Source organism: Lactuca saligna, chromosome 6 (genome assembly GCF_052625555.1).
Source record: "Lactuca saligna cultivar CGN05327 chromosome 6, ASM5262555v1, whole genome shotgun sequence".
Lineage (NCBI taxonomy): Eukaryota > Viridiplantae > Streptophyta > Magnoliopsida > Asterales > Asteraceae > Lactuca > Lactuca saligna.
Window position 1 is genome coordinate 88,684,478 of NC_136422.1, and position 72,089 is coordinate 88,756,566.

General features: G+C 41.3%; 1 protein-coding gene across 1 annotated transcript; it reads left to right on the forward strand.

The window, feature by feature from the left end:
• Positions 1-12,958: 12,958 nt before the first annotated feature.
• On the forward strand, positions 12,959-21,685 carry LOC145003460 (plasma membrane ATPase 1-like). Its single transcript, XM_078962591.1, has 22 exons — positions 12,959-13,429; positions 13,948-14,053; positions 15,060-15,179; positions 15,294-15,392; positions 15,481-15,618; positions 15,881-16,015; positions 16,090-16,269; positions 16,587-16,793; positions 16,947-17,066; positions 17,263-17,382; positions 18,094-18,216; positions 18,480-18,584; positions 18,672-18,816; positions 18,929-19,093; positions 19,169-19,407; positions 19,561-19,593; positions 19,688-19,769; positions 19,854-20,014; positions 20,118-20,318; positions 20,661-20,843; positions 20,975-21,153; positions 21,391-21,685. The coding sequence occupies exons 2-22, from the start codon at positions 13,955-13,957 to the stop codon at positions 21,482-21,484; spliced, it is 2,928 nt and encodes a 975-aa protein (XP_078818717.1). The 5' UTR covers positions 12,959-13,429; positions 13,948-13,954; the 3' UTR covers positions 21,485-21,685.
• Positions 21,686-72,089: the final 50,404 nt, after the last annotated feature.

The following is a 72,089-nucleotide window of genomic DNA, read 5'->3' on the forward strand; positions in this document are numbered from 1 at the left end:
ATCCTTTCAACCGGCAGTTCGAGGTGAGTTATCCTGACTATATCGACAGTGCTTACGGCACCAAGGCTGACCCTTTTACTGGATGGAAATCCGGGTAGTTGTTTGTTATGTTATTGCTTGATATGGGCCGGAAGGCATTATGATATGGGCCGGAAGGCATTCTACGTTATGTGGACCGGAAGGTCATGGCCTGGAAAGGCGTATGTGTGTAAGTAGTATTTGGACTGAGACATAGGGTGATATATGCTCGTGATCGGCTAGGTCGGTATCCTGGTTAGGGTAATGATATGTTATGTGACCTGCTTGATCGATTTGTTGACTGCGAACTGTTATATGATTGAATGTTATGTGCACAGGGTTGTTTAGACTGGAGTTTGACCCGATATGCATGACTGTTCTATGTTCTGTTATGTTATGTATGCTTTTTATGTTATGGGCCGGAAAGCAATATGTTATGGGCCGGAAGGCAATATGTTATGGGCCGGAAGGCAATATGTTTTGTACCGGAAGGTCGTGGCCTGGAAGGGCGTATATGTGGTTGGTATTTTTGGGGCTATCTCACTAAGCTTTCGGGCTTACAGTTGTGGTTTAATGTTTTTCAGGTTCTTCAGGAGGCTGTGGCAAGGCAAAGGCATGATCGTACCGTTCCTCGCGTTTATGTTTTATGAAATGGACCTGGGAATATTGTGATAAATAATGTATTGAAAACCTTTTTGTAATAATGTTATTAAAATGAATTGTTCTTAAAGTTTAAATTATGTTGTAATTTTTTGTCGTTACACAACTGAAGATGAGAAAATTCAGTTATTCGTGGAGGGACTACGACACGAAATCCATGATTTCGTTGTCAACCGGGATGTTCTATCATTCGGTAAAGATGTTGATTATGCTCGAAGGCGTGAGCATGACTTAGAAATACGTGGTGCCACTCTTACTGTTCCAAAGCATCCATGTACTGAAAGAACTACTCCTGCTTCCACTATTCCACCAGCTCAATCTATTCAAACTGATCCTAGCAAGCAAGCACAATCTTAGATTGCTTTTCGTGGCCGCGGTAGGTCACAATCTTTTTCTATTCAATCGCCTTCATGTCGCGTTTGTGGAAGGAATCATCTGGGTCAATGCAAAATAGACAAGGAATCCATTGTCTATTATGGGTGTGGAGAAACAGGTCATATAAAGCCAACTTGCCCAAGGAAGGATGTGACTTGTTATGCATGTGGTATTACTGGCCACAAGAAGTGTTTTTCCCTACTCTTACCAGCCAAGTGACAGGAAGTCAAGCTTCTATTCAACAACCGGCGAGAAGTCAAGTCCCTGTCCAACAACCGAAGAGTACTCCAGCTAAAAAGGAGGAGGTGCCAAAAGCTAAGGGTTGTGCATTCCAGATTACCGCAGAGGAAGCTCGTGAGGATGCGAATGTCGTGACGGGTACATTTCTTGTCAACTCTAGACCTGCTCACATCTTATTTGATTTTGGTGCCTCGGATTCTTTCGTATCTTATGAATTTGCGCATTCTTTTCAAACTGTTTGCTATGCACTCGCGCAACTATTTCACGTAGATACTACAGGAAGTATATCATTACTTGCTGATAAAATCTATAGGGATTGTGTCATAGAAATTGAAGGCTATAATTTTCTTGCTAACCTAATCCCTATCTCCTTGCCCAATTTCGATATTATTCTCGGCATGGATTGGTTTTCAAAGAACCATGCAGAACTCTTGTGTTACGAAAAGATGGTACGCATTCCTATTGAAGGGGAAGATGCTATTCATTTCTATGGTGAACAAAGGATCTTAAAAATAATCTCATTCCTCAAAGATCGTAAATTCATATCGAAAGGTTGTCCTATCTATCTGGCCTATACAGTTAACATCTCAAGAAAGGAGAATAAAACTGTAAATGATATTCCCATTGTTAACGAATATCCTGATGTTTTCCCCGATGATCTGTCTGGACTTCCTCTGGACAGACAAGTAGAATTCCGAATTGACCTTGTGCCCGGTGCTACTCCGATTGCAAAGACTCCTTATCGTCTTGCGCCAGCCGAGATGAAAGAAATGATGATCCAACTGCAGGAATTACTTGAAAAAGGCTTTATTTGACCAAGTACCTCTCCCTGGGGTGCTCCAGTATTGTTTGTCAAGAAGAAGGACGGATCGATGCAAATGTGCATTGATTATCGTGAGCTGAATAAGGTGACTATCAAGAACGAGTACCCGCTACCTCGCATCGATGATTTGTTCGATCAACTTCAGGGTGTTAGCTATTTCTCAAAGATTGATTTGAGATCTGGCTATCATCAGTTGAAAGTACAAGAGCAAGATGTACCGAAGACTGCTTTCCGTACTCGTTATGGGCATTTCGAATTCCTTGCCATGTCATTCGGTTTGACAAATGCTCCTGCCGTATTCATGGATATGATGAATCGAGTATGCCGCCTAATGCTCGATAAGTTTGTCATCATAGTCATTGACGATATTCTAATCTATTCCAAGTCTGAAGCCGATCATGCCATTCACATTCGTGAAATCCTAGAACTTCTTCAAAAGGAGAAACTTTATGCTAAATTCTCGAAATGTGAATTTTGGCTTCGTCAAGTTCAATTTCTCTGCCATATTATTTCTAGTGATGGTGTATCCGTAGATCCTATCAAAATCAAAGCCATTCAAAATTGGGAAGTGCCCCGTAATGCTTCCGAAATTTGAAGTTTCATAGGTCTCACAGGATATTACCGGAGATTCATTAAAGACTTTTCTCGTATAGCTGTACCTCTCATCAGTCTTACACGGAAGGAAGTGAAGTTCGAATGGGGTGAAGCTCAAGAAAAAGTTTTCTCAACTCTAAAAGATCTTTTGACTCATGCTCCCATCTTATCACTCCCAGAAGGTGATGATGATTTCTCCGTGTATAGCGATGCTTCAAGATTGGGACTCGGTTGTGTGTTGATGCAGCGTGGTAAAGTGATAGCCTACGCCTCAAGACAACTGAAAGATTATGAAAAGAATTATCCCACCCATGATCTTGAACTCGCTGCAGTAGTATTTTCCCTAAAACTTTGGAGACATTACCTTTTTGGTACGAAATGCCAATTATTTACTAACCACAAGAATCTCAAGTATATATTCAGTCAGCAAACTCTAAATATGAGACAACAACGAGCCATGGAGCTGATCAAGGACTATGATTGCGAAATCCTGTACCATCCTGGAAAGGCTAATGTGGTTGCAGATGCACTTAGCAGGAAAGTTTATCGTAATAGTATGTGTTATACTATTACTCACACCACGGTGAATTTCACTATTCTTGATTAACTAGAGAAGTGGCAAGTTGAGGCCTTAAAGCTAGAAAATGTGAAGAAGGAAGGAATGGTACATTATGCTGATGTTTTACTTGGTGATCCATGAGGATTAAAAGTATTTAAGAATCGGCTATGGATTCCAAAGATTGGTGGATTAAGACAAAGATTTTAGATGAAACTCATAAGTCTAAGCTGTCAATACATCCTGGTACAAGTAAAATGTACTATGATGTAAAACTGGATTATTGGTGGCCTGGATTAAAGAGAGACATTGGAAGATATGTACAGAAATGCTTAGTATTCTTACAAGTCAAAACTAAGCACCAAAAGCCTTATGGAACCCCAGAAAGTCTTAGTGTTCCTGTATGGAAGTGGGAAGAGCTGTCCATGGATTTTATTACCAAATTGCCAAAGACTGCTAGACAGCATGATGGCATTTAGGTAATCGTCGACCGCCTGACTAAGAGTGCACATTTTCTCGCCATGCGCGAAACGGCTCCAATGGAGAAACAATGGAGAAATATGCACAAGTATACTTGGATGAAATTGTTGCAAGACATGGTGTGCCACTAAAGATCATTTCCGATCGTGATACTCGCTTCACTTCTCACTTTTGGGCGAGTATGCAATGCAAATTGGGATCTCGAGTTGCTCTCAGCACCGCTTATCATCCCCAGACAGATAGTCAGACGGAGAGAACAATCAAAACAGTAGAAGATATGCTTCGTGCATGTGTCTTGGAGTTCGGTGGTAACTGGGATAAATACTTACCGCTTGTCGAATTTTCGTATAATAACAGTTACCACACTTCAATCAAAATGCCACCAATTTAAGCATTATATGGTCGCAAATGTCGTACGTCATTATGTTGGCGTAATGTAGGACAGAAGATCCTTGGAGGCCCTGAAATGATTCAAGACACCACCGACAAGATTCAAATCGTACGACAAAGAATGAAATTGGCCCAGGATCGACAGAAGTCCTATACAGAAAAGAGAAGACGACCTATAGAATTCCAAGTGGGTGATTTCTTGATGCTAAAGGTATCCCCATGGAAAGGCCTTATGTGATTTGGGAAGAAAGGAAAGTTGAGTCCTAGATTTGTTGGTCCTTTCAAAATCATCCAGAGAATTGGAAAGCAAGCATATCACTTAGAATTGCCTGAAGATTTGGCAGGTATTCATGATGTGTTTCATCTAAGTTATATGCGCAAATGCTTGAGCATCTACGATGAGACAGTTCCATTATCCGAGGTAAAATTGGATAATAAGTTAAGATATGTTGAAGAGCCTGAAGAAATCATGAATGAAAGAACAACTAAGCAACGCAATAAAGAAGTAGAATTGGTTCTTGTCAAGTGGAAACATCAGCGAGACCCAAACTACACTTGGGAGAATAAGAATGAGATAAAAGCAAAATCTCCCCATTTATTTTAATCGATGTAATTTCGGGGACGAAATCCTCAAAAGGATGAGGTATTTGTAACATACACGTTTTGAAATCGTGTTTTGTAATGAATAAAATTGTGAAATACCATGTGAAATTGAGTCTTGAGTTCTAACATATGGTTTTTACTAGAAATGAAGTAAAACTATGTTTAGAATCACTCAGAAAATATTGGAAGTCTTATGAGATTCCAATTAAAATCCAAATAGTGAAATTTAGTGAAAATATAAAATTTTAAATAAGTAAAATTTTATTATTTGATGTTGTAGAGAATCTCGTTACAAACTTGTAGGCTAAAACCTCGTCGAAATCTGAGTTATAACGAAGAAGTTATGACCAATCGAAGATCCGCGACAAAACCGGCACGGCATCGAATGATATAAAAAGTGAGTTTTTTATAAACTACTTTTTAGCCTTAGTAATCTAAATGAAAGTCGTAGTATTCGTTAAACCGATAAATTCGATAAAAAGAACGCAAAAATCTGACTTCGTATGAGGAAGTTATGATTATTCGAAGTTTCAACTTAGCAGTAGACAGCTAAAAACTCGAATTTTAGATCAAGCAATATTTGACCGATACATCCTAAATGAGAATCAAAGGTCTCATCATTTGTAGTACAACGGTAAAATGTCTGACAAAAACGGATGTCGGATGAAGAAGTTATGAATTTTTAACGGATTTTAAATAAAGTCAAAATTAGCCGATGAAGTCTAAACGAAAGTTGTAGAGCGTAATTTTAGCTACGCATGCATAAAAAGAACGTAAAAAACGGAGCTCGTATGCGAAAGTTATGGATTTTAGAAGTTCGGGGCTCGAAAACCGAGAAATCTCGCATGAATAGTACCGGCCACGTCACCTCGCACGAAGGAGGTGCGTCACCGGAGATGTGGCCCAGCCTAAGAAGCGACGCATGTCCCAATCTGAAGCAGCCACGAGCCCCTGACGCGCCCTTCACATCGCTTCCACGTCCGAGCCTCGCAGCAGGCCTCGTGGCCTTCGCTTCTCGCGCCACCTGCCCTTCGCTGCTGATGCCACCGAGCAACTTCATCACCCTCCTATGGACCGAGTCTCGGAGGTGCGACGTGGACACCTTCCAGCCACTAATTCCGAACCCTCTCACCCTATATAAAGGCAGGATGCGAGCCTATCCCGGTCTGTTAAAAATAATAATATTAAAAATAAAGTCAAAATTAGCCGATGAAGTCTAAACGAAAGTTGTAGAGCGTAATTTTAGCTACGCATGCATAAAAAGAACGTAAAAAACAGAGCTCGTATGCGAAAGTTATGGATTTTAGAAGTTCGGGGCTCGAAAACCGAGAAATCTCGCATGAATAGTACCGGCCACGTCACCTCGCACGAAGGAGGTGCGTCACCGGAGATGTGGCCCAGCCTAAGAAGCGACGCATGTCCCAATCCGAAGTAGCCACGAGCCCCTGACGCGCCCTTCACACCGCTTCCACGTCCGAGCCTCGCAGCAGGCCTCGTGGCCTTCGCTTCTCGCGCCACCTGCCCTTCGCTGCTGATGCCACCGAGCAACTTCGTCACCCTCCTCTGGACCGAGCCTCGGAGGCGCGACGTGGACACCTTCCAGCCACTAATTCCGAACCCTCTCACCCTATATAAAGGCAGGATGCGAGCCTTCCCGGGTAACTTTGAAAATTTGACACTTCTTCACCCTAATTTCAAATATTCACGATTTTGACTTTCCCCGAAGCCCCGGTATCAATTTTAGCACCTGAAGCACGTCCCAAGACCCCCGAGAAGCCCAAAAATTTTATCTTTTCGGTTTTGAAGCCCTACCTTCGCAGAGCCCGGTTTTCAATTAAGCTCTCGGTTTTCAACATAGAAAGTCATATTTAAAGCTGTCCAAATTACTATTTTAACCCCCGGTTAACTTAAGGTGAGTTAAATATATAGGAACAATTGTATGTTATGTGTTATATGTGCTATGTGCTTTTCAGTGTTATTATTCTGAGTTATTTTCCCATGTTATTTTATTTGCTATGTTTATAGCAATTGTAATACCTTTGACCATGTGATCAGTGAAAGGACTTAGATTCACATTAGTACTGGTACGTAGCCTCTGGCCATGTAGAGCATGTCTCCGTAAGAGAATGACTTATGTTCTATGGCATTGGCAAATGGTTAGACAGGACTATAAGCCTGAAATCTAACAAGATGTTAATCAGAAATTGCATGTCTTCTATGTCATTTAGGCCAAAGCTTTATTGATGTATATCAAGAATTAAAAAGTCTATCTTTGAATAAAGTCTTTGATTGATATGAACGCTTGTCACATGATTTACACATACATCTTGTTATTCCACTTTGCTTTTGCCACATTGAAGTATATATATGGCATAACGTTATATTGTATCTATTATTGAACTCACTAAGCGTCACCGCTTACCCTATCAATGTTTAACAATTGCAGGTGATAAGTAACTAGTATGTTCACATACTGTTGAAAGATATAGAATAGTTTGTAATATTACTTTTGTACATCAGTTTATGTTTGTATAAATTACAATATCCTAGGTAGTTATGTAAATATATAACACTTTGTAATAGACGGTTTGTATCCAATAGTTTGTAATTCCTTTTATCAATGTAAAATATTGCTTTTATGAATATGCAAATACCATGTTTTGGAGTAATGATATTATGAAGTATGAAAGTTTGGGTCTTTCAAAAATACGAAAGTTGCGGTCTTTTAGATAGCTCGAGAGCCATTAGAGATTCCTTATCGTGAGATTCTTCATTCTGCTTTTCGAGGTGAGTTTCTTCCTGTTTGAATGGGGAAGGCACCAATATTGGCCCATATTTATGTTTTGTGTTTCCCGATTACGATCCGATGCCTGGCAGTGCCCGAGGAATGTCGGTTTGCTTGATGTCTTCATGATTCTTGCATGTGTCTGTATTGTATGTTTCTGGATTATAGTCCAATGTCAGACGGGGTTCAAGGAATGTTTGTATGTATGATTCCAAACTACAGTCCGATGTCGGGTGGTACCCGATGACTATGTGCATGTTAGTTATACTTGTTGTCTTTGTGATACTTGTAAATGCCTGGTAGGGAGGTGAGTGTGGGAGGGGTCCCATATCTCATCACTGGCTGAGTATGGACAGGGTTTCATATCTCATCATTAGTAGAGTAGGGGCGAGGCCCATGATAGGTGAAACCTTAGGAATGAAACATATAGTACTGTGTATGATTCTTTATGTGCTAGCATGATTATATGATATTGTTTGTATGCGAATAGTGGGCGGTAGGGGTGTCGATCGGGTAATTTTTTCGGGTTTTAGGGAATTTGGGTCGGGTAATTCGGGTTTTTCATGTTAGAAAAAATACTCGTTATCCTACGCAAACTAAATTCGGGTAATTCGGGTATCGAGTCCGATTTGGGTAATTCGGGTATTACCCGAAGTATATTCTTTTTTTTTTAATTTCACCTGAAAATAAATTTAATGAAATAAATACGCCGTGCTTTATTAGTCTTGTTTATATAAACAAACGATACATAAACGAAGTAACTCAAGCTTTTAACATCGAGATTTTTTAGTCAATAATACATGAGAAATCAAGTAATTTTTTAACAACTTAATCTAATCTAATAGGATGTTAAAAAAAATACTTAAATATCTTAATTTAAAAGTTTAAAATGTTAAAGATAATTGTAGCCATAAGTTTTGTCATGTTACATGGTTCAGAGAACCAAGTTTGATGTAGCATCTGACTTAAGCCGGAAGATTGAAATAAAAGATAATCAAAGCGATCGGTAGAGGTATTGCAATAGTTGCTTGTAGCTAGAAATGCTACCTTTAAGATGAGATTAGAACATGAAAGAAAGTATAGTCTATTCTGGAAGACTCTAAGAGACCTGAGTCTAAGCATTGCAACATGCGATGATAGGTCAATATAATATGACACATCGTTCCATTGTAGTAATAAAAGAACTTATCTTAAGTTTGTATCCAGTGAGGATTGAGAATGTGACTTGACAGTCATAATTTGGATTCTAACGTGAGATAGGGAGCAAGTGCAAGATCGAAGGATTCAAAGAGTTAGATACTCATTCGAAGAAACAAGGAAGTTATGATTATCACCTTGGATGAAGAGATAACATATGGAATCATTATACTACCGTGTTTCGTTGATGATTCCGGGACGTAATCATCCTAAGGGGGAGATAATTGTAACGCTCGCAGATCCGGGCTAGTCAATTTAGAGATAATAAGGGTCGAAAATGACTTTTTGACAAAAGATTATTTAGAATAAATAATCTTAACTAATTTATAGAATACATCTCAAGGGTTCCGTACATATAAAGAACGTTGAAAGCCGAGTTATAACGAAGAAGTTATGGTCCGTTGAAGTTTTTCGGCAAAACCAACATGACACCGGGAGATGTAAATAGCAAATTGATGATAGATGACTTTTTAGCCTTAGTAATCTAAACAAAAGTCATAGAATATGTTAAACTGAGAGCATCCATAAAAAGAACGCCCAAATCTGACTTCGTATGAGGAAGTTATGAATTTTATAACATTTGGCATAGTAGTGCACACCCCGAAACTCGAATTTTAGTTTGAGTAGTTTTTGGCCTACGCGACCTAAATGAAAGTTGAATATCACATTAATAGGAACTCAACGATAAAAAGAAAGATGAAAACGGAGTCCGTATGTAGAAGTTATGAATTTTACACGGACATTTAACAGTATAATCTCCTCGTACCATTAAATTTAAGATCGGTCGAGAATTAGCTGACGAAGTCAAAATGAAAGTTGTAGATCTTATTTTTACCTATGCGTGGATATAAAGAACACCAAAAACAGAGGTCGTATGTGAAAGTTACGGATTTTAGAAGTCAGATGTGTGTTGTGCGAAAATGGGTGATGTCACACAATCTTGGCCATTGCTTTCTCCCCAAGTCTTGCCGCTAGATGGTGACATGTGACACCAAGTTCACCCATTTTTCACCCTATAAATAGAACCTCTCCTACCCTCATTTTCTTCACACCTTTACCATTCTTTTTTCTCTTTACTCTTTCTCTATAACCTCTCTCTAGCCCCTAAACCCCCGAAAAGCCTAGGGAACCTCCCTAGCACGAGGCGGAAGCCCCGGAGTGCTCAACGGATCCGAGAAAAAGAACTTTTTGACTTGGGAACGCTGCTCCAAGCAAAGCCCTGTTTTCTATAAAACCCGCTGTAAGTGAGCTACGCCTAAACTATTTTTAATATAACTTTTATTTAATTATAGTAACGTTATTAGGAACTCATAATAAGTACTTTGGCTATTATTATGGGTTATATAAGTATTGTTTAATGCTTATATAATAGTAATAATAGCTAGACTATTAATTAGTCTCGGCGAATAATATACTAAACTCTAGTGGTAATAATACTAGGTTTCATCGAAGGAAATTATTTTAAAGTAAACGAAGCGTTGTCCCAGTACCGAGTCACCACCTTATCAGGTGAGTGCATGGTCCCTTTCATCTTACACATAGATATGAAGTATTTAATATAAATTACGTGCTATGTGTGCATATTGTCTGAATACTTGTTGTCTATGCTGGGTGAAATATTTTTATACACGTTTTAAATGATTTAAACTGTATATGTATTTTATATCTACAAAATGTGTTGTGTAAAACATGGGTAGATGTAATAGTTGTTGTGTGACCAAATAAAATAATGAGAGGCCTCGATATAGATGTTATTTATGATCCAGTCATCTAGCGGAGTATAGATGACGACCACGGACTATTCTAGATAGTCCAGTGAAACGCTAGCAGGCTCACAACCTGTAGGTGTTTATTTGAACTGTGTGCTCACCACTAGTACTCCATTCCCCACATGGTTGCCTTATTTGACATGAATTGATGAGGAACCCCCGAAGCATGTGTTGTCACCCCGATGAAAGTCCTTAGATTAGGTCCCTTGTGTTAGATGTTTTAGGGACGTAAAGTGAGGATAACGAGAACGGGAATCGGGTTTGTTTGGTTTGATAAAGTTAATAAACTTATTTATTGTCGGTTGAAAACCCTATGTACTCACCAAGTTTCCCAACCTGACCCACTCAGTTTATTTATATCACATGTATTGATATGAAGTCACATTACACTGAGAGATTAAGGAGATATAAATCACAAGTGATAATGAATGTAAGAACTGTTTATGCTTATGTTTATGTATTGACGATGACATCCCAAATTTTTTAAAATTAATAAAAAAACTTTTCTTCGGAAATGCCTTGATAACGTATTTATCATGTTTTACTGGGAACAAATTTCGCAACATTTTTATTAAAAGAGGTACGCTGATTTTTATAAAGCACAAACAAAATCGGTATTTTCTGGCCGTGAAAATTGGGATGTCACGCGCAGCACGACCATTAAGAGACAATATAGTCATGGACCCAACTCAAACCTCATGTTATGGGCCTTCCTTAGTCGGATCGTGCTTTTCAGGCATAATTCCATTTCTTTTTAAGTGCATAACTTCTTAAGACCAAAGCTCAAACTTTCCAGAACCCATCTAAATATGTTTGTAATGGATAAAGTTTCTAATTTTTATGCAAATCCATGGTTCAAACATGATCAGCTTTAACCTTAGGTCCAAAATGAGCCCAAAATTCTAACAACTAAATGTGAGGATCAAATGGGGAGATAACACATGCACTCAACACATCAAAGACACAAGTAAGAAGGAAATGGGGGTTAGGGTTCCACTCTAGGGTTTTTCTTCGGAGGATGAGGCTGGAGAAATAACCTACTCTAGAAGTTAGAGCTATTAAATATGTCTCAAACCCAAGATTAGGATTTGGGCATTTTGCGGCCACACATATCAACCATCACTTTGCCGCATCGTGACTTATGACGTGGCAATCACAGTGTCCCACGATCACCCGTATTGTAAACTAGGGTTTTTCCCCAAAACCCATTAATTTATTTTCCTTCAGATCCCTTAGTTAAACACATACAAAAAAAACGTTACAAGTAAATATAGTAATAGGTTGTTTGTAAAAAAGGGTATTAAATACAAAATAAAATGATATAAGTAGTGGGTATTGTTAGCAACGTTGTTAATATAAATATCTATCCTAGACTTGTTTTACGTTTTTGCAAGATTGCGATCGTTAGATCAGATATGTATTTGAAGATCCTACAAATCAAAGAATAAGAGAATGATGGTTTAATAAACTTTAACTTCTTAAGCATAACCATAATTTTTGTTGTTGCAAACCGGGAAAATGAAATAGAAAATATTTTCAACGGAAAAAGAAACACGAGCATCTTAACTATGTGAGTGAAGACATAAGATCACAATTAAAGTGTTAAAATGCTCTATTTAATTTGAGATAAACTAATGATGCTCTTAGAAATGTATTTGCAAGTTAGGATGCTCGATTTCCGATTTCAAGATGAGTGGAATAATTTTAGAAGCTCAACTATTTAATAAAAACTAAGAAGGTGGGATGAGTTTAAAATCTAAAGATTCTCGTATAATACATATAGTTTTTCTTTATATCATCCTTTTAGGCTATATTTGGAGCGTGATAGGTAAGTTGATACGCTAGCTTATTAAGTGTTTTTAAATTGTTATGTTCGACAAACCAATAAGTAGCTTATAAGTTAACTTTTTAGAAAGCTACTTCAAATATTTTTTAATGCATTTTTTAAAAATTTTCAAATAACTCTTAATAAATTATGAAAAAATGTCTTTTATATATTTTAGCTAGTTTATTAGTTAGGTTTTTACCGAACATAATTTTTTATGTGTTAATTTATAGATTAACAGTTAGTATGTGTTAATTTATAGTTTTTTAGGTTAGAAGATGTCTGAAAATGTTAGAAGATTTTGGTTCACATCTACACTAAGAAGAGGATGCGCAGATATTTTTAGGTCTGCAGTTTAAAAAAAAAACAAATAGTTTGCGAAGACTAATGTCTGCGCGCGATCTAGAGATAAAAAAACAAACACTACAAAGCCCACACACATCTGCAGTAAAAAAAAAAAACAAACACTGCCTTAGGTTAGTATTGGCCACACACATCTTCAGTAAAAAAAACAAACTACCTTAGGTTAGTATTTTCAACTAACCGTTAATTTCTTCGGCTATCATTTACATAACATTAGAATCTTAATATCTTAAAATCCTGGTACTATTTGTTTTCCTTGTAGGATCTTTAAGATCCTGTATGTAAACGTTTGCTATAGGTACAAATAATTTATCCGATTGAAAGCAATGCTGTTGAATTTAAAAAGCTGTTCAGTAATAGCGCCAGAAATGAATGTCCGACACTCAGTTGGAGAAGCGAGGAAAAGCATGCGTGCTTGGTGGCGGATCCTCCAAAATCCCATTTTTATCTTCTTCCCCAATACCAACATAATTAAAAAAAACTACCAATTTCCTCAATTTCTCCTCTTCGGATTCCCATTCCTTACCTCTCTCTTCTGTTTCATTGTGTTCTCCAATTGTTGTAATCGATGTCTCTATCTGTCTTCTCTCCACATCTATATATCGTTCTAAACTTTCAGCTTCTCAGCGCTACTTTCAGTTCCTCGTTTAGCTGCAATTGTGTTCCATTCCTCCTTGTCAGGATCATCGACGTCGGATAGTGGTGCCCTCCAGTTTTGATGTTGTAACTTGTTCTCAAACCGAGACAACAGGTGCACACTAGCTGTTTGATATTTTGTCTGAGTGAAATTTTATTCACATTTGTTGGAGGCTGCAGCGTTCATTATTGTGTTTCCTATATTTGATATATTTGTATAGATGCTAACTGTTTTCTGCCTTTGCATACATGTTGGATGCAATTATTTATGGTTTCCTGCTTAATCCACTATTATTTTCAAATAAGAACACCAACATAGTTTCGTTTTGTCATTTTTTCCTTGATTCTGGTAAGATGATAGATTAGCACAGTTGGTTCCGGGATGATATTTTTACTGAAACACAAGCAGCCACTATATGTGGATTGTGGTCACTGACCTAGCAACAGCTATGTACTCAATTGATTTACATCTCTCATATGATGATCTTGAGGCAGGGCAGTGTAGCCCAACTAAAGGTTTACCGGGACGAATAGCTCTTTTGTAGAAACAAGGAATGAAATAGCTATTAAATGCATAAGGATTTGGTGAATGGCATAATAAAGTGATTTCATATCCAATTTCTGATATTTCAGACTTTTTATGCATAAGAGGATCCCGCTTGAAGCAGAAAAAAAGGCATTCATGGATCAGGACAAGACAAGTGCTCTCGAGGCAATCAACAAAGAAGCTGTTGATTTGGTACAGTTTCTTCTTCATATTCAATCCTTACAGTTACAGTTAACAAGGCGGTTCGCTTTTTTCGTTTTTTTGTATGCTTAATTAACAATTCCAGAAGATGCCCTGTGCTATTATATTATGTACATATCGATGCTAAACTATTTGATTTGGGGAAAGACATTTCACTTTTCAAAGGATTAATCAATCAAACTTATATATATATGCACACACACACATGCTGTTTTCGGTTTTTGATCCAATTTCTTTTTCGATCTTATAACAAAAACACGAAACACCCTAAAAAAACAAAAACCAAATCGCCTATTTTGAAAATGGCTCAGTTTTTAATTATATTTTTTGGTTTTTAACAAACCCCTAGTAGCAGCTGATAAGTTATAATGCTCATTATTATATCATATAACTGGATTGCAGGTAACATTTATGTGTAAACTAAGGCAGAAATCAACAGAAATACACCTATAGAAACTGTATAAGTATGTAGTGAAAATTTTAACTGTCACTGTATGCATAAAAAGAGCATGTCAAGATATGCAGTTTTAGCTGTTACTACATCTGTTAATATATTTTGCTTACATGGGTGTGGGGGTTCATGTTTTATAAATTCAAAAGTTTCTTAAAATATCTTCCTTCATTGGAAATTTGTAACGGGTCAGCAACAAAACAACTACTACTACGCATTCACAAACTAGGTAGAAAATATGTTAGCATTGTACTTTCAATTCTTTTTTGACAATATGCTGACCCAATTTTTAGTAGTGAATTACTTTGCATTTGGATGTCATTGCTGTAAGTGGGAAACTTTTTCAAAGTACAATGCTGTTTGTTATAAGAAGAAATGAAAGTATTAAACAAATCACTGAAAGTATGTTGCCATTTCTTGCATTTAACCATTTTCTGGTTATAGAAAATACATAGTTAACAGACTAAAATGCCAATATTTGGCATTGATTGGGTGATGATGTGATTATATCCTAGTTTGCTTGACAAATAAGTTGGTTTTTGGCAGGAAAATATACCAGTGGAAGAAGTTTTCGAGAAGTTAAAATGCACAAAAGAAGGACTTAGTTCTGAGGAGGTTGAAAAACGTTTAAATATGTTTGGTTACAATAAACTGGAAGAAAAAAAGGTTTGGTTTATCATCATCATCATCATCATCATCATCATGATGATGTTCTGATATGTTTTCAGTTTATTCTTTTTTCAACAAATTATATGTAGTTTCTCTCCATGCAATTGACAGGAAAACAAAATCCTCAAGTTTTTGGGGTTTATGTGGAACCCTTTATCGTGGGTGATGGAAGCAGCAGCAATCATGGCTATTGCCATGGCACGAGGAGGGGTTAGGGGCATATCAACCTGTCTTGTGTGAAATAGTAGTAGTATTATAAAAATAATATTAATTTATTTTTAATTTTTTAAACTTGCAGGGGGAGCCGGCAGACTACCATGATTTTGGTGGGATATTGGTACTTCTGCTTATTAATTCAACCATCAGTTTTGTGGAGGAGAATAACGCTGGGAATGCAGCTGCAGCCCTCATGGCTCGCTTGGCTCCAAGAGCTAAGGTACACTCACTGTACACCTACCTAACCTAATAAGTAATAAGTTAATAACTCAACACAATATGAAGAAAAAACTATCCAAATGCATACATGCCCCGAAAAAACTATATACATATATATATATATATATATATATATATATATATATATATATATATATATATATATATATATATATATATATATATATATATCAGATCTTCCCATAAACAAACAATATTCTTCTTGAGTTGTCAGATATTATTTTGATGAGATGAGATGTTAGGTTTTGCGCGATGGAAAATGGAATGAAGAGGATGCAGCTGTGCTGGTACCTGGAGATATCATCAGCATTAAGCTAGGAGACATTATTCCTGCTGATGCTCGTTTGCTTCAAGGAGATCCTTTAAAGATCGATCAAGTAACAAACAATGCCTTTTTTTTTTTTTTGAAGTTATTATTATGAAAAATAATCTTACTTGTCCACTTTTTCAGTCGGCTCTTACAGGGGAATCTCTCCCAGTATCCAAGAATCCAGGTGATGGGGTATACTCGGGCTCAACATGCAAGCAAGGTGAAATTGAGGCTGTTGTCATTGCTACGGGAGTGCATACCTTTTTCGGGAAGGCAGCTCATCTTGTCGACAATACTACACATGTCGGCCACTTTCAGCAGGTTTCTTTATATACAATTTCTAAATGATTATTGGGAAATGGAATGTAAGGCCAATTTCGTTAAGCTTTGGACTTAGTGTGTCCCATTTAATTCCCTAACTTTCTCTAGTAAGTCGTTGTTTTTTTGCTTTTGCTGCACTAAGTAAAAAAAGAAACATCTGTATGTAGGTTATCAGGCTGTCCCATTAAGTAAAAAAGAAAAATAATATTTGTAAATGAAATGAAATGAAAAAAAAAAAAGAAAAATTTGTGAAAGGGTTTAGGAGTTAATGCATTTCTGTGAGTTCCTAATGTTAATGTTTGGATAATAATGGACAGGTTTTGACGGCAATTGGGAACTTCTGTATTTGCTCAATTGCCATCGGCATGTTTATTGAATTGATCGTAATATATGCTTATCAAAAGAGGGACTACCGCGAAGGCATTGATAACCTTCTTGTGATACTCATTGGTGGTATCCCAATTGCAATGCCAACTGTTCTATCTGTCACAATGGCCATTGGTTCCCATCGCTTATCTCAACAGGTTCTTTCTCTTTCATTCTCCATACCTATACCAACACAATTAATTTTACATTTTTCCTCTTTTCATCAACCATCAATCACAAATACGAGACACACAAACAAACAGGCTGTATACTCTATACATACTTTTATTTAAATATCTCATCTCATGCAGGGTGCCATAACCAAGAGAATGACTGCCATTGAAGAAATGGCGGGAATGGATGTCTTGTGTAGTGATAAAACTGGCACCCTAACTCTCAACAAACTTACAGTGGACAAAAATTTGATCGAGGTAATTCATACTTGACCTTGCTTTTTTTTTTTTCCTATAAATTTACATATTTTCAGAAACATGTGAGGGTTTGAGTCTCTCTCGGTGTGGAGTTTTAGTTGCAATGTGTGCAAGCCACCTGATTTGCATCTCACGGGTTTTGCTGGAATAGTAATAGTAACAGTAACACTAACAGTAATAGTAATTCATGATGCAGGTTTTTGCCACTGGTGTTGACAAAGATACGGTTGTGTTGATGGCTGCTAGAGCCTCAAGGTTGGAAAACCAGGATGCCATTGATACTGCTATAGTGTCGATGCTGGCTGATCCTAAGGAGGTATAATCTCTCTCTCTCTCATTATTCAATTACATCAAATACCAATTCAACTCATAACCTTCTTACAGCTCTCATCCAAAATTTGAACAATAACAATCAATCCACTTTTTATTTTTATTTTTATTTTTTTATTTTTTATATGTAAACAAGACAATAAATTAGCAAGAAGTAGCATTATACATTCACTGAATTGTTTATAACATCCTACTTATCATTTCTTCCTATTTCAACATTTTACTCAAAGTACAATGTCCTAATACAGACAAAGTTTGGAAGTATAATCGGGTAGATTTTTCAAAATACAATGTGTTAATAAGAAAATGTTGCTGTAATAGAAAGAAATGGTAGTATGAAATTGAATAACAAACAAATCAATGCAACTAGATTTGCATTTTGTGCATTTAGCCCTTTTACTATATTAAATCACTTAATCAAAAACTTATGTATAGGGAACGTCCCACACAGAAAGAATGAAAAGTAGACTAATATATATTATATAGTGATGTTTGTACCAACTAAAAAAACGAGCCTCGAAAATGAATTTTTTTTTTTTTTTAAATTTTCGGAATGGTGGATATATATATATATATATATATATATATATATATATATATATATATATATATATATTAGAAAAGCCTACCATGGTGCTAGGCAAATAGGAGAATTACTCTGAGCTGAACAATACATTATTACACTGGGTTTTGCAAGGCACGATATGGGATAACAGAAGTCCACTTCCTTCCATTTAATCCAACTGATAAGCGGACAGCTTTGACGTACATCGATGGTGCCGGAAAGATGCATAGAGTCAGCAAAGGTGCACCAGAACAGGTAAACACTTCCCATTCGCTGCTAGCCATGTCTGATGGAAGGAATTCAATCCGATCATTCCTTTTTTTTTTTAATAAAAGACCAAAGTACCCCCTTTATATACACACACAATGAAATAAATAACAGAAAAAACCAACATTTATTTAAAAATAATATAAGTTTTGTTATTAAATCGAATATATATATATATATATATATATATATACATATATATATATACATATACATATATATATTAAAACTCGTGTGTGAACTGTTGTTAGATATTGAATCTGGCGAAGAACAGATCTGAGATAGAAAATAGGGTACACTCAGTTATTGATAAGTTTGCTGAACGTGGGCTTCGATCTCTTGGAGTAGCTCGGCAGGTAACAAACAAATAACCACTTTAAATTAGAATCATAAAATTTTTTATTTTATTAGAAAGAATCAGTTTATTAAATATGTGCATACAGGAAGTACCTGCAAATAGCAAAGAGAGTCCTGGTGGTCCGTGGGAGTTTGTAGGGCTTCTTCCGCTGTTTGATCCACCTCGTCATGACAGTGCTGAGACAATTAGAAGAGCGTTAGATCTTGGAGTCAGTGTTAAGATGATCACAGGTAAGCTGCTTGCTGATTCGTTTTCCTCATAAATCATAATACATGGATGGATGAGTTTTTAAACATCATTTTTTCCAAGTGTGTGAATAGAATGTAATTTAAAAAACTTCAGGTGACCAACTGGCAATTGCAAAGGAGACGGGTAGACGGCTGGGAATGGGTGTTAATATGTACCCATCATCATCATTGCTCGGGGATCACAAAGACCACCTAGTTGCAGCTCTACCCATTGATGAACTGATTGAGAAAGCGGACGGTTTTGCCGGTGTTTTTCCAGGTACGTAGGTTTAGAGAGATTATTGAAAATAAATTAATAATTGAAATTAATTGTATGTATGGATTTAAATAATAGAGCACAAGTATGAGATAGTGAAAATACTGCAAAGCAAAAAGCACATTTGTGGGATGACGGGTGATGGCGTGAACGATGCACCAGCACTAAAAATAGCAGACATCGGAATTGCGGTGGACGACGCCACAGATGCAGCCCGAAGTGCTTCTGATATCGTACTCACCGAACCCGGCCTCAGTGTCATCATTAGCGCCGTCTTAACAAGCCGTGCCATCTTTCAAAGAATGAAAAACTACACCGTAATTAACTTCTTCTATCTGCTTTATATATATATATATATATATATATATATATATATATATATATATATATATATATATATATATATATTCTTTTCTTCATGGTCCCTTCCATCCAGACTCAAAACTTTCCCTTTGCTTCTCTACATGCAGATATATGCTGTATCAATCACTATACGTATCGTTGTAAGTACCATGCAATTGCTCATATATATTGTACATAGTCACCACTCGGCTTTTTAATCTAACTCAACAAGCATATATGTTTTTTTTGTTACAGTTGGGATTTATGTTGCTGACTGCTTTTTACAAATTCAATTTCCCTCCTCTTCTTGTTCTTGTCATCGCTATTCTGAATGATGGTATGATTGATTTGTTAAAGTAAATGCAAGCGATAAAAATATGCAGTTGATAATTTTAACCACAAGATGCGATTTGATCTCCAGGTACTATAATGACTATCTCTAAAGATAGAGTGAAGCCATCTCCAAGCCCGGATAGCTGGAAGCTGAGTGAAATTTTTGCAACCGGAGTCGTGATAGGCACGTACCTCGCTCTAATGACCGTCATATTCTTCCATTTGGCTAGCCGTACCAGCTTTTTTGCGGTAAAACTTTTCTTTTGAAAACTAAAACCTAGCGTGCACCAGTAACACAAGCCCATTTGCTTGAAACATTATATTTTTAATGTTTGTTAATTCTGTTTTACAGAATACTTTTGGTGTGGTTGATTTCAATAAGCATGAAACACATTTTGGGGAAGATGTTTTGAATGCAAAACTAGCAACGGCTGTATATCTTCAAGTCAGTACAATCAGCCAAGCATTAATATTTGTGACACGCTCTAGGGGTTGGTCTTTCATGGAAAGACCAGGTCTTCTACTCGTTGCAGCCTTCATTCTAGCTCAACTGGTAACCACCCCATGCATCTCTATCCCTATCCTATATGGAATGAAAGAAAGAAACCTTTTTTATTCTTTCCATGGAAAGAAAAATTGCAATACAAGCCATTAATTATTATTTACTACACAAATTAAAGGTGTTACAAACTAATTAGTTTTATTATAATTAAATAACCTATATATATAGTTAGAAAAATTATACATTGTGTTTACATATAATACAAAAAAATATGATATTAAAATTCATTTCAACCAAACATGATTATGATTATAATAACTCATTCCGTTGTGCTTCCTATCTTGGTTCCAATGCATACTTCTAAACATTTGAATGGTATTAATATGTTTCCAGTTTGCCACGATAATGTCAGCAATGTTGACATGGAGGTTTGCCAAGATTGGGGAGATTGGTTGGGGTTGGACGGGTGTTATATGGTTGTTTAACATCTTGAGCTACTTGTTGCTTGATCCTATAAAATTCGCTGTGAGATATGCACTTAGCGGGAGAGCATGGGGCCATGTTATCAACCGTAAGGTGAGAAAATGAAAAGAAAAAAATAAATAAATAAATAAATAAATAAATAAATATATATATATATATATATATATATATATATATATACACATGGGTTTCTGAATATATTAATGATGGATGTACAATGTCAGACGGCCTTCACCACACAGAAGGACTTTGGTAGGGAAGCCCGTGCGGCTGCCTGGGCAACCGAACAACGCACACTTCATGGCCTTGACACATCTGAAGCAAAGATTTTCGCTGAAAACTACACTTTTAGAGACATAAACATGATGGCAGAAGAAGCAAAACGTCGGGCAGAGATAGCAAGGTTCAATCAAAATTTTCAGTTTCATTAATATTCAATACCAAACTCTACTTGACCATCCCACTTTCAGCTTTTACTATTACTATTACATTACAACATTTCATTTTTAATAATTACCCAATATATTTGCTGTGTCGTAAAACAAAATATATAAATAAACATATAAATGAAAGCAGGCTGCTCTTTGTTGCATTACCCGTGTCAAATAAACATCTCTAACTTTCGCCACTCTTGCTACAGGTTAAGGGAAATTCATACTCTAAAGGGGAAAGTAGAGTCTTTTGCAAAGCTAAGAGGATTAGATATCGATGTCAACCCACATTACACCGTCTGATCTTGCCATTTCTGTAATTTTTTAGGTCGGGTTTGATTGTGCAAAGCTCATTCAAATGCACAAGCTTACTAATAATACCACCTTTTTTCCCATCTATCCAAATTACTTGTACTATTGTTTTCCTGCTAAACAATCTCTTTTCATCTAAGACTTGTGTATCATTTACAAATACAAGTGAAGATATTTTCTTAATTACATATATGTTGGTTGTTAATTTTGGCAATTCATGTTGATGCATGTAAATCACATAATTTGTGATATGTGGAATCATCCATTTTCTTTATAAAAGGGCTCTTAGTAGGTAGGGAGGGGCTTGATAATCAATTAATCTGTATACATAGCATGAGTTTCCTTGATACAAAATCATATATTACTAAGATAAACTAAAAATTAGGCTATAAATTTCGTTTATATGGTATTAAGTATGAGATCCGTGTAGTAGTAGACATGTTGATTAAAAAAAGTTCAAAATATCAAGATATAAGCATTAAACATTTTTTAAAGTAAAATTTCAAAATAAATACAAAGGAAAATGATAAATAAGTACGTAATTGAATCTATACTAATAAAAAAAACTATTATCATATATTATGTAATTGTATCGAATCATAAATTTTCAAAGACTACATTGAATACAACATTAGATGTTTTATTGTTAAGTTTACCGTCATTGTCTAAAAATAATATTTTAATCAATATTTGTTTTTAACTCTGGACAATGGAACATATAACTGACCATAAGTGAACAATGGTTGTCTTAAAAACAATCCCACCTTTGATGGTGATTGTCATTGACTTTTGTTTATTCTCATCGAAAAACATACAACCAGTGAAAATTGTTTTCATTGAAATGTGAGATGAATCATTTTATCTGAATATGTTAAAGGCATTTTGGAATAAACGTATAGTTTCCTATATTACTTATGAATATTATCATTGTTTCTATAACACGGTCACCCAATGTTATAACCTGTAATCTCGTTCCATTACACAAACCACATTTTTTATCAATATTTTTTAGTAACATAATTGAAACACGCACTTTAATACCGACTTATGAATTGTCAAACCTGACGGTTTAAGACAATTTAGAACATTCGGTGGGTATAAACTTTCATCAAAGTCATTTTGAACATAATCTAAATGAAAAAGACTATCTAAATGTGATAACCGAGAGGTTTCCGTCACTAATCACCATTACGAAAGAGTAGGAAAATAAATATAATACCTTAGTATTGTAATATTTGATTTTGAGATAATAAAAACCAAATGTTCTGTTACATTTATCGGTTAAACGTTCATTAGGCTAAAAAATTAGCATCCAAAAAGTGGGATGGTTTCCTAATGTAACAGCTGGTCGAGGTATGAATCATCTTTTGTGTATTTTTTTTAAAGGAGTGGCCACTACCTGGTGGAGCATCACTACGTCGTGGCGTATCAGTTTGGATCGCGGATTCTAATGACATGTTTGTTCCAGAAAAATCCGATATTTTCCTTAAAATGTGTAATGTAGTCTTATATCCAAAGAACGAAATGTATAAGTAACCTTTATTACTTATAGAAAATAATGTAAGTTTAAATCGACATAAACGCGTTTGAATTCAATGAAATTACGGTAAATTCTTATGTTTGTTAATACTTTCTATGAGTTATTATAACCGTGCTATGACCTTGTTGGCCTGAAACGACATTCTTCAGGCGTCGAAAATGTTATGACATTTGTCACCCCAGACCTGCCGGTCTAACTGTTGCATGCAGTTAAGGTGTGGGTTTGTCAATCCCAATATAGATCTTGATGAGTTTAAAACAAACTTAAAGATCGATTAGATCTATGAAACAGGTAGATAAATGACTAGATAAACAATTAAGAACAAGCTAATGAATCAAAAGGTGTCGAATGATTCAATAAACAATCCTCAGAAGAGATCGATAAAGAACATCAACTGTAGAGGATTTTAGGGTTTACAATATTCAATGAGAGTGACGACTGTTACCATACGCATACATGCATGCATATATTTATAATGAAACCCTAACCGTTTTTCTAAGAAAAAGAAGGCTAATCTAGTTAAACACGGATTGACAAGCCCAATTCGGTTGTAAAAAAAAAGGGCCCAAGACGCAACACAATTATCTTCAATAATCTCCCCCTTTGCGTCTTTGGCACAGAATCTTCATTCCCTTTTAACAACAGAAGGCTTCTTCACCGTCTCAAAAATCCTCGGTATAATAGCCAGAATGTGATGCCTGAAGGTGATATACCAACGAAGCATATCAGTGAAGTTCTTCTTGTATGCTGTGGAGTTCTGCTTGCATCGGTGAATGATATTTATAATATGCTCCAGACAATCTGTTGAAAACAGATGCTTGTCTACCAAAGCAAACAGAAACTTATGCTTGTCGCCTCTTGTGAACATGACCGTCAGATTTAAAGAGTCAATTTGCCCTAACTTCATTTTATGAACGTCTCCTGTCTTGGAAGTAGGCTTGATGGTTGATTTCTTGTTCATTATCTTTGCTATTTCCTGATCCATAGTGGTGAGCTCATGGATGTAGGAAGCCAACATTCTTTTGAGATGTTTCAGAATCGGTTCATACTCTCTATGATTGGAGAGAAGAATGTTGTATATCAGAATCCAATCATGCGGATTCAGACTGGGAAGATCTGCCAGAGAAATGAGATGTTCTGTGTTGGCCGTTCCTCTGTTGATTTTGAAGTTAACGTTCACAAATTTCCCAGCCTGTGTTGGTTTCAGTACCTTGACTTTAATTATCTTCTGTGCACTCCATGTCAAGTACTGCGATTGACCATACTTCAAATAGAAATCTATTAATTCTCTGTCAACCTTCAAGTTTGGATGAGGGACATCGGCAGTGACATCAAAGCAATGAAATGTAAAAGCTTTTCGCGTGATTGGCATGTCAAACTGCGAGTCTTTGGTATTTTCACACTCGAAAGATGCAATCGGTTCCAACCAATATATGGAGGGAAACTCAATCGCTTGATTGATGAGTGTGTCTCTGTCCCATTCTGGGAAAAGAGTCTTCTTGGCTTGTAGAGCATCCTCATCCTCCTTGATTTTTCTTTCTCTGGCCTCGGCCTCTCGAGCTATTTTAAGAGTTTCATCCAGCTCTTTGTCCCTTTTCTTTCGTTGAAGAGCTTCAGCGATAGTTTCATCTGTATCCGACTCGCTCTCAACAAGGAACTGTTTTCCAGAACCCGAAGCTACATTAACCTTCGGTTCTGTCTTTGATAAACCTTCCTCTCTCCCTTGTCGCGGAAGAACAAGCTTCTCCGAGACACCCTTCATTTCGCTCAAGATGTTAATCGCAGGAAGGAGTTTAGCCTGGAGATGCTGTCTGATAGTAAGGGTAAGGAAGGGATCATGAGTGTCAAGAACATTTGTCAACATATTCTTGACATCACCAGCGCAACCTTGAAGAACTGCCTGCTGAGTTTTCAACAAAGAGATTTCTTGTTGTGCCTGGGCCAGTTGTATCTTCTGAAGGTCGATAGTTTCCTGATGCTTGACAAGATCTTCCTTTAAGGTGCTCTCTGCTGCTAGAGAAGCAAAACGTGAATCCAAAGATTGGAGAAAAGAGGTGGATTCAGTTTTGAGGTCAGCACGCAGAGCCTCAAACTTGGAGGTTTCACCCTGAAGGGTAGCCGAAAAGGAGTCGACTGACGTCTGAAACTTGGCCGCACTGGAATCAGCATGTGCTTTGAGAGAATCAAGAAAGATCTGAGTTGTGTGAACAACCTCAGAAACTTCCTTTGTGACTTTGGAGCATGAAGCAGCTGAGTTGTCGATGGCATCAGTGGAACGATCCAGAGCGTCAGTATACGTCTTGATCGCAGACTCGATGAAGGCTTTCAGCATGACACCCCCGTAGGCTTTATTATCAGCCAACAGACTATCAAGTTTGTCGTGAATTTCTTGAAGCTGCTGACTGGTAACAGGGGTATCGGCATCAGTGTCTGTGGGAATCCGATATGGGCTATAATAAAGAGAATCGTAATCTTCATCATCACCGCCCAAGGTAGCACCGAAGTTGGAGGATGGAGAAGGAGATGGTGGGATGTTGATGACGGGGGTTTCAACCACAGTAGTAGCCCCTGTATCAGATACATTGACTGTTACTGGTGGTTGGGAAGAGGTAATAGGAACTGATTCGGTGATAATTGGTGTGGGGATAGAAGATGTAGGTTGAGTAACAGAGAAGGGAATGGTTGGTTCTGTTGTAGTGGTAGGGATGGTTATAGGAACAGAAAGTGGGACCTTCTGTGTTGGTGATTGGGGTGGGGTAGGAATTTTAGGAGAAGTTGGAGGAGTGGGTGATTTGGTAATTTTGGGAGATGCTGGTGGAGAGGGTGATTTGGTAATTTTAGGAGATGCTGGTGGAGAGGGAAGATGAGTGCCTGCAGGAGAAGATGGTTGTTGAGGAGACTGAGCAATTGTTGTCTCTGTTGGAGGAGCAGCAGCCTCTATGTCGGATGGGTCATTAGGAGCAGAGCCAGGAGAAGGAGATCCTTTGGCTCTTTTAGCCATCTTCTTGACCTTCTTTGATTTGGACTGAGAATGTTCCTCGGCATCGGATTTTCGTTTAGAGGATCTTCGCTTTCTCTCCTTTTTCGGTTCAGTTTCTTTCTTCTCTGGTTTCTCCTTTTTGCCGGCCCTCTTGCCACGGTTGGCAGGTTGATCAAGGGCTTCTAGTGCAGCTTTCTGTTCTTCGGATAGAACCCTTGGAGGCAAGGGTGTTCTGGTGCTATAGTCAGCCATGATTTTGCTGTGAGGCGTGACACACCTGTACATGGATTCAGGGATTAATCCATAATGGAGAAACTTACTTGGATCAGAAACGATGATCTTCTTAGTGTGGTAAGAGGCAATTGAAGCCATAAGAGCATCCTTCATCATAGGGATTTCAAGGGAATCCATGGCCTTCTTTGTGATAAGCGTCCAGAAACGGCCGCAAGAGATCTCAGAGTACCGTGTAGAGGTGTTTAGACTCTGAACGACTTGAGACCAGATTATGGAGCCATAATCGAGGTTGATGCCATTGTAAAGACCATAAAGTATGGTGAGAAATCCTTTACTCGTGGTATCAGAACCACCACACCGCTCCGCTAAACCCTTGATCAAAAGGGTAAGCAATCCATTCCACTGAGAAGGAAGACAAGATTTCTTGACCTTTGCGATTGTTGTAAGAACATCCGTATAACCCATCTCGTACATCATCGAGAAAAGTTGAGTAGTGATGATAAAATCCGGTGAGATGACGGAAGAATCAACTGCAAGCCCTAGAAGAGAGCAAAACCTGGTTTTGGACACAGAGGTTTTGTTGTCATGGATGGTGAAGTAGATGCGATCTTTGTGTTTGTCATAGTTTGCTGTTGTGTAGAATTGAGAAAGCAGGGACATTGGAACGGCTTCCACCTGCGTGAGTGCGAACAGCAATGGGGAATATTTTAGGCATTCCACCACATGGAGCATGTACGCATCATATAAGAACGGGGTCATCTCTATAATCATATTTTGATTAGGCTTGATGGAGAGCAAAGATGAAGATGCAGTTTGATCTTGTGCAGAAGAAGCAGTCGCCATTGTTGAATTGAAGAAGAAGATGAACAGTGGAAACTTTTCAGAGAGAGAGATTACGTGGGAGGTAAATGCCAAAGAACACGATCACCCCTTATTTATACCGTGCACTGGAGAGAGAAAATCGTGATGATGAGGAAACCAAAATGTCTCCTGAAAAAGTGCGATTGGAAGTTATGGTGTATCCCAGGAATACGTCAGCACACGTGGGTGTGAAACGAATCAATTGCACGCGCCCAAATCATATTTTTGTACCGTTTGAAATTCCTTGTGCCCTTGTTTGGTTACAACTGAAACTTAAAACCATATACCAAACAGCAATCAGAATGTTGGAAAAAATTAATTTTCGTGCATAAGAGTGTGAAAGATAAAGAAATAAATCAAAGGTGTTTGAGAGGTGAGTGTTGTCTATTAAGAAGACAGAAATCGGAAGATTCCGGGCAAGAATCACTTCCTTCAAAGCCAAGAGAGACTTAAAGTGCTTGTGTGGTTTCCTTGGAAATACGATCAGTTGTCTATTAATAAACAATGAAAGGCATCTTTTGATCATGGGCTGAGGGGTAGCTGACCTCTAACCGAACATCAAGTCTTAACATAAAACTGAGTGTTGGCAGAGATGCCTGTGAGACCGATGTGATCTGTTGAACAGGTAGGTGGGAATTATCGTGTGACAAGCATGGGATAAACAGAAATCTCAAAGAAAAATAAACTGGACCTCTTTGGGAAGAAATGTCTTAATTGGAGATGATTTCATAAAAGATCACACAAAAAGAAAATGAGATTTCCAAGTAATATCTTGAGTATATCACTCACCGGCAATTCATTTCAGGTATTGGATTTTGGGTTTCACTTAGAACGTGGTAATCGAATCCAAGATCATAAACACAGAGGTTGTGTAACCATAAGCTTCAGTGGTAAAGACCGAAAGCATCAAGGGTTACTTTAGGGAATCGAAGGTAAATGTAGAATTTGAGGAGGTGGTTAAGAGACCGAACGTACCTTCTGCTACAAAAGTGGGACAAAGCAGAGCAACTCATGTATCAAATGAGTAGAGTAAGGTAGCTCTAGACCGAGTGTGAGAGAATAGCCTGATTGGGAAGAAACGATAGGTATTGATCGAATCATTAAGGCGTACTCAAGGTCATAGAGGCTTGCAACAACATACAACAGCATGCTTCTAGGGACGTCTAACTAGTCTAAGAGAAAGATAAAACATACCTGGGTAAACACTACAGAAGGTGATACTTGTATTTACCTGTGCAAAGCGTACACCGACCAGGACTAGCGAGTAGTGGAAATAAGTAAGAAAACGGAATAAAACAGAAGGATAAAATGTTTTTGTGATTTTGAAATTTTTCTGAAAAATAAATAAAAAACAGAAAGATAAAATGTTTTTGTGATTTTGAAATTTTTCTGAAAAATAAATAAAAAAACAGAAAGATAAAATGTTTTTGTGATTTTGAAATTTTTCTGAAAAATAAATAAAAACAGAAAGATAAAACTGTACAAAATAAAAAAAATGATGAAGCAGAGATAGACCGAGTGATCTATGTATTTCGGTGACAATTTCAAAACAGAGATGAACCGAGCGATCTGTCTAGTTCGGTTCCAGTAAATCACCAGAGCAGAGAGAGACCGAGTGGTCTGTTTGCTTCGGTTCCTTTAAATCTCCAGAGTAGAGAGAGACCGAGTGGTCTGTTTGCTTCGGTTCCTTTAAATCTCCAGAGCAGAGAGAGACCGAGCCGTCTGTTTGCTTCGGTTCCTTTAAATCTCATGAGCAGAGAGCGACCGAGCGGTCTGTCTACTTCGGTTCCATGAAATCTGCAGAGCAGAGAGCGACCGAGCGTTCTGTCTACTTCGGTTCCATGAAATCTCTAGAGCAGAGAGCAACCGAGCGGTCTGTCTATTTTGGTTCTTGATTCTTAGTTGGAGATTTGAGGATTTGGGACCGACTCTCCTACCATCATACCCAAGCCTTGTAGAATTTTGTTGAAAGTCGTTTCAGGAAGAGCTTTGGTAAAGACATCGGCCAATTGATCAGTGGTTCGAACAAAGTGTACTTCAACGTTTCCGTCTTCCACGTGATCTTTGATGAAGTGATACCTCAGTGCGATGTGTTTGGTATTGGAATGTTGCACTGGGTTATGACAGATCCTAATTGCACTTTCAGAGTCACAATATAGTGGGATCTTTTTCATATTGAGTCCATAGTCTTGGAGTTGACTCTGGATCCAAATCACTTGAGAGGTACAGGAAGCAGCGGCAATGTATTCTGCTTCAGCAGTAGACAGAGACACGCATGTTTGTTTCTTTGACTGCCAGCTAACCAACTTCCCATCGAGGAATTGGCAACCGCCAGTGGTGCTTTTCCTGTCGAGACCACAACCACCAAGGTCTGCATCTGAGTAGGCTTGAACGAAGAAGCCTGAGTTAGAAGGGTACCACAGACCTAAAGAGCTAGTTCTCTTGAGATAACGGAATATGTTTTTCACTGCAATCATATGAGGTTCCCGTGGATTTGCCTGAAACCGAGCACAGTAACAAATAGAAAACATTATGTCAGGTCTGTTAGCAGTAAGATACATTAGAGAGCCTATCATTTGACGATAAAGTGTAAGATCAACAGCCAGTTTATCCAGGGATGGAGTGAGCTTAGTGCCGAATGCCATTGGGACTTTGACCTTTGAATCTCCCATCATGCCAAATTTTGCTAAGAGATTCTTTGTGTAAGCTTCCTGGTTGATAAAGATGCCTTCAGGTCCCTGTCTGATATTTAAACCAAAAAAAAAGTTAATGGGACCCATCGAGCTCATTTCAAATTTAGTCTCCATCAGCTTTCTGAATTCAGCTGTTAGGCTTGGATTCGTGGAGCCAAAGATGATATCATCGACGTAAATTTGAACGATCATAAGGTGGTTACCTTCCTTTTTGCGAAAGAAGGTTGGGTCAACCGAACCTTGTTTGAATTTGGACATCTTTAAAAATTTAGTCAGCGTTTCATACCAGGCCCTCGGTGCTTGTTTCAGACCATACACGGCTTTATCCAAAATGTAACAGTGATCGGGATACTTTTTATTCACGAATCCAGGAGGTTGCTCCACATACACAGTCTCTTCGAGATCTCCATTGAGAAATGCACACTTGACGTCCATTTGAAAGACCTCAAAGTTTTTGTGAGTAGCATAAGCAAGAAATATTCTCACTGATTCCAGCCTAGCTACCGGAGCGAAAGTCTCTTCATAGTCAATGCCTTCCTCCTGACAGTATCCTTTGACGACCAGACGTGCTTTGTTTCTGATAACGTTACCTTCCTTGTCAAGTTTGTTCCTAAAGACCCATTTGAGACCAACAATCGAGGCATGTGGAGGAGTTGGAATAAGACGCCAGACCTTGTTCCTTTCAAATTCATTCAGTTCGTCTTGCATTGCTTGAACCCAATTGGAGTGATCAAGAGCAGTTTTAACTGTCTTTGGTTCAATTTTTGATACGAATGAGTTAAACATGCAGAATTCGACTTTTGAGTACAAGGATGCTTGTTTTGCCTTGAGTTGTGATCGAGTCAGAACTGTTTCTGAGATATTACCGACAACTTGAGAGATAGGATGATTTCTGGTCCATTTGGTGAGAGGAGGGAAGTTTGGATCAAAAGATGGATCTAATTCAGCATTTATCATTTCTTCTGGTTCGGACAGACTGTCGAAGTCGTATGACATATCAGCATGCTCCCCCTCGACATATGATCTTGCAGGAATGTCTTGTGAATCTTGAGCTATAGTGGTTTCTTGAGGTGATGATCTTTCGGGTGTTGATGCACCTACGGTTGGTGGGGCGTTTTCGGTTGGTGAGGCACTCTCGGTTGGTGAGACACTCTCGGTTGGTGGAGCACTCTCGGTTGGTGAGACACTCTCGGTTGGTGAGACACTCTCGGTTGAAGGTTGAGACCTTAGCTCCCCCTCAACTTGTGAACTTGGCTGGGATGAAGGTGGATCCTCCCCCTCTACTGATGCATTGTGTTGGGGAGGGTCTTGTGAACTCGATTCTTCTTCATTCATTCTTCTTGCAGCATCGTCAATAAGTTGCTTCAAGTGATCTACCCTGTTGTCTGCTGCACTGGTTTCAGAAAGAGTGGCCTTCTCTGGTTCATCAAAAAGCTCCGTGAATTTCTCGAATAGATTAGCGATCGAGGCTGTGACTTGGCCAGTTTGAGGAAAGATTTCTCCAACTGTGTCTTCGTTGGCCTTTAGCTTTTTAACATAGCTATCATCAAAAGTCACGTAGTAAGTTTCTTCGATCTTCCTTGAACGCTTGTTTAACACTCTGTATGCTTTGGAAGTAAGAGAATAACCCAGAAATATCCCTTCGTTAGCTTTGACATCAAACTTGTTGCGGTGTTCTTTGGAATTGAAAATGAAGCATCTGGAACCGAACACATGGAAAAACTTCACATTTGGCTTCCTGTTGTTGATGATCTCATAAGGAGTGAGAGTGAAGCGTTTGTTAAGATACGACCTGTTCTGTGTAAAACAAGCAGCAGAAATAGCATCAACCCAAAAATATAAAGGTAAGGAAGCAAAACTTAGCATTGTTCGGGCAGCTTCACATAAGGATCGGTTTCGTCTTTCGACAATTCCGTTCTGTTGAGGTGTGTAGGGAGCTGAGAAGTTGTGATTGATCCCCTTTTCTTCCAGGAATTCTTCAAATTCTTTATTTTTGAACTCCAACCCATTGTCGCTTCTGATGTTGCGAACGACCTTCTTCAGCTGTACTTCAATCTGCTTGATGAACACTTTTAGCTTGTGAGTCGCTTCAGATTTAAGCTTCAGAAAGAACACCCATGTAAAACGTGAAAAGTCATTAACAATAACAAGAATATACTGGCTACCACCGATGCTTTCTATAGAAGATGGACCACATAAATCAATATGAAGTAATTCCAGTGGTTCAACGACTTTAGTGTCTATTATGGATGGATGACTTTGACGACTCTACTTCCCCATTTCACATGTAGCACACAGATGATCTCTGTCATACTTGAGCAATGGGAGACCGCTCACATGACCTCCAGTGACAAGTTTGTTGATATTTTTGAAGTTGAGATGAGAGAGTCTTCTGTGCCACAGCCAGCTTTCGTCAGATGGTGCTTTGGATAACAGACAGATGGATGGGTTTCCTTTGATTGGTTTGAGATTTAGGGGAAACATTTCACCTTTGCACTCTGATTGGAGAATAACTTTGTTCGTCTTCTTCTCAATAATTTCCGAACCTTCATCGTCGAATGAGACTTTGAGACCAGTACCTCCAACAAGGTGAGATACACTGATGAGATTGTGTTGTAGTCCCTCTACATATGCAACTTTCCTGATTGAAAAATCACCGTTTGTAATCATCTCGTAGCCTTTGATGGTTCCGAAGGAATTGTTCCCAAATTTGACATTTCCACCATTTGAAAGAGATCTGAATTCCCTTAGTTCTTCCTTCCTCCCTGTCATGTGACGCGAGCAGCCACTATCAATGTACCATTCTTCGTCATACTGCTCGTCACTGATAACCTGCAAAAATTAAGCAGATTTAGGAACCCAGAGCTTCTTGGGTCCTCGTGAGTTGTTTACGGGAATAGTAAGAGAGATGTCAACGACATATGTTCTTTTTATTAGTGTTGTTTCATCTTTTCTTTTGATGGTGAAAACTTTGATTTTATTTGGATTTAATGGTTTTGGTATTGATTTTGATTCAGTATCTGAAACCTTCTGTTTTCCTTTTTGTTCAGCTGATGACTGAGATTTTTGAGAAGAAACATAATGGATTTTAGGACGAGAAGAGACAGAGGATTTTGAGGAGCTAGTAGAGTTAGAATGAGATGACTCAGAACGGTATGACTTCTTGATTGAAGATTCTAGGTGACTCTTTTGCTTTTGATTAACGGTAGGACCAACTTTAGAGTTTTGACCTCTTTTAATTCCCGAACCGAACTTGTGCTTTTGGTTGAAATCATTCTCTGAACAGAATCTATACGTTCGGTTGTTGTTGTGCTCTGAGCCGAACCTCTTCTTTCGGTTATTGTTCTGCTCAAAACCGAACCTCTGCTTTCGGTTGTTGTTCTGCTCAGAACCGAACCTCTGCTTTCGGTTGTTGTTCTGCTCAGAACCGAGACTCTGCGTTCGGTTGTCGTTTCTCTCCGTCGATCCAACAGGATTTTTCGCTGGTTTTAAATTCTTGTCTTGATGTGAGAAATAGGCATTTTGCGATTGCCAAAACTGTTTTCTTTCTGAGAGATTTTTCCTGTATCTCTGATTTCTTTCCCGTTTTTGACTTCTCATCTGCTTTGGTTGATGATGGACGTTAGCTTTATGTTTTTGATTTTCATTGGTTGATCCACTCTGAACCGATGTTGTTTTGCTTGGAGATGTGACTTATTTTGCATGAATTTCTTTCTCTTGAGGGACATCTTTTGTTCCACTGGTACTTGCCACGTTGAAGCAATCAGGTTTATTTAAAGGTTCTGGAACGTATCTGCCTTTGCTTTTCCATGAAGTCCTTTCAGACAGACCTACCGTTTCATCAGCATTGTCAATGGGAGCCGACCAGAAGAACTCATCACAGCCATCAGCATTGTCTTCGTTCACAATAGCTGTTAGTTCAGCAGTATGATGTTCGGTTACACCTGCGACTTTGTATACCTGATTCGGTGTGGTCCTAACTTTTTGGTATACAACTGCCTTCTCTACAAGAATCGGGGACTTTTGTTGGGACAACCGAGCGAATTCCACATAATTTTCTGAGATAATATTTTTGTGGTTCTCGGGTTCATTTTTGACAAATTCTGAACAATCAACTGTGTCCTCTACAGAAATTTCACTCATATTATCATCCTCATTAAGCTCAGATGCATTTTCAACATCAATTTTATTTTCCGAGCTTAAGTTGACATTCAGTGAGTCAAATTTTTGTATAGTTTCGGTTCTAAGCTTCAGTTTATCATTTTCATCCAAAAGATTTTTGAGCATATTCTTGTGGTCCTTGGATTTTATGAAAGATTCAATTTTGTCCAGTCCATACAAATATGTTGGATTAACATCCTCAGACGAAATAATACTCTCACAATTATATGCGTCAGCATCAATTTCATCTTCCTTAAACTCAAGAAAGGGTAAAATCATGCGATGAATCTTTTGCCCTATTTCACAATTTAAATGAAGCCGAGTAATATTAGTATAAAGACGTTTGGCAATCAGACAAAAAACATTTCGCTGTTTCAAAAGCTTTAAATTGTCTCTTTGCAAATAAATGTTTTCATCTTTTATTTTGATTAACTCTGAATCCTTCAGTTCGATCCACATCCGCCGTTCCTCACTCTACGAAGACACCCTGCTTAATTGATCAGTTAGGTTAGAGTTGGTGACCCGAGTTTGAGTTAAACTACTATCTAGATGAGAGATTCTTGAATTAACACTTTTTAATTCCTTTTCATATGAGCATTGTGGGACTTTAAATGAGACAAAAACTGATTGTACCTTCTTGATCAGTTCATCAAGTTCGCTGAACTGCTCGCTGAGTGGTTTGGCAGTAAAGCACAGATTCTGTTGTTCTTTGTCATCATTCCCACCATCAGTGTTGTATCCTCTCATCTGAGAAACGTCGGACACCATCAAGCATCTTCCTCCACTGCTCTCTTCTTTCGCTACATAGGCCTTTCCATGTGAAGGGTTCCTCACTTCATCATCTTCAGAGTCGGTTGACCAAACCTCCACGCCACCGAACTCATCATCAGCTACCGAACCCTGCACAATTAAAGCATTCATGGAAGGGTTAGCAACAGATTTCTTCTTCCTTAACTCATCAAGCTTTTTTATCAACACAGCTTCTTCATCATTTTCTTCATCCTTTTCTGCCATCTTTTTGAGGACGCAATCTTTTGCATAGTGGTTCTTTCCTCCACAATAATAGCAGCTCACTCCAGAATCTCCTTCAGCCTTCTGTTCCTTCATTGCTTCTTCAGCTTTCGGTTCATCTTTGATCTTTTCAGTGCTATAGCTTCCTTGCCAGTTTCGGTTCCTATTGGTGGGGAATCTCTTCTTGATGAATCTCTTAGGGTTTGACACCATCATAGCATAGTCTTCAGACGTGAGATCATAATCATCCAAGTTGAGATCTTCGTCCTCTAACACAGCTTTGCTTTTCGACAGGAGGGCTAATGAACCTAGACTTGAAACCATGGTCTTCTCCTGCAGTACGATCTTTTCTTGAGATTTTAGGATGCCCACCAGTTTCGCCAAAGAATAGGATTTGAATTGCTCATGTGCTTTAACTGTGGACACGATTGCTCTCCACTCAGACCTGAGTCCATTTAAAAAAGTAACCTTCTATTCAATAAGCTTCCTTTCGATGTCATGTTTGATCATCTTGCTAAGAAGATGATTGAAGCGATCGAATGTTTGAGTCACCGTTTCTTCTGTTCCTTGCTTGAACTCACCAAACTCAGACAAGAGTAAGGTTTGAATGGAGTGTTCAAGATCTTCATCTGTAGAGTACAATTCACGTAGCCTGTCCCATATCTCTTTAGCAGTCGTGCATGAACTTACCAGCCTAAAGGTATCGGAATGAAGAGCAAATCTAATCAATCTTAGCGCTTTGATGTTGCACTGAAATTTAACTTTTTCATCTTGCGCTACATCTTTAACATCTTTCAGGAGATCATTATACTCCTTTTGAGTTTTAATAATCCTTGAAGTTGCTGAATGAGAAAACGGTCCAGAGATAATTGCTTCCCAGATGAGGTATCCATTATCCTCAGATCCTATGACATAATCTTCAAAGTGATTCGCCCAGACTTCATAATCATGGGTGTACAGGATGGGAATCTTTGTTGTTGATCCAATGCTATTTGAAATATTGATGGGATTGGATTGTGACTCGTCCATAATTGATCGAATAACCTGTTCAAAGATCAGACTTGTAATATATCAAATTAGGGAAAAAATAATAAATATTGAGATACGTCAATTATGAGATGACGGCTCAATAAATATCAATAAATGCGGAATAACCCTAATCGAAGCTTTTTCACAGAAAAGAAGTGTATTGATTACACAGCCTCCTGCTCTGATACCAATTGATGAGTTTAAAACAAACTTAAAGATCGATTAGATCTATGAAACAGGTAGATAAATGACTAGATAAACAATTAAGAACAAGCTAATGAATCAAAAGGTGTCGAATGATTCAATAAACAATCCTCAGAAGAGCTCGATAAAGAACATCAACTGTAGAGGATTTTAGGGTTTACAATATTCAATGAGAGTGACGACTGTTACCATATGCATACATGCATGCATATATTTATAATGAAACCCTAACCGTTTTTCTAAGAAAAAGAAGGCTAATCTAGTTAAACACGGATTGACAAGCCCAATCCGGTTGTAAAACAAAAGGGCCCAAGACGCAACACAATTATCTTCAACAGATCTATATACAACTATCACGCTCTCCCTCTAGGAGACTCTGGTTGACTTATTGGTAACTGTGAAGCGAATGTCTCACAAAGTCATTAACGAATTTACGTGTAATGTAATGAAAATCCCTTTTTGTATAAATGTAAGCTTTTTGTATGAGTGTGTTATGTAATGTATCATTAACTATACTTATTATAGTTTATCAAAACATAGTCGTAATGTACGTAAACTATATTTAACATAGTTTATTCAAATGTTTGTATGAAATGGATGTACTTTGATTATAACAATTTGTTATCTTTTATATATGTATCAAAATCCATTTATTAACTGATGCATGTCTATATACCAAGACACAATGTCCTTTATTTGCAATAACATATATTCACATAAAGATGTTCCCCTTGTTCGACATGTTACAAGGTGAAATGAAACTGCTAATATTTTTCTGTTATTAACAGATTCCATTACTATTCTTAGAAAATTTATAGAAAATTCATAATAGATCCAAATCAGAATCTGTAAATTATGGGAGTTTGGAAAATGAGTCTAGTTTGTTCATAAAATTTCCCATGATTTTTAGTGACCTTCAACTTAGGTGAAAACATCCATAAACACAGAGTGGTCCAGATTGGTTCTTGAAATGATAGGTTGTTTTGTAAATATCAACATAAATCGTAGAAAAATCGTATGGAGATGTGCAAGTAGCCATTTTAAAGCTAAGAACTTGAGCTACTTGCACCTTGTACAAATTTGAAAACGAATATAGGGGTATGAACTCACATTGAGTGATTTTGGTGGATGGATGTTGTAGGAGAGGAGTGTTCAATTCAAAAACACTTGAAGGATTACTTTGAAGATTAAAGAATCTAACATAATAATGATGGAGTTTGTGTAACCAATCAATGATTTGAGTAAAATGAAGTGTAATTATCACAAGGAGGATGAATTATACTTACCAATAGTGTAAAAAATCTTGATGATCAACCTTGAATCTCGAATGTTTAGAGAGAGAAAGTTGTGTTTGATCTTTTGGTAAAATGAGAGAAATGAGTGAAGTGAGGAGTGTGGAGTCATGTTCCATCTCTAATAATGTGGGAAAAGGTTGGAAATGATGAAAAAGTACATTGACAAGACCGAGGCATGGTAAAAGGAGTGTGGCTGGTCAAGGAGTGGGTGTGAGGGGTTGCTTGTGTCATAAGCTAAAGTAAAGTCAACTCTCCACCTTTATTACTCCAACCACTAAATCTTGTATAAGATTTTCATTAAAAACGTGAGTAATTGAGACATATGGGTCTTAATATCTTAAAATAATGTTTTGGGTGAAAATCCCACTTTAAAATGATGAAAAACGGGCTTAAAATGCTAAAAATATTGAAAATCAGGCAAAAATGGCAAAAATCCGAATTTCTGGCCGAAGTCGCGAGGTCTCGGTCCTTAAAAAGTTCAAAACCGAAAGTGTGGTTCGGTTGCACAAGGAGACCGAAAGTAGGGAAGGGACTGAGAGAAGGGAAAGAAGGAACCGAATGTGCGAAGGGGGAGCCGAAGAAGCAAGGTTCGGTTCAGCGAGTTTTGTTCCTCGGTACTCTCAGCTCTTTAGGGGTTTCGGTTTCGGCTGTTGGGAGGGTTCAGCTCTAGGGTTTCGGTTTCAGAGGTCTCAGTTTCGGCTGCTGGGGTCTCAACTTCTTCTTAGTTTCGGTCCTAGGGTTTCGGCTGTTGGGAGGGTTCGGCTCTAGGGTTTCGGTTTCAAATGTCTCAGTTTCGGCTGCTGGAGTCTCGACTGCTTCTTAGTTTCGGCCCTTGGGTTTCAGTTGCTAAGAGGTTTCGGCCTCTAAGAGGAGTTTCGACTCCTTAAGGCTGTTTTACTCGTTTTTACCCCGTTTCAAGACGTTTTTGACCCGGTTAAGGGTCGGGATGGCCCGAAAGACTATGAGAAGTTACAGGAACTTTTGAGAGAGATTTGTGAGAGATTTGGGAGAGATTTGGAATAGAGAGAGATAGAGTGAATACAATTGAGGGAGATTTTGTGTGTGACCTTTTTGAGTGTCTGGCTTCGCAATGCAAGGTTTGTAGACCCCATTAAGCCATGTTTTAGTGTCCTCAACACTCTCGATGAGTGTGTAATAGTGTTTTATCGCCTTGGTTCAATGTTTAGTTTTACCACGACTAAGCAAATTCAAACATACGAATTTTCCAATTGATGTTTTCGTATTAAAATAGCGGGTTGTTTAGTAAATACACAATGTAATCCCAAATATACAAGGGCTAATTGAGTCGTCTCATTTGACTTGTTGATTTTGTTTAACTTTGACTTGACCCGAAATTGACTATTGTCACATCATCCCCCCGTTAGAGGGAATTTCGTCCCGAAATTTACGTTTTGGCTGGGACTTCAAGAGTTTAGGAAGAGATGTGGGTATTTTTGTTTCATTTGATCTTCGCGTTCCCAGGTGAACTCAGGTCCCCGTTTAGTGTTCCAGCGGACCTTTACGATGGGAATACGACTCTGTTTTGTTCGCTTGATCTCTCGATCCATGATTTCGAACGATTCTTCCACGAAATAGAGACTCTCATCTACTTCAATTTCATCGAGAGGTATCACTAGAGTCTCGTCGGATAGGCACTTTTTCAAGTTCGATATGTGGAAGGTAGGGTGTACGTTATTAATTTCTTGTGGTAATTGGAGTTTGTACGCCACGGGACCAATCCTGGCAAGGATTTCAAACGGTCCGATGTACCTCGGGTTTAGTTTCCCACATTTACCGAAACGTATCATTCCTTTCCAAGGGGAAACTTTCAGTAGTACCCGATCTCCGACCTAGAATTCCAAGGGTTTGCGTAGCTTGTCTGCATAACTCTTTTGTCGATCACGAGACGCCTTCAGTCTTTCCCGAATTTGGTCTATCTTTTATGCGGTCTCCCTTATGATTTCAGGACCAGTGAGGGCACTATTAGGGACTTTCCCCCTATCTAGTTGGGTATCCCCCACTTCGGCCTAACACAGGCGTGATCTGCATTTGCGACCATAGAGAGCCTCGAATGGAGCGACTTTAATGCTAGTGTGATAGTTGTTATTATACGAGAATTCAATAAGCGGTAAATGGGTATCCCATGCCTTACCAAAGTCTATCACACAGGCTCTCAACATATCTTCTAATGTATGTATGGTGCGCTCGCTCTGCCCATCGGTTTGTGGATGGTAGGCCGTACTCATGTCTAGCCTAGTTCCCAGAGATTTTTGTAGGGACTGCCAAAATCGCAAGGTGAATTTACTATCTTGGTCGGAGATAATGGATTTTGGTACACCATGCAGTCACACAATCTCCTTGATGTACATCCTGGTTAACTTCTCCATCTTATCGGTTTCCTTTATTGGCAGGAAGTGCGCAGACGTGGTTAATCTGTCTATGATTACCCATATGGTGTCAAGCCCACCCGATGTCTTAGGCAGCTTGGTTATGAAGTCCATGGTTATCCGTTTCCACTTCCACTCCGGTATATCCGATTGTTGTAGTAGTCCTGATGGCTTCTGGTATTCTACCTTGACCTTGGCGCAAGTCAGACACTTGCCCACATAAGTAGCAATCTCGACTTTCATGTTCGGCCACCGGTACAACTTCTTGGGGTCTAGATACATCTTATCCGAACCTAGATGGATGGAATATCGTGTCTTGTGTGCTTCATTCATGACAACGTCTCGGATCCCACCAAACTTCAGTGTCCAGATCCGGTTCATCACATAGTGAGCTCCGTCCTCCTTGACTTCTAGGTTTTTATCCATCCCTCTCAATGCCTCACCTGTCACGTTTTCTGGTTTCAAGGCTTCAATTTGAGCTTCCTTGATTTGTGTGAACAGGCGCGAATGGATCGTCATTCTTAATGACTTCACTTGGCGACCCGAATATTCCTTTCTGCTTAGGGCGTCGGCTACAACATTGGCCTTTCCCAGATGATAGCGGATTTCACACTCGTAGTCGTTCAGTAGCTCTACCCATCTTTTTTGTCGCATGTTGAGCTCTTTATGATTGAGGATATGCTGAATACTTTTGTGATCGGTGAAGATGGTGCACCTTGTGCCGTAGAGGTAGTGTCTCCAGATCTTTAAGGTGAGCACTACTGCTCCCAATTCAAGGTCGGGGTAGTATAATTTACTTCGTGGTTCTTAAGTTTCTTTGAAGCGTAAGCGATCACCTTCCCTCTCTGCATGAGCACACATCTGAGCCCTTGATTTGAAGCATCATAATACACCACGAAGTCATCATTTCCTTCTGGAAGGGACAAGATCCGTGCGCTGCATAGGGCTTGTTTTAACGCTTGGAAGGCGGCTTCTTGTTTATCTTCCCACTTGAACACCACACCTTTCCAAGTCAAAGTGGTAAGGGGTTTAGCAATCTTGGAGATGTTCTGTATGAACCTTCGGTAGTAGCCTACGTGTCCCAAAAATTGTCAGATTTCCGTTGGCGTTATAGGTGCTGACCAGTTTTCGATCGCCTTGATTTTTGAGGGATCCACGTGTATCCCTTTCTTGCTAACCACGTGGCCAAGGAATCCTACTTCTCGAAGCCAAAATTCATACTTCGAAAACTTAGCATAAAGCTTCTCGGCTCTTAGAGTCTCCAGTACTAATCGCAGGTGTTGCCTGTGCTATTCTTCGCTCCTTCAATAGACCAAGATATCGTCGATGAACACGATCACGAATTTATCTAGGAAGGTGTAACATCCCGGAATCGCAAGAGTAGAGTTGAAGGGATAAAAGTGTAAGTTTCAGAGGATGACTCGGCGAGTCCATGGATAGACTCGGCGAGTCAGGTCGCGACTATGGTCGCGTATCAAGTGGCCTACTCGGCGAGTCCAAAGATGGACTCGGCGAGTAGGTGCTGTATGGAGAAAACCGTAATTTTCGGGGTTGAGCCCTATATAAAGAGCATTATGCCCCTCCACAGCCTCCCTTATTCTCCCCTTGAGTCCCAGAAACCCTAAATTCATGGAGAGTCCCTTTGTGGAGAAATTTGAGCTTGGAGAGGTGTTGGTTGAAAAATCTTGAAGGAGAAGTGGCTTAGATCAAAGGGCTTTGCTTGGATTCGAGTTCCATTGCTATTGAGGCATCCTTTGGAGGTAATACTTTCGTTCTTGGGCTGTGTTTTCCTAGTTTATCATTTTGGGGTTGTGTGGGGAGCTTGGTTCTGTGGCATCTTGATGTTTGGAGGATGGATCTGAGGTTGCTACCTCAGATCTGGAGTGGAGAAGATCTTAAGAGCATTAAAGCCCCTATTCTTGTGTTGTGAATGGAGCTACCATGTCCCAAACCTTGGTTCTAAGGTGAATAAGGTGTAGATCTCTTTAGATTCATGTAAAGTTTGCCACTTTACGTGATCGATGGATTGTAGGAGGTTGGATCTATGTTTTTGATCAATTGCATGGCCTGAGATGCTTCTGTATGGATTCAGACCGGTGGTACTCGATGAGTCACATGGGTGGACTCGACGAGTTGCTTGAAGATGGCCTGGAACTCGACGAGTTGGAAGAACAACTCGACGAGTAGGTTGAAGATAGCCTTGGACTCGACGAGTCCATTTGGACTCGGCGAGTCTTGTCAAGGAAGTCCCAACATTTCTGGTTGAGTCGAGGAATCGGTGAGTCAATGGATGACTCGGTGAGTTGGGTGCGAGTGCACTCAGAGTTGATGGACTCGGCGAGTCTTGGGGCGCCTCGGCGAGTTGGGTCGCTGATTGAAGGAGGTTCTGAGCATAAGGACTCGGCGAGTCATAGGGTTGACTCGGCGAGTAAGGTCAGTCAGGGGTTGACTTTGACTTGTCCAAGGTTGACCAGTTGTCTTCCAGGGGTATTTTGGTAATTAAGGGTATTTATTGAGTTGTATGTTTTAATGTTCAGTGGAGGAGTTCGTGTTAGAGTTCGGAGCAGCGGGATCTTGTCCTTTCAGCCGACAGTTTCGAGGTGAGTTATCCTCACTATATCAACATGGTCTAAGGCACCAAGGCCGGCCCTTTATTGGATTGAGATTCGGATATGGTTATTATGTTATTGTTTGATGTGTCTGCATCCTGGTAGCTAGGATGGTACATGCTAGGAGACCTTGTTAAGGTCAGTTTCCCGATATACAGAGTGATGCTATGCTAGTGACCGGTTAGGTCAGTAACCCGGTTAGGGTAATGATATGCTATGTGATCTGCTTGCTCGGTTTGTTGACTAGGACTGTTATATGATTGTATGTTTTGTGCACATGGTTGTTTGGATTGGAGATGGGTTGAGGCGGGTCCTGCTTTGTGTTGTAGGGCAAGATACCCAGGGCGGACCGGTTATTCCGAAGGCCCAACGAGCGGTCCGGATAGGCTGTAGGCCCCACAAGGGCGGACCAAACGTGCCGAGGCTCGGAGAGTGGACCAGGCCGACTGAAGGCCCGATGCGGGTGGACCAGTCACACTGTAAACTCGGAGAGTGGACCAGGCCGACTGAAGGCCCGATGCGGGCGGACTAGTCACACTGTAGACTCATAGAGTGGACCAGGTGGGTTGAAGGCCTGATGCGGACGGACCAACCCCACTGTAGACTCGAAGGACATGGCTAGACCTGGAGGATGGATCTGATGGACTGAAGGCTCGATACGGCGGACCAGTCACACAGTAGACCCGATATGCATGGCTGTTCTATATTCTGTTATGTTATGTATGTTTTATATGTTATGGACCGGAAGGCAATATGTTTTGGACCGGAAGATCGCAGCCTGGAAGGGCGTATACGTGGTTGGTATTTTGGGGGTATCTCACTAAGCTTTCGGGCTTACAGTTGTGGTTTAATGTTTTTCAGGTTCTTCAGGAGACTGTGGCAAGGCGAAGGCGCGATCGTACCGCTCCTCATGATTTTGTAGCAATGTGATTTTTGGAATACTCTAAATGATTTGTATTGAAAACCTTTTGTAAACATTTTAATGAAAATCGGGTTGTTTTGAAAAATTTAAATTGGTCGTATTTTTCGGACGTTACAAGTTGGTATTAGAGCCTTGGTTTGAGTGAATTGGAGGAACACTTGTGTGACTCCAGTCTCAAATTGAGGAAGGTTTTCAAAAAGAGAATTTAAAATGGTTTTCAAAATAAGTAAAGGAGGACAAGGAGGTAAGATCAGCCGGAGCCAGTAAGTAACCCCAGAATACCATACATGACAATTGTTTTATTGAGCTTTGATAGAACAGCATGCTAGAGTTAGGCTAGGGATCTTCAGGATTTCTTGATGAGTTGCCAGATTTATGATGCCTGCTAGCCTAGGATTCCTTGTGAGAGATTTCTAGTGTTCCTCTAGTTGTGAGGATAGAGTGTCGTTACGTATGTCGCTAGAGTGTTGTGGGACTACTTCATACAAATATGGGTAGGTGTGGAAGGTATTATGGGCCCGTACTACTGAAAGCACGAACTCATACGCGTATCAGGGAAACCATGACCTCTAGGGTTGGGATGAGAGCTGGTTTCCGAGATAGTGGAAAATGTCTGAGATTTTGGTGTTTTATTTTAGTATGGAGATTTTAGGGCATGCTGGGAGTGGATCCGGGTCAGGATCAGGAGTAGGAGAGGGAGTTCCGGGTGGGTCTGTACAGCCCGAGGTTATCAGTCAGATGAGTACGCACGAGTTGGATGCGAGGATTCGTGAGATCCTGCACGATGAGGTTGCTGCATTGTTTCGGGTTGAGCTGCCGGAGTTGTTTGGGTCGATCAAGACCGCCATGGTGGAGTATTTTGATGAGCGCTATGCGGCTCTCACGGAGACGGCTGCCGCGGCAGCTACAACAGCTATAGCAGCGGCAAGGGGAGGAGCTAGTAGAGGTTTTCAGTATCGGGACTTCGATAATACGAAGCCTCCCACTTTGGATGGAGTTCAGGATCCGATCGTTGCTATGAGATGGTTATCAGATGTAGAGGGATGTTTCTTCACGTGTTCATGCCATGTTGATCAGAGGGTGAGGTGTGCTCTGAACCTGTTAATGCTCGTGGCAAAGGATTGGTGGAGATTGACCACGGGGTCGTACTCGGATGCGCAGAGGGCTGCGATTTGATGGGATCGGTTCAGAGAGATGTTCAACACTCGTTATGTTCCGCAGGTTGAGAGGGAGAGGTTGGATCATGAGTTCTTGGAGCTGAAACAGGATTCGGAGTCGGTGACGGAAATCACCAGGATGTTTACTGAGAGGGTGATGTTTTGCCCTGAGTTCGCTTCGGAGTAGGCTCAGATTTCCTGATATCTGAGCATGCTAAAGAGAGACATCAGGCAGTTTGTGTCTGCGCAGAGGTGCGAGACTTTGCTGGAGTTGCAGGAGGCCGCCAGGCGGCGTGAGTTAGAGATTGAGTTGTAGATGCGTGAGCTGAGGCAAGCTCCGGTTCAGTCGCAGCCGACGACGAAACGGTCTAAGACCGTTGATTCCAGGATGGGAGATCAGGGTAGCCACGTCTGTGGAAAGTGTGCAAGGGCTCATGCTAGGGTTTGTCGGTCCGGTGGAGCATGCCGCAAGTGCGGAAAGGAGGGACACTATGCGAGGGATTGTCGGCAGTCAGTGCCAGTTCGGGATTTGAGGGTATGTTATCATTTTCATCAGGTTCGACATTTGAAGGTCAACTGTCCACGGCTTGTTGCAGGACCGGTGCAGGCTCCAGCACCGGCTACGTTGAGGATCACAGGTGGAGGTCAGGGTGGAGCGGAGCCCCCAAGGGCTTAGAGTTGTGCTTTTCAACTTGCTGCTGCGGGTATGTTTCTTTCTGTTGTTTCTGATCATTTATGATTATTATGGAGTATTGTTATCTGCTAGTTTCGTTGGTTGGTTATGGAATTGCGTTTCGGGTTTTCGTGTGGTATCCGTTGTTCCTTGAGGGTTTGGCGGGTTGTGATCGAGATTTCGTTTTGGTATCCTTTGTTCCCTGAAGGATCGATATGGTTATGGATTATTACTTCGAGCTACCGTTGATTATCTTTGTGAGGATTGGTGGCGGATGCGGCGTTGGTTTGAAGGCCAGGTGGATTTTGCAGTCTGAGGAATGGATATTTGAAGATTGGGTTCCTTTCGAGTGGGTTGTTCAGTGTGGAAATATGATTTTTATTAAAGTTGTTAGCGCTGGTGAAAACATTTTGAGTGTAAGTGTTGATTTCCTGCAAGGTTGCTTTGGGAGATCGGTGATGGCGACCGGTGATTAATTGTCAGTGTCTTAAGTGGGGGAGAATTGGAAATTCTCCGGATGATCGTTGGGCTTGAGAGGTTGTTTAGCTGCTTGGGGAATTCAACGGTACTTCTATCAGTCGAGAGCAGGCTCGTATGGGTGAGTAACAGGCATGCGGGGCGGAATACAGACCTAGAGCAATTGATTTTGGAAGGCATGGGAGCAGGCCGGGATCGAGTATGTATGATGGAGATAGAGTTCGGAACCCCAAGAGGGCTAGAACGGTATGCGCGGGAGGATTTCCCGAAGGGATAGTTCGGAATGATGAATGCTAGTTGAGCGGTCCGGATAACTGAAGGCCGGTAGGCGTACCAGTCAGGCCGAAGGCTCGGAGGATGGTTCAGTCAGATTGGCTGAAGGTCCTGAGAGTGGTCCAGATTGGCTGAAGGCCTGGGGAGGCGGTCCAGTCATGCTGAAGACTCTGCGAGTATTGTTGGATCGGTTCGAGGTTATGGGTTGCGTATGTTGTAGTGTGATCACATTGGGAGGTCTGGCCCCGGGTAGCGATCTTGAGTAGTGAAGGTAGTGCATGGGCTTGAAAGTCCCTACGATGAGAGTCAGAGTAGTGGTGATGCATGGACATCGGGTACGCTTTAAAGAGGTAGTGTAGCGTGGGATGAGCACCATAGTGCCTGTCATGGTGACAGGGTGGACGAGTGGTTTCCTTGGTAAGGAAAGAGGGAGGAATGAAATTCCGAAAGGGAGTGCGAATTCACGGAAGTGAAAGCGGCAGTGTAGAGTTATGATTAGAGTGGTCCGTCGATGGTTTTTGAGTAGCGTGTTGCGGCGGTAGAATAAGAGCTCATTCGACTTGATATGTTTGCTTAGGGCGCGGAGGGAATACCGCAGGCGTAGAGCCAGGGAGAGGGGTTCGAAAGGGATGCAGAGAGAGTCTCTTGGACTCTCAGTAAGATTCTGGTCAGGGTTTTGGGTATGTATTAGCGGTTCATCCTGGAAGGATGTTTGAGGATATCATCAGTGTATCGGGTTTCCAAACCTGAGGGTGCTAGAGCTAGATCAGCATGTGTGTGTGATTGCGAGCGGAGAACTCGGGGGGAGTTGCTCCGGAATTGAAGAATGGGTCTTTCTGTCATCATGGAATGGATAGAGTGGGGATTCGGATCGGGGATCCGATGGTTCATGGTTTTCTAGCCATACGAGTCAAGTGAAAGATGAGAGTTGGAGCAGTAAGGCATCATGGGTAATTCTCGGTTGTTGATCGTGGCTATCGGAGGGTACAGCTGGTGCCCGGGTTGAGTTGGTGGTTGGGACACTAAATGAAAGGAGAAAGCGAGCTTCTGGTTTCTATGGTTGTGCCTCGAGGGACTGGGTTTGGTCAAGGTCAGGCGGCACATCGTGGGAAATATTTTGAAGTTGAGATGCCGTAGGCTTCAAGGACGAAGCCTAATTTAAGTGGGGGAGAATTGTAACATCCCGGAATCGCAAGAGTAGAGTTGAAGGGCTAAAAGTGTAAGTTTCAGAGGGTGACTCGGCGAGTCCATGGATAGACTCGGCGAGTCAGGTCGCGACTATGGTCGCGTATCAAGTGGCCTACTCGGCGAGTCCAAAGATGGACTCGACGAGTAGGTGCTGTATGGAGAAAACCGTAATTTTCGGGGTTGAGCCCTATATAAAGAGCATTATGCCCCTCCACAGCCTCCCTTATTCCCCCCTTGAGTCCCAGAAACCCTAAATTCATGGAGAGTCCCATTGTGGAGCAAATTAGAGCTTGGAGAGGTGTTGGTTGAAGAAATCTTGAAGGAGAAGTGGCTTAGATCAAAGGGCTTTGCTTGGATTCGAGTTCCATTGCTATTGAGGCATTCTTTGGAGGTAATACTTTCGTTCTTGGGCTGTGTTTTCCTAGTTTATCATTTTGGGTTTATGTGGGGAGCTTGGTTGTGTGGCATCTTGATGTTTGGAGGATGGATCTGAGGTTGCTACCTCAGATCTGGAGTGGAGAAGATCTTAAGAGCATTAAAGCCCATGTTCTTGTGTTGTTAATGGAGCTACCATGTCCCAAACCTTGGTTCTAAGGTGAATAAGGCCTAGATCTCTTTAGATTCACGTAAAGTTTGCCACTTTACGTGATGGATGGATTGTAGGAGGTTGGATCTATGTTTTGGATCAATTGCATGGCATGAGATGCTTTTGTATGGATTCAGACCGGTGGTACTCGACGAGTCACATGGGTGGACTCGACGAGTTGCTTGAAGATGGCCTGGAACTCGACGAGTTGGAAGAACAACTCGGCGAGTAGGTTGAAGATAGCCTTGGACTCGGCGAGTCTTGTCGAGGAAGTCCCAATATTTTGAGTCGAGGAATCGGTGAGTCAATGGATGACTCGGTGAGTTGGGCGCGAGTGGACTCAGAGTTGATGGACTCGGCGAGTCTTGGGGCGACTCAGCGAGTTGTGTCGCTGATTGAAGGAAGTTCTGAGCATAATGACTCGGGCGAGTACGGTCAGTCAGGGGTTGACTTTGACTTGTCCAAGGTTGAACAGTTGTCTTCCAGGGGTATTTTGGTAATTAAGGGTATTTATTGAGTTGTACGTTTTGATGTTTAGTGGAGGAGTTCGTGTCAGAGTTCGGAGCAGCGGGATCCTGTCCTTTCAGCCGGCAGTTTCGAGGTGAGTTATCCTCACTATATCAACAGGGTCTAAGGCACCAAGGCCGACCCTTTATTGGATTGAGATTTGGATATGGTTATTATGTTATTGTTTGATGTGTCTGCATCCTGGTAGCTAGGATGGTACATGCTAAGAGACCTTGTTAAGGTCAGTTTCCCGATATACAGAGTGATGCTATGCTAATGACCGGTTAGGTCAGTAACCCGGTTAGGGTAATGATATGCTATGTGATCTACTTGCTCGGTTTGTTGACTAGGACTGTTATATGATTGTATGTTTTGTGCACATGGTTGTTTGGACTGGAGATGTGTTGAGGTGGGTCCTTCTTTGTGCTGTAGGCCAAGATACCCAGGGCGGACCGGTTATTCCGAAGGCCCAGCGAGCGGTCCGGATAGGCTGTAGGCCCCACAAGGCCAGACCAGACGTGCCGAGGCTCGGAGAGTGGACCAGGCCGACTGAAGGCCCGATGCAGGTGGACTAGTCACACTGTAGACTCGGAGAGTGGACCAGGCCGACTGAAGGCCCGATGCGGGCGGACCAGTCACACTATAGACTCAGAGAGTGGACCAGGTGGGTTGAAGGCCTGATGCGGACGGACCAACCCCACTGTGGACTCGAAGGACATGGCTAGACCTGGAGGATGGATCCGATGGACTGAAGGCTCAATACGGCAGACCAGTCACACAGTAGACCCGATATGCATGGCTGTTCTATATTCTATTATGTTATGTATGTTTTATATGTTATGGGCCGGAAGGCAATATGTTTTGGACCGGAAGGTCGCAACCTGGAAGGGCGTATACGTGGTTGGTATTTTGGGGGTATCTCACTAAGCTTTTGGGCTTACAGTTGTGGTTTCATGTTTTTCAGGTTCTTTAGGAGACTGTGGCAAGGCGAAGGCGCGATCGTACCGCTCCTCATGATTTTGTAGCAATGTGATTCTGGGAATACTCTAAATGATTTGTATTGAAAACCTTTTGTAAACATTTTAATGAAAATCGGGTTGTTTTGAAAAACTTAAATTGTTCGTATTTTTCGGACGTTACAGAAGGGTTGACACACTCAGTTCATCAGACCCATGAACACCGCAGACGCATTTGTTAATCCGAATGGCATCACTACAAACTCGTAGTGTCCATAGCGAGTTCTAAATGCCATCTTGGGGATATCTTCTTCTTGAACTCGCAGCTGATGTTAACCCGAACTCAAGTCGGTTTTTGAAAAATAACTTGCTCCCTGAAGTTGGTCGAAGAGGTTGTCGATTCGGGGTAGGGGATATCAGTTCTTGATGGTAAGTTTGTTTAATTCTCGATAGTCGATGCACATGAGAAATGATCTGTCCTTCTTCTTTACAAAAAGGACTGGTGCTCGCCAAGGTGAAAAGGTCGATCTAATGAACCCTTTGCTCATCAGCTCATTCAACTGGCTGGACAATTCTTGAATTTCTGCCGGTGCTAGGTGGTATGGAGCTTTGGCAACGGGGGTAGCTTTGGGAATTAAGTCGATTCGGAATTCTACTTGTCGTGCGAGTGGTAGACCTGGCAGATCTTCTGGGAATACGTCAGGGAAGTTGCATATTTATGGAATATCTTTGTTGTCCTTCACCTCTTGTTTCTTATCTACGACATGGGCTAAGAATGCGTGGTATTCCTTTCGGAGATACTTTTGGGCTTCGACGCAAGAGATGATTTGCAAATTTGCACTGGGTTTATCGCCATAGATTATAAGGGTTTCGCCGTTTGGCAGATTAAGGCGAACGGCCCTTTCGTAACATAGAATGTCGGCACGATGAGAACCTAACCAATCCATACCAATGATGATGTCGAAACTTTTTATGGTGACTGGCATTAGATCGATTTTGAACGGATGGTTATCTGGAGTGAGGGTACACCCTACGTATATATCATTAGTGCGCTTAACCTTTCTGTTTGCCATTTCTACGACGTATGAATCATTTAATGACTGGGGGTTTTGTTTATGTAATTGTTTGAATTGGTGGCTCATGAAACTCCTCTCCGCTCCACTATCCAATAGTACGCATGCATAAGAGTTATTGAGGAGAAATATACCTGTAACCACTGTAGAATCCTTGAGTGCTTCCCCATGTCCTGTTGCCAGTTCTCTCCCTACACCTCCAGTATTAGGGGCTTGTGCCTTGGGGTAGTTCCTCCTGAATTTCCCTGCTTCTCCACATCCATAGCATGTTTGGCTTTCCCCTGCATTGGCAACTTGGTTGATCGGTCACGCTGGCGCTTTACAGAAACGAGCGGTATGCCCCTTCCTATCGTAGTTTTTGCAGTGCATTCCCGACAAGCGTCAGTGTGGTGGAAGTTGCACTTGTTGCACTTAGGAGAGTTCCAGCATATTGTTTCGGTGGTGTTGAAGTGGTAGCAGTAGTGGCAGCACGGAAAGCCACAGACTGTTGTTTCTTGGTAGGATCTTGTGCCGGTTGCTTCTTTCTATTGTTCCAAAACTTCCTCTTGTTGTTCCCTCCTTTTGATTGGTCGGTGGTGGCGATCATGGTACCAAGGCTGGCCCTGTGATCGATAAGTTGCTATGCGAATTCCTTGGCACTTTCAAAGGTAGTGGGTTTCGAGGCCAGTACACTATCTTGAATCTGGGATGACAGTCCCCAGAGGTATCGTTCCACCTTTTTACCCTTTGGAGTGACCATTGTTGGACAGAGGAGTGCTAGCCTGCTTGGTCATTGAACCGGGCAGTGTAAGTTTCAAGATCTGTTCTCGACATTATGAGGTTCCAGAGTTCTTCTTCGAGTTTTTGTATTTCACCCCTCGGGCAATACTCCTTTAGCATCAATGCTTTCAAGTCTTCCCAGCTTATGGAGTTAGTCACTGCGGGGGTAAGTGATTTAACTCGGCCATTCCACCAAGTGAGAGCCCTACCTTGAAAGTGAATGCTGCATACTTGACCTTACTTGATTCGGGACAAGCATAAATTTCAAAGACTGCTTCGGTCCTTTTGAACCACTGCATCAGTGTGATGACGCCCCCGCTCCCATCGAAGATATCAGGTTTGTCGTTTGTGAAATCCTTGTAGGTGCATTCCTTTGTGCGCCCAGACCTGTCACCCTGGTTAGATGGTGTAGCACCAGATCAAGATCCACCATTAGCATTTGTGCTGATTTTCGACATAGCTACCGCCAGAGCTGCTGTCACTGCAGCCTGGAACATTGCTGGATCAAATTGTGGTGGCAGCAGCGGAGGTGGTGGTGCTGTGCTGCTGAAAGGTCTGGGTCTTTTCTTTGGTGGCATAGTTCTGTCATAAATTTTAAAAGGACAAGTCGGTAAGACTTCAATAGTAATAACGAGCCGAGTGTTACTTGTTTTATCTCATTTGTGTTATATCCCGACTTTATTACATTAGCAAGCAATTCATAGAAAAGTTTATGCAGTTAAACGTATGAATTAAATAGTGGTGACTCAAACAGAGTCATGTGCTTGGTTCCATGTCTGACTCACTCCTAAGATTTGCTCGATGTGCCCCAGTTATGTGTAATTAAAATTTTAATAAGCTGTTGATACTAATGAGTCTGCCCTAAGTCCACAACCAAACAAGGAACATGTCCTAAGGCGGACTCACCATTTTTAGGTCAATTATTGCTTTAATTACACATAACAACGAGGTACACCTAAAAATCTTAGAGTTATCAGTTGTAAATTGTTTGTAATACCACATAGTAAAATCTCATGTCATCATCTAATGAAGTAAAATGCATACCAATTTCATTGATAACTTTTTAGTACATATTGTTTTGAGAATATTTGACCTCACAAAGGTCTACATTACATCAATGCAAAAGATAGTTTTGACATCACAAAAGCCCCTTTGAATAGTGTAATCACTTAGTCGCAAGGTCAACCAACATACAAAGAGTAGCACCAATGCATGCTCGAAAACCTATACTAAGAAAATGTGTGAGTAGTAATGAGTTCTACTCACAACGATCCTTCCCTGATGGAGCCTGGGATGATGTCGATGCGCCTTGTAGTTCTGCCAACCTCCGTTCGGTTGCAACCATTCTCTCCTCGAGCGCCAGGTATCCTTCCCGATACTCCCTTGCTTCTGCTTGAGCAGCGAGAAGGTCCTGAATGAGTTGGTCTCTATAGTGGGAGTCTCGTTCCAGGTCTCTGGTGCGAGCAGTAGTAGACTCTATGATGGCACTTAGCTCCGGACCTGATCGGTCGTCATCCTACCGCGATCATCCATAATCGCTATCTGTCGAGTCATGATTGGGAGTGCTCTATCAGCCGGTCCCTTGTGGCTGAGGTTGTAGTAACCACGTTGGTCGCCATATGGTGACCGTTGGCATTGTTGTCGGCTCCACCTCTCGATCGTTGTTGCCCAATGGGGCTCAGGCCCATTGTAGCCTCGATGTCTTCCCCTTCTTCTTCTTCTTCCACCTTTTCTTTTGATTCTTTCTTGGGATCCTCTTCGGGATCCTCTTCGATTGGTTCTTCAGGCTCTTCTTCAATCCATCTGTCACACCCCGAAAACCGAAGGCGGAAACATTTCCGGGGTTGACTCCACGTTGAGTATCAAATCCAATGCACATAGTAAGTAAAGTAAAGAAAACATTACATTACATAATAAAGTTTTACAGTTGTTTCAAAAGTAAAGTTTGTACAGTTGTGATACATAGTATATATAAACAAAATGAAACAGATCTTCATGTACACCGTCTTCTAGCAAAAAGGATCTTCGGGTACCTGTTCTAACGCTGACCTGAGAACACAAGCGGTTTGAATATCAGCAAGAAGGATCTTCGGGTACCTGTTCTAAAGCTGGTGAGTTCATAAGCGGTTTTTGTTAGAGATAATGTTTCGAGTTTCCTTTCTGTTTCTGAAATGTTATGTACACCAAGAAAATCCCGTATTTTCTTAAAAGTTGGTTATTGTTTCACAAATGTAAAGTATAGTAAGTTTGTATACTGAAAACATGTCTTCTCATGTGAAAATGTATAGTTTGGTTATCCGACTTGTCAAACTGTTCTGTTTACTTATCATGTATTACCAGGAAGGTCCCATACTTTCATTATTGTATGTTACCAATTATAAAAGATGTAATGTTATTCAGTTTGTTACTCTTTCTAGTTATGTAAGTGTTACCCAGGAAATCCCCATGCTTTCCTGCATGTTGGTTTCTAATGTAAACGATGTTAAAGATGTAAAAATGTAATCGTGATTAGGTTCCATGTTTTCCCCAGAAAAGTCCCGTACTTTCCTGATTGTTAGTTACAGTACGTGAAAGATGAAAAAGATGTAAAAGATGTAAAAAGTGGTTCATTATTACTATAAGTAAATCTCTGTTATCCTAATTGAGAGTTCTATAACCATACAATAGACTAAAACCTGTGGCAATAAGTAGTCCACATGTGGCAATAAGTCGTCCACATACTTATGACTTTCGTCACCCTTGAACCATTTCGGTTCGGTTGTAGCTAGCAGCCAGGTGTGGGGTAGTCAGCCCCGTATAGATCTATACACTCAAGTCATGCTCTCTAAATACTAGAGATTCTGGTTGTGGGTGTAGTCCTCCACTCGCGTATCTTGGTGGAGTGTTCTCCGAGGACGTGTCTCCAATCATACAGGATTAACAAATTTACTAGTAATAATATGATAGTCCTCCTCTCGCTTATGTGTGTGCAGTTTTACCGAGGACAAAACATTGTATAGGTATTATGTTCAAATGTTTAATGTCATGCTTTTACTGATAAAATGTGGAAAACCATTTGTGAAATATATGTAAAACATAACAGTTTAAAGACCTATTTCACAAATATATGTTACGTGATCTACAAGTTCAAATTGTTATCAGTTGTGATGATCAGTAATAAAAGCATATGAAATATGAAACACATATTTGAAAACATGTTTTGAGTACAAGAATTCCCTTGTACTTTGCTTGTGTTCCCCCCTGAAAACAGTGAAAAAGGGTAGGGGTATGAACTCACAGGACTCGGAAACGTGTCGGTTTTGAATACTAGATGTTGGTTCAGGGTTTGATTACTCGCGATGTCCCTATGTAAAATGAAATAATGTCCATATATATACAATTCGGGATACATTCACTAATCATATGGTACATTACACTCCAATGAGGTTAAACACCTCAAAACAAGCGTTTGGAGTGACCTGGGTGACATCTTCGGACGTGTAATGGCACTAGGGACTTGGGACTTGAGTTTACTCCCCAAGAGTAAACATTTTAAAGACTTTACAGCCATAGAACACACACATACATGAGTTTACAGCCGTAAACTCATGTGGGTGTGATTTTGGGTGTTTAAATGGCTTAAATGGACATGGGGATTGTTGGAATGGATTTCTAAAATGCCTTGGAATGGATTGTATGAAATTATAACACTTAAAAGGGAGTTTACGGCCGTAAACTCACCTATGGCCAAGGAAAAATTGATTTGAACTTTAAAGGACAATCACATGTGATTCTAGTTAATTTTCCAAGCCTTGTTATGAATTTAGAACATCATTTAACACACTTATTGGAGTTTACGGCCTAGAGGCATGTTCTAAGGCCATAAAGTCTTCTTTAGTCATGAAAAATATAGGTTTTGATGCTTACAACAATCACATGTGATTCTAGAAATTTATACAAGCCATTTGAGTGTATTTGATGCATCATTAACATGGTTTTATGAGTTTACGGCCAAGGGTATGTTCCTAGGCCGTAAACTCCTACAAATGATACTATTGATATTTTTCAAACTCTTAAACTATTTTTATATGCATCTAGGTTTCACCACAAGGCCATTGGTTGAGTTTCAAGGCTTTTGGACATGTTTTAAGGCTCTAAATCCCCAATTAAGAGGAGTTTACGGCCCAAGAATATGTCTTGGCCGTAAACTCTCTTTTGTCCCCCAAAAATCATGTTTAAGGTGTTCCAAGTCTAGATTAGCAAGCCTTAAGGTCATATCTAAGTCCCAACTATGATTTGGATGGGTTATTTGGCTAAAAAAACCCTTGAACATGAGTTTACGGCCCAAGAATGTGTCTTGGCCGTAAACTCACTTTTGTTCCTCAAAATCAATGTTTTACATGTTATAAGTCCTTTCCATTAAGCCATTAAGCCATATCTAATGTCCAACAATGCCTAGGAAGGGTTTTAGGGCTTAAAAACCCCATCTATAGGAGTTTACGGCCCAAGCTTGTTCCTTGGCTGTAAACTCATGTTCTTGGTCCCAAAACACAATTTAAACATCAATTTGAAGGCTAAAGAGGTTGAATAACAAGTTAGGGGTGTTACCTCTTTGATTTCAAGCCTTAAATCTTAGTTTTGGACCTTTGAATTTGGATGAGGAGAGATGTTGGAAGAGTTAAATGAGAAATTGGCCAAAGGCTTCAAATGGAGGCTTAAACATGTTTATATAGTGTTTAAGTTTTGGACACGGTGGAATTTTACCCGATACCGGTGTTAGACGTGGTTTTTGGTCGTACCCGATTGAGTTACCGTAACCCGATACGGTAAATTCTAGAAATATTCCGATCACTAAAGTTAGGTGTTAAAATGATTTCTAAATGTGTTAAGACACCCATTAAGTCATTTTAAATATGTACCAGTTAATGACTTAATTAAACAGAAGATCGGAAATCGAATTTGGAAATGACGATTGGTTGCGTGAATTGTACAACGAAAGAGTTACAAAAGATAGTACGGAAATTTCGGGTTGTTACATTATCCCCCCGTTAAAGGGAATTTCGTCCTGGAATTCAAAGTTTAAAACACAATACAAGATACAAATCATGGATCAAGAAAGAGTTGTGGATTCTTCTGTTTCATTGAATCTTCCCGTTCCCAAGTGAATTCCGGTCCCCGCTTGGCATTCCAGCGAACCTTCACTAATGGGATGCGATTTTGTTTTGTACGTTTGACTTCTTGATCCATGATTTCGATCGGTTCCTCCACAAAGTTGAGGTTTTCATTGATATCGATCTCGTCTAAGGGAATTGTTACGGTTTCATCGGATAGGCACTTTTTGAGATTTGAAACATGGAAGACAGGATGAATGTTACTGAGTTCGTGAGGTAAATGAAGTTTATAGGCAACTGGACCGATCCTGGAGAGGATCTCGAAGGGTCCAATATACCTTGGATTAAGTTTCCCACGCTTGCCAAAGCGTACAGTGCCTTTCCAGGGCGAGACTTTTAACAGGACACGGTCTCCAACCTGGAATTCTAGTGGTTTCCGACGGTTATCAGCGTAACTCTTTTGACGATCACGTGAAGCTTTCAATCGGTTACGGATTTGAATGATCTTTTCGGTGGTTTCGCGGATGATTTCAGGACCAGTGAGAGCACTGTCGGGGACTCGACTCCTAGCTAACTGTGTATCCCCCACCTCGGCCCAGCACAGAGGGGATCTGCACTTACAACCGTATAGGGCTTCGAACGGAGCAGCCCTAATGCTGGTGTGGTAACTGTTGTTATATGATAATTCGATCAAAGATAGATGTGTGTCCCACGACTTTCCAAAGTCAATGACACAAGCCCTAAGCATGTCCTCCAGGGTTTGGATTGTTCTCTCACTCTGTCCATCGGTCTGAGGATGATACGTCGTGCTCATATCTAGTTTGGTTCCAAGGGCTTTCTGAAGGGACTGCCAGAATCTGGAGGTGAACCTGCTATCTCGATCAGAGATAATGGATATAGGTACACCGTGTAGACGTACTATCTCCTAGATGTAGATTCGCACGAGTCTTTCCATCTTGTATGATTCTTTGATCGGAATGAAGTGAGCGGATTTTGTCAGACGATCGATAATTACCCAAATGGTATCGTACCCACTAGAACACTTGGGCAGTTTGGTAATGAAATCCATGGTAATCATCTCCCATTTCCACTCGGGGATCTCGGGTTGTTGGAGCAGACTTGAGGGTTTCTGATGTTCGACTTTGACTTTGGCGCAAGTCAGACACTTGCCCACGAATGTGGCTATCTCAGCTTTCATGTTTGGCCACCAGTATTGTTTCTTGAGATCCAGGTACATCTTGTTAGAACCTGGGTGAACAGAATATTTGGTTCTGTGTGCTTCCTCCATGAATATTTCCCTGAATCCACCGGACTTGGGAATCCAGATTCGATCCATGAAATAGTGAACTCCGTCACCTCTGATCTCAAGTTTCTTTTCCATTCCTCTCAAGGTTTCATTTGACATGTTCTCGGGTTTGAGGGTTGTTAACTGGGCTTCTTGGATTTGTATGGGTAGGTTGGAATGGATGGTCATCGGCTAAGGGCATCTGCTACCACATTGGCCTTGTCGGGGTGGTAACGGATTTCACACTCTTAATCACTGAGTAATTCTACCCATCGCCGTTGCCTCATATTTAAGTCTTTCTGATTAAAGATGTGCTGCAGGATCTTGTGATCAGTGATGATCGTGCGCTTGGTTCCGTAGAGGTAATATCTCCAAATCTTCAATGTAAAGACTACTGCTCCTAGTTCCAAGTCATGTGTAGTGTAGTTGACCTCGTGTGCGTTCAGCTGTCTTGAGGCGTAGGCAATCACCTTTCCTCTTTGCATAAGCACACAGCCTAAACCTTTATTAGATGCATCGCAGTAGACAACGAAGTCCTCTGTCCCTTCAGGCATAGATAGAACAGGCGCACTGCATAAGGCTCTCTTCAACGTTTGGAATGCATTTTCTTGTTTATCATTCCAACAAAAATGTAACAGCCCGGAATTTCAGGTATTTCTTTAAATTATTTTTGGGGCACATTTAGGAGGGGACTCGGCAAGTTGGTGCATGACTCGCCGAGTAGGGCCATGGTCTTGGTCGCAGATACGCGACTGGACTCGACGAGTCCAATAGGGACTCGGCGAGTCGACGCTGTTCAGCTGAACCCTAGCCGTTTCGATTCTGAATCGTATATAGTGATCTTATGGCCGTCATGTCGCGTCTTTTGGCCGATTGAAGATACCTTGGGAGTTTGTGGGCATCTGGAGCAAGAGTGAGGGCTAGAGGAAGCTTGAAGAGATTGTTAGACAAGGAGAGGCAAGGTGGTGATCAAAGGAAGTCCAAGGAGTCGAGTACTGGAGGTTGGGGACACAGGGAACACGTTTCCAGGTAATCTTCGGATCATAATCTGTAGCTTTTACGTTGTATGCGAATTTAGGGTTTAGGAAACCCATTTAAGGAATTGTTAGATTATAGTGTTGTTACAAGTATTTAAAAACCCCTGTAATAGTATATGTGAAAGTCCAGGAAGCCCCATATCTATATACTTCGAAATCATGCGAAATACAGGAGGCAGCGGATTGACTGCATGGCGAGGACTCGCCGAGTCCAATGATCAGACTCAGCGAGTAGCTTGAAGATTCACTAGGACTCGCCGAGTTGTTCTTCAGACTCGGCGAGTAGCTTGAAGATTCACTAGGACTCGCCGAGTTGTTCTTCAGACTCGGCGAGTAGCTTGAAGATCTACTAGAACTCGTCGAGTCGTTCTTTAGACTCGGCGAGTGGAGTCGGGGTGTCTATACTCGCCGAGTTTCCCTTTGCACTCGACGAGTCCGGTCAAGATTGACCGTTGACCTGTATGTAACTTAGTAGGGTCAGTTGTCTTGTTTGATAAGATCATTAATAAAGGTATGTGGTATTATAGGGAACCTGCGGATTAGCGGATCGAGTGCGAGTAGCTCGAAGGGTTTATAGCTTGCATACTACGAGGTGAGTCTTCTCACTATACTTCACCCGGAAGGGTTTGACTGCGAGACCGGAAGGTCGTATGTGTTATATTTATGCTATGTCTAGAGAGGTAGATGCTTTATATGTGATGTATGCTTAAATGTGATGTATGCTTATACGGGCCGGAAGGCGAGACTTTATGTGATAGAAAGAACGGTATGGTGTATGACTTATGTGTTATGTGCGTTATGTTACATGTGTTATGTTTTATACTATTATGGGCCGGAAGGCAAAATACTATGGGCCGGAAGGCAATTTAATACGGGCCGGAAGGCGATATGTTATGGGCCGAAAGGCGATTATGTTACGGGCCGGAAGGCAATGTTATGTGGACCGAAAGGTCCGGGCCGGAAGGCGTATGTGGGTAAGTCGTATACTGGGGAACTCACTAAGCATTTATGCTTACTAGTTGTGTTTATGTTTTTCAGGTACTAGTGATGACAGTGGGAAGGCGCCGGCGTGACACATACACACTGCCATTGTTGAAGATCTTGGAGATTTATCATTTATACTTTTGCAATAAACTTGGAATAAACTCTGTTGTCGAATAATGATGTTTTATTTTAAATGAAAATTTTATTTGAAAATTTGAGCTGTTACAATTGGTATTAGAGCCTTGGTTTGAGGGATTCGGGTGTACTTTTGGGTGCAACTGAACTCAGACCGGGGATTTGAGGAAAAACCTTTTTAAATAATAAGGACACAACATTTTATAAATGGTAAGGCGGTAAAACAAGGATGGAACAGCGTGTACGAGCAGCCAGCGTCCGAACGGTAAAGATCCCCAGAATACCTTACGATGTTATGTTATGCACTGAATTATGAATTGTTATGCATGCTAGAAGACTAGGTATACATGATAGGACTAGAATTGCCTGTTTTGTGATGCCTTAGTCTAGGGAGATTGCTTATATGGGATGTTTGGCAGCATACAAGTAGATAGTGCATACTAGAGGTAGAGTACTCATTATTCGGGATTTGGGGAGGAAGACTTGGGACGAATACTGATACGGTGTGGTCGGTAGTATTGGGCCCGTACTACCGAAGACACCGGATCAGTGGAAGACCCAAGTAAGAATCCCTGGAAATCGGAGACTGAGTAGGGCGCGTATCGAGTACCATTGTACTTGGTGGGGTCTCTGATGATTTTATGTTGTATTTCAGAGACATCATGGTCATCACACGCAATGGGGCGAGTTCGAGCGGTGCGAGTGACGAGGAGATTCGTCAGATTATTCAGGAAGAGGTAGCTGCGGCGGTCCGGGCTGAGATCCCGGAGATGTTTGGGTCTATTAAGACCACGTTGATGGAGGAGTTTGAGGAGCGGTACGCCGCACTTACTGAAGCTGCAGTTGCTGCCACTACCGCAGCTGTGGCTGCTGCTAGGCCGCAAGGGGGTGATTCATTACTATTCAGGGAATTCAGCAACACGAAACCCCCTGAATTTGATCGGACGCAGGATCCGATTGCAGCTATGAGGTGGATCGCCGACATCGAGGGGTGCTTCTATACTTGCTCATGCCCGGAGCACTTGAGGGTACGGTTCGCCTTGAACCAGCTCCGTCTGGGAGCGAAGGATTGGTGGAAGTTTGTGACGGCGAACTTCACTCAGGTAGAGATTACGGCGGTGACATGGGAGAGGTTTACGGAGATGTTCAGGGACGAGTACGTTCCCCCGGTGGAGAGGGAGCGATTGATTCAGGAGTTCTTGACCCTTAAGCAGGGTACTGATTCCGTGGCAGTGATTACACGGAAGTTTCATGAGAGGGCAATGTTCTGCCCTGAGCTGGTATCTACGGAACTGTCGCGGATGAGCCGGTATTTGGGTGTTTTGAAGAGGGAGATCCGGGAGTTTGTGTCAAACTCCACCTATCGTACTTTCACTGAGCTTCAGGCGAACGCCAGGAAGCGCGAGATCGAGTTGGAGACTCAAGCGAGGGAGGAGGCTGAGTCTCGGCAGGTGGATCGACGGCCGGCCCAGTCTCAGCCAGCAGCCAAGCGGACTAAGTTCGCTGATTCGAGGATGGGAGGTCCGAAGGGTCGCACTTGCGCGAAGTGCGGCAAGAGTCACGAGGGGGTGTGTCGAGCTGGTGGTTGCTACAAGTGTGGCAAGGAGGGACATATTGCCAGGGATTGCCCTAAGGGGTTTATGGTTTGCTTTCACTACAACCAGACAGGCCATCGGAAGGCCGAGTGTCCGCAACTTCGTCAGGGAGCTACACCTACTACCCGGACTACTGAGACCCGACCGGCGAAGGTCGAGGCCCCGAGGGCTCGCGGGAGAGCCTTTCAGCTGACTGCGGAGGAGGTCCGCGCTGCGCCCGATGTTGTGGCAGGTATGTTATCATTCACGTATTTACTTAAAGGTCGAAATGCTATGCTTATGTTAATGTATGTGTAGGTACTTTTCTTGTGAACTATATGCCTGCTCTAGTGTTATTTGATTCGGGTGCGAGTAGATCGTTTGTATCGTTAGCTTTTAGTCAGCACATCGACATTAGTCGTGAGCCGTTAAGTCGGCCTTTGAGCGTTTCTATTGCGGCTGAGAGGGTGATTTGTGCTACGGAGGTTCTTCGGGGATGTGTACTAGAGATCTTCGGGGTCGCGTTTCCGATTGACCTAATTCCTATTGCGATGGGGGATGTCTGTGTCATCGTAGGCATGGACTGGTTGAGCCGATTCAGCGCTGTCATCGACTGCGAGCGTCAGCTGGTGACTATACGAGACCCTAGTGGGGGAGTTCTTACGGTATACGGCGAGGGTACCCGTTCGAGATCAGCTTTTTGTTCGGCCGCTAGGGCGAGGCAATGCCTACAGCGGGGATGTAACGGTTTTGTGGCGTATGTGATGGATACGCGGGAGAGTTCCGAGAGACTGAAGACATTGAAGGAGGTTCCAGTGGTGCGCGAGTTTCCAGATGTTTTTCCCGAGGATTTGCCAGGAATACCTCCTGCGAGGCAAGTGGAGTTTGGTATCGATCTAGTTCCAGGGGCTGCGCCTATTGCGAAGGTGCCTTATCGTCTTGCACCTCCAGAGATGCAAGAATTGTCCTCGCAACTTCAAGAGTTGTTGGGGAAGGGATTTATTCGGCCGAGTAGCTCGCCGTGGGGAGCACCGATTCTGTTCGTCAAGAAGAAGGATGGTTCACACCGGATGTGTATCGATTACCGGGAGCTGAACAAGGTGACAGTCAAGAACCGCTATCCGTTACCGAGGATCGATGATCTATTCAATCAGTTGCAAGGGGCATCTTGGTTTTCCAAGATTGATTTGAGATCAGGGTACCATCAGGTAAGAGTGCGGGATGAGGACGTCCAGAAGACAGCCTTTAGGACGCGGTATGGGCATTACGAGTTCGTGGTGATGCCTTTTGGGCTCACCAATGCCCCAGCAGTGTTCATGGATCTCATGAACAGGGTATGCAGGCCGATGCTGGATCGGTCTGTGATTGTATTCATCGACGACATTCTGGTGTATTCGCGGTCTAGGGAGCAGCATGAGGGACATTTGAGGGAGGTCCTTGAGGTACTGAGGTCGGAGAAGCTATATGCAAAATTCTCCAAATGTGACTTCTGGTTACGGGAGGTTCAATTTCTGGGGCACGTTGTAAATCAGGCAGGGATATTGGTCGATCCGGCCAAGGTGGAAGCGGTGATGAGTTGGGAGGCACCGAAGTCACCTTCGGAGATCAGGAGTTTCCTTGGGTTGGCGGGGTACTATCGAAGGTTCATTAGGGACTTCTCCAAGATCGCGGTGCCGCTTACCAAATTGACCCGAAAGGGTGTTACATTTTCATGGGGATCCGAGCAGCAGACTTCCTTCGAGACACTTCGTTAGAGACTGTGCGAAGCACCAGTATTAGCTCTCCCGGAGGGGATGGAGGACTTTGTCGTATATTGCGACGCATCGATTTCAGGACTGGGTGCAGTGTTGATGCAGAGGGGCCATGTGATAGCCTATGCATCGAGGCAGCTGAAGCCTCACGAAGCGAGATATCCCACGCATGACTTAGAGTTGGGGGCAGTAGTGTTCGCCCTCAAAATATGGCGTCACTACCTGTACGGGGTTCGTTGTACCATATACACGGACCATAAGAGTTTGAAGTATTTGATGGATCAACCCAACCTAAACATGCGTCAGAGGAGATGTTTAGACGTGGTTAAGGATTATGACTGTGAGATCCTATACCACCCAGGCAAGGCTAATGTGGTAGCTGATGCATTGAGTCGTAGGGCGGAGAGTAATCCATTGCGGGACGTGTGTTTGAGATTGACGGTGATGACTCTGGTATTAGATGCTATTCGTGGGGCACAGGCCGAGGTCGTGAAGTCTGGGATGCAGAAACAGGAGCGGGTCGTCGGGTTGATTTCAGAGTTCGTTACGGATGGGCGGGGACTTCTGACATTTCAGGGTCGGATCTGGGTACCATTCGTGGGCGGTACGCGTGTTACTTTGATGGAGGAGGCACACAGATCGAAATTCTCGATCCATCCCGGTGCTACGAAAATGTATTTGGATTTGAAAAAGGAGTACTGGTGGCCTTGCATGAAGAGAGACGTTGCCTGGTTCGTTGAGAGGTGTTTGACCTGCCGTAGGGTTAAGGCTGAGCACCAGAGACCGCACGGTAAGTTGCAACCCTTGGAGATTCCTGAGTGGAAGTGGGATCAGATCACGATGGATTTCATCACCAAATTGCCGAAAACTGCCAGGGGAGTCGATGCAATTTGGGTGATTGTGGATAGGCTAACAAAGAGTGCACACTTCCTTGCCATTAGCGAAAGTTCATCAGCAGAGAAGTTGGCAGAGTTATACGTGAGAGAGATAGTATCTCGGCATGGAGTGCCGACCTCGATTGTTTCGGACCGCGATGTACGTTTCACTTCCAGGTTCTGGAAGAAATTCCATGAGGAGTTGGGTACTAAACTGCATTTTAGTACCGCATACCATCCCCAGACCGACGGTCAGAGCGAGCGGACGATCCAGACATTGGAAGACATGCTTAGAGCATGTGTGTTAGACTTCGGGGGTAGCTGGGATGCGCATCTGCCGCTGGCTAAGTTTTCCTACAACAACAGCCATCATTCGTGCATTGGTATGCCACCTTTTGAGTTGTTGTATGGTAGGAGGTGTCGGACTCCCATTTGCTGGGGAGAAGTGGGACAGAGAGTGATGGGCAGTACAGAGATCGTACTTCAAACGAACGAACAGATTCAACGAGTGAGGCAGAGGTTATTGACCGCCCAGAGCCGACAGAAGAGTTATGCGGACAGACGCCGGTCCAAGCTCGAATTCCAGGTCGGCGACTTCGTTCTCCTAAAGGTTTCTCCTTGGAAAGGGGTGATCCGGTTCAGGAAGAGGGGCAAATTGGGGCCCCGGTTCATAGGCCCATTCCGGGTAATTGCAAGGGTAGGTCGGGTAGCTTATCGGTTGGAGTTGCCAGCGGAGCTGAGTCAGATTCACAATACCTTCCACGTATCACAGCTGAGGAAGTGTATAGCCGATGAGGCAGCAGTGGTTCCGTTAGAAGATATTCAGGTGGATGCGAGTCTGAATTACGCCGAGAGACCAGTAGCTATCAGGGATCGGAAGATCAAGGTTCTACGGAACAAGGAGATACCTCTGGTGTTGGTTCAGTGGCAACATCGGAAGGGATCGGAGATGACTTGGGAGCCGGAAAGAGAAATGCGGGAGCAACATCCGGAGTTATTCGCAGAATGAGACTTCGAGGGCGAAGTCTAGTTCTAGTGGGGGAGAGTTGTAACAGCCCGGAATTTCAGGTATTTCTTTAAATTATTTTTGGGGCACATTTAGGAGGGGACTCGGCGAGTTGGTGCATGACTCACCGAGTAGGGCCATGGTCTTGGTCGCAGATACGCGACTGGACTCGACGAGTCCAATAGGGACTCGGCGAGTCGACGCTGTTCAGCTGAACCCTAGCCGTTTCGATTCTGAATCGTATATAGTGATCTTATGGCCGTCATGTCGCGTCTTTTGGCCGATTGAAGATACCTTGGGAGTTTGTGGGCATCTGGAGCAAGAGTGAGGGCTAGAGGAAGCTTGAAGAGATTGTTAGACAAGGAGAGGCAAGGTGGTGATCAAAGGAAGTCCAAGGAGTCGAGTACTGGAGGTTGGGGACACAGGGAACACGTTTCCAGGTAATCTTCGGATCATAATCTGTAGCTTTTACGTTGTATGCGAATTTAGGGTTTAGGAAACCCATTTAAGGAATTGTTAGATTATAGTGTTGTTACAAGTGTTTAAAAACCCCTGTAATAGTATATGTGAAAGTCCAGGAAGCCCCATATCTATATACTTCGAAATCATGCGAAATACAGGAGGCAGCGGATTGACTGCATGGCGAGGACTCGCCGAGTCCAATGATCAGACTCGGCGAGTAGCTTGAAGATTCACTAGGACTCGCCGAGTTGTTCTTCAGACTCAGCGAGTAGCTTGAAGATTCACTAGGACTCGCTGAGTTGTTCTTCAGACTCGGCGAGTAGCTTGAAGATCTACTAGAACTCGTCGAGTCGTTCTTTAGACTCGGCGAGTGGAGTCGGGGTGTCTATACTCGCCGAGTTGCCCTTTGCACTCGACGAGTCCGGTCAAGATTGACCGTTGACCTGTATGTAACTTAGTAGGGTCAGTTGTCTTGTTTGATAAGATCATTAATAAAGGTATGTGGTATTATAGGGAACCTGCGGATTAGCGGATCGAGTGCGAGTAGCTCGAAGGGTTTATAGCTTGCATACTACGAGGTGAGTCTTCTCACTATACTTCACCCGGAAGGGTTTGACTGCGAGACCGGAAGGTCGTATGTGTTATATTTATGCTATGTCTAGAGAGGTAGATGCTTTATATGTGATGTATGCTTAAATGTGATGTATGCTTATACGGGTCAGAAGGCGAGACTTTATGTGATAGAAAGAACGGTATGGTGTATGACTTATGTGTTATGTGCGTTATGTTACATGTGTTATGTTTTATACTATTATGGGCCGGAAGGCAAAATACTATGGGCCGGAAGGCAATTTAATACGGGCCGGAAGGCGATATGTTATGGGCCGGAAGGCGATTATGTTACGGGCCGGAAGGCAATGTTATGTGGACCGAAAGGTCCGGGCCGGAAGGCGTATGTGGGTAAGTCGTATACTGGGGAACTCACTAAGCATTTATGCTTACTAGTTGTGTTTATGTTTTTCAGGTACTAGTGATGACCGTGGGAAGGCGCTGGCGTGACACGTACACACTGCCATTGTTGAAGCTCTTGGAGATTTATCATTTATACTTTTGCAATAAACTTTGAATAAACTCTGTTGTCGAATAATGATGTTTTATTTTAAATGAAAAATTTATTTGAAAATTTGAGTTGTTACAAAAAAGGTACACCTTTCTGCGTTAGAGTGGTTAAAGGTTTGGCGATTTTGGAAAAGTTCTGAATGAATCGTCGATAGTAGCCGGCGAGACCCAAGAATTGACGAATTTCTGTGGATGTTTTCGGTGCCGACCAATTCTCTATCACTTTAATCTTGGAAGGATTTATATGAGTACCCTCCTCGCTTACCACGTAACCGAGGAAAGTTACCTTCCGTATCCAGAATTCACATTTGGAAAATTTCGCGTATAGCTTTTCGGATCTAAGGGTCTCCAACACTAACCTCAGGTGTTGCTTGTGGTCTTCTTCGCTTCGGGAGTAGACGAGAATGTCGTCAGTGAACACGATGACGAATTTGTCTAAGAAAGGACGACACACCCGGTTCATCAGGTCCATGAACACAGCCGGTGCATTGGTTAGACCGAAGGGCATCACTACGAACTCATAGTGTCCACACCGAGTCCTAAAAGCTGTTTTGGAAACATCATTTTCCTGAACTCATAACTGATGGTACCCTGACCGAAGATCTATCTTTGAAAAGTAGCTGGCTCTCTGAAGTTGATCGAAGAGGTCGTCTATTCGTGGAAGAGGATATCGGTTCTTAACAGTTAACTTGTTCAGTTCACGATAGTCGATACACATCTGAAAGGATCCATCTTTCTTCTTGACAAACAGAACCGGAGCTCCCCAGGGTGAGGAACTCGGTCTAATGAATCCTTTACTAAGCAACTCATTGAGTTGACTTGATAACTCCTGCATTTCTGTCGGAGCTAAGCGATACGAAGACTTTGCTACGGGGGTGGCTCCAGGAATTAGGTCAATACGGAACTCGACCTGACGTTCGGGAGGAATTCCTGGAAGCTGTTCGGGAAACACATCTGGAATGTTACAAACTTCGGGGATGCTCGCGAGGTCTCTAAATTCTTGTTTCTCGTTGATCACATGGGCTAAGAATGCAGTGCACTCCTTCCGTAAGAGCTTTCGAGCTTTGATGCAAGAAATGATATGAAGATTGGAACTGGGTTTATCGCCATAGATTATGAGAGTTTGATCCGAAGGAAGATTGAGACAGATGGCTTTTTTGTACCAAAGAATATTTGCATGATTGGGACTCAACCAATCCATGCCAATGATAACATCAAAGCTCTTAATGGAAACAGGCATGAGATCTATAGGAAATGGGTGATCATTTAGGGTAAGTGTACAGCCTAAGAATACATCGTTAGTGCTTTCTTTCTCACCGTTAGCCATCTCGACGGTAAACGTTTCAGTTAGTGGTTGAGGATTTGGTTTTAGATTATGTTTGAATGCATGACTAACAAAAAGCCTTTCAGCACCCGAATCGAAAAGAATACTAGCATATGAGTTGTCGAGAAGGAACGTACCCGAAACAACAGTGGGATCAGCAACTGCTTCCTCCCATCCCATGGTTAGAATTCTCCCAGTGTTATCAGCAGTTGACTTCTTGGGACAGTTCCTTTTAAAGTGCCCAACTTCTCCACAGTTGTAGCAGGCTTGACTAACACCTGCTCCAGATGATTGGTTGGCTGATTGGGTAGGAGTTTTGCAGAATCGAATTGTGTGCCCTTTCTTACCATAGTTGGTACAGGATAGTTCTCGGCAGGGACCATGATGATGATGGTATTTACATTTTTCACACAGAGGGAGGTTACCAGCATATTTACTGGTAGGGGTTGGGGCTGTGGATCCCATGACAGAAGCAGCAGCAACAGGGGTAGTAGTAGCAACATGGACTGCTACCGTCTGCTATTTCTTGGATGATCCTTGAGAAGATTGACCCTTCTTCTTCTTCCAGAATTTTCTCTTTTCGCCACTCCTTTGAGTCGGTTCAGAAGTGGTAGTGATTTCCTTAACGTCGTCGTTGTGATCAATCAGAATTTGAGCTAAAGTCTTACCACTATCATAGGTATCCGGACGAGCAGCTAAAACATGACTCTTTGTCGGTTGAGATAACCCCCAAACAAACCTTTCGATATTTTTGTTCTCAGGAGTGACTAATCCCGAGCAGAGGAGTGCGATATCATCAAATCAGGAAGTGTATGCAGCAATGTCGGAACCTTTCATCTTCAGATTCCAGAGCTCGTGCTCTAATTTCTGCATTTCACCACGGGGGCCGTATTCGGCAATAAGGAGTTCTTTCATGGCTTCCCAGCCCATGGCATTGGCTACGGGTAAGGTCAGAGATTTGACTAGGCCATTCCACCAAGTCAAGGCTTTATCAGCGAAGGTACAGGCCGTGAATTTAACTTTATCAGATTCCGCACAAGCACAGATTTCAAAGATGGACTCGATTTTCTCGAACCATCGAGATAAGGAAATGACCCCTCCAGCGCCATTGAAGGATGTTGGTTTTGCGTTCATGAAATCCTTGTAGGAACCCCCTCTTTGGTGTCCCTGGTTAACCTCGGGGTTTTGAGATTGAGGACCACCCCCTGAACCACTAGGGTTCATTAGTGACATAGCTGCTACCATTGCAGCTGTCATCATCGTTTGGAGTGATGCTAGGTCAAACTGGGGAGGAGGTGGCGGTGAAGAAGTATTGTTGTTGTTCTTTGAGCTGGGTTTCTTTCGGGGAGGCATCTTGATCTAATAAGATTAAGAACGAGAGGATGGTAAGTCCTCTACATTGAATCGATAGATATGACAGTTATATGATTCGAATAAGCGATAAAGTAGGAAAGAGTTATCGAACAGATAATTTATCGCTAAGAATAATCACAGAAAGCCACTCGAATAAGGATTACTACAGAGGATTGGGATTGAGAAATACTCCCATATTATTTCATGAATTGTTTACGACAATGATTCGATATTTGGGATATTAGGGTAAGTTTTAGGCATGCCGTATACCACAGTCATTCCCAAGCACAAGTTGGCCGTGTCTCGAATGAATATAGTTGGCCAGGCTATATTGACCCTAGACACGACTACATAACTGCCCAGGTTTAACCATAGTACACAACACCCAATTACTTATGTTCTGTTCTACTTGTGGTTACGGATGACGACGGTTCGGTATACTTGTATACTTTTGAAAATACTTGTAGTTTGAAGATACTTTTAATTCAGAGCACTAAGGGCCTTTTAGTGTTTATAGTTTTATACGATGTAAGGTTTGGTATACTTCCTTCACTATAAACAAGGGCTCTGATACCAATCTGTCACACCCCGAAAACCGAAGGCGGAAACATTTTCGGGGTTGACTCCACGTTGAGTATCAAATCCAATGCACATAGTAAGTAAAGTAAAGCAACCATTACATTACATAATAAAGTTTTACAGTTTTTTCAAAAGTAAAGTTTGTACAGTTGTGATACATAGTATATATAAACAAAATGAAATAGATCTTCATGTACACCGTCTTCTAGCAAAAAGGATCTTCAGGTACCTGTTCTAACGCTGACCTGAGAACACAAGCGGTTTGAAAATCAACATAGAGCTGGTGAGTTCATAAGCGGTTTTTGTTTGTGATAATGTTTCGAGTTTCCTTTCTGTTTCTGAAATGTTATGTACACCAAGAAAATCCCGTATTTTCTTAAAAGTTGGTTAGTGTTTCACAAATGTAAAGTATAGTAAGTTTGTACACTGAAAACATGTCTACTCATGTGAAAATGTATAGTTTGGTTATCCGACTTGTCAAACTGTTCTCTTTACTTATCATGTATTACCAGGAAGGTCCCATACTTTAATTATTGTATGTTACCAATTATAAAAGATGTAATGTTATTCAGTTTGTTACTCTTTCTAGTTATGTAAGTGTTACCCAGGAAAGCCCCATGCTTTCCTGCATGTTGGTTTCTAATGTAAACGATGTTAAAGATGTAAAAATGTAATCATGATTAGGTTCCATGTTTTCCCCAGAAAAGTCCCGTACCTTCCTGATTGTTAGTTACATGACGTGAAAGATGTAAAAGATGTAAAAGATGTAAAAAGTGGTTCATTATTACTATAAGTAAATCTCTGTTATCCTAATTGCAAGTTCCATAACCATACAATAGACTAAAACCTGCGACAATAAGTAGTCCACATGTGGCAATAAGTCGTCCACATACTTATGACTTTCATCACCCTTGAACCATTTCGGTTCGGCTGTAGCTAGCAGCTAGGTGTGGGGTAGTCAGACCCGTATAGATCTATACACTCAAGTCACGCTCTCTAAATACCAGAGATTCTGGTTATGGGTGTAGTCCTCCACTCGCGTATCTCGGTGGAGTGTTCTCCGAGGACGTGTCTCCAATCATACAGGATTAACAAATTTACTAGTAATAATATGATAGTCCTCCTCACGCGTATGTGTGTGGAGTGTTACCGAGGACAAAACAGTGTACAGGTATTATGTTCAAATGTCTAATGTCATGCTTTTACTGATAAAATGTGGAAAACCATTTGTGAAATATATGTAAAACATAACAGTTTAAAGACCTATTTCACAAATATATGTTACCTGATCTGCAAGTTCAAATTTTTATCAGTTGTGATGATCAGTAATAAAACCATATGAAATATGAAACACATATTTGAAAACATGTTTTGAGTATAAGAATTCCCTTGTACTTTGCTTGTGTTCCCCCCTGAAAACAGTGAAAATAGTGAAAAAGGGTAGGGCTATGAACTCACCGGACTCGAAAACGTGTCGGTTTTGAATACTAGATGTTGGTTCGGGGTTTGATTACTCGCGATGTCCCTATGTAAAATGAAATAATGTCCATATATATATATACAATTAGGGATACATTCACTAATCATATGGAACATTACACTCCAATGAGGTTAAACACCTCAAAACGAGCGTTTGGAGTGACCCGGGTGACATCTTCGGACGTGTAATGGCACTAGGGACTTGGGACTTGAGTTTACTCCCCAAGAGTAAACATTTTAAAGACTTTACAGCCATAGAACACACACATACATGAGTTTACAGCCGTAAACTCATGTGGGTGTGATTTTGGGTGTTTAAATGGCTTAAATGGACAAGGGGATTGTTGGAATGGCTTTCTAAAATTCCTTGGAATGGATTGTATGAAATTATAACACTTAAAAGGGAGTTTACGGCCATACCATAGGAGTTTACGGCCGTAAACTGTCACACCCCCAAACCAGAATGGCGGAAACATTCGGGGGTGGATGACTTCACGTAGTATCACAACAATTGAATATTGTAAAGAAAGTAACACAACCATCATATATATAAAATGAAAACCTATATTGTTGCGTTATACATGTTATCAAAAGAATATTACAATATGATGATAAATGTTCAATAATAAAAACATCCTTTGTGTTCCTTCTTCCAAAAGCTGGTAGTTACCTGTATCACCGATTCCCTGAGAAATACAAGTGGTTTTGAAAAGTGTCAACAATTAAGTTGGTGAGTTCATGAGTGTTTCGAGTTGAAAAGTATATCCTTTTTGGTAGTAAATTGGTAAACGAGGTTTTTAGAAAGTCCAATATTTTCTTGTAAGATGATTCAAAAGTTTCCAAAGTTGGAATGTGTTAGTATCTTTTATACTCGAATGATAAAAACAACTTTGTATGAAAAATAATGTAGGAAACTGCAATGCACATATGAATCTCGTAAATCAATCTTGTTTTATACTTTTTATGTG

Coding starts and splice junctions, on each gene's coding strand:
- LOC145003460 (XM_078962591.1), top strand. CDS start 13,955: ATGCATAAGAGGATCCCGCTTGAAGCAGAAAAAAAGGCATTCATGGAT. Junction 16,016..16,089: donor ATCCTTTAAAGATCGATCAA/GTAACAAACAAT, acceptor CCACTTTTTCAG/TCGGCTCTTACAGGGGAATC. Junction 18,817..18,928: donor CAGTGTTAAGATGATCACAG/GTAAGCTGCTTG, acceptor AAAAAACTTCAG/GTGACCAACTGGCAATTGCA.